Source organism: Alnus glutinosa, chromosome 12 (assembly GCF_958979055.1).
Source record: "Alnus glutinosa chromosome 12, dhAlnGlut1.1, whole genome shotgun sequence".
Lineage (NCBI taxonomy): Eukaryota > Viridiplantae > Streptophyta > Magnoliopsida > Fagales > Betulaceae > Alnus > Alnus glutinosa.
In genome coordinates, this window is record NC_084897.1 from 17,962,867 (window position 1) to 18,034,955 (window position 72,089).

The 72,089-nt window shown below is 35.2% G+C and overlaps 4 protein-coding genes and 1 pseudogene across 4 annotated transcripts; 3 read left to right on the forward strand and 2 right to left on the reverse strand.

Moving 5' to 3' along the window:
* Positions 1-8,986: 8,986 nt before the first annotated feature.
* On the forward strand, positions 8,987-10,812 carry LOC133852046 (photosystem II reaction center W protein, chloroplastic-like). Its single transcript, XM_062288717.1, has 2 exons — positions 8,987-9,146; positions 10,384-10,812. Exons 1-2 carry the CDS (start codon positions 9,056-9,058, stop codon positions 10,707-10,709), a joined length of 417 nt encoding a protein of 138 aa, XP_062144701.1. The 5' UTR covers positions 8,987-9,055; the 3' UTR covers positions 10,710-10,812.
* Positions 10,813-11,826: 1,014 nt separating this feature from the next.
* Positions 11,827-13,975, reverse strand: LOC133852045 (pathogenesis-related protein PR-4-like). Its single transcript, XM_062288716.1, has 2 exons — positions 13,538-13,975; positions 11,827-12,184 (listed from the first exon to the last, which is right to left on the reverse strand). Exons 1-2 carry the CDS (start codon positions 13,949-13,951, stop codon positions 12,014-12,016), a joined length of 585 nt encoding a protein of 194 aa, XP_062144700.1. The 5' UTR covers positions 13,952-13,975; the 3' UTR covers positions 11,827-12,013.
* A 5,512-nt stretch (positions 13,976-19,487) lies between these two features.
* LOC133852355 (F-box/LRR-repeat protein At3g58900-like) lies at positions 19,488-21,804 on the forward strand (annotated as a pseudogene).
* A 1,332-nt stretch (positions 21,805-23,136) lies between these two features.
* On the reverse strand, positions 23,137-25,497 carry LOC133851600 (pro-hevein-like). The gene is made up of 2 exons (XM_062288088.1): positions 25,062-25,497; positions 23,137-23,496 (listed from the first exon to the last, which is right to left on the reverse strand). The coding sequence occupies exons 1-2, from the start codon at positions 25,467-25,469 to the stop codon at positions 23,326-23,328; spliced, it is 579 nt and encodes a 192-aa protein (XP_062144072.1). The 5' UTR covers positions 25,470-25,497; the 3' UTR covers positions 23,137-23,325.
* Positions 25,498-43,230: 17,733 nt separating this feature from the next.
* Positions 43,231-47,854, forward strand: LOC133852291 (F-box/LRR-repeat protein At3g58900-like). Its single transcript, XM_062289023.1, has 7 exons — positions 43,231-43,485; positions 43,582-43,628; positions 44,164-44,205; positions 45,582-45,631; positions 45,756-46,613; positions 46,723-46,869; positions 47,435-47,854. The coding sequence occupies exons 4-7, from the start codon at positions 45,611-45,613 to the stop codon at positions 47,741-47,743; spliced, it is 1,335 nt and encodes a 444-aa protein (XP_062145007.1). The 5' UTR covers positions 43,231-43,485; positions 43,582-43,628; positions 44,164-44,205; positions 45,582-45,610; the 3' UTR covers positions 47,744-47,854.
* The last annotated feature ends 24,235 nt before the right edge of the window (positions 47,855-72,089 follow it).

The window sequence follows — 72,089 nt, forward strand, 5'->3', positions numbered from 1 at the left end:
GTTTTTTTTTTTGGTAGTGAATACTCTTAAACATTATCAAAAAGACAAATACCCTTATAAATCCAAAAAAAAAAAAAAAAAAAAAACTCAGGGCAGCCATGGAAGACCCACAAGCACTGTCGTGGGTCACTAGTTTTTTTTTTTTTTTTTTTTTTTTTAATGTTATGTTATGTTTTTATTTTTTATTTGTGTTTTTTTTTTTATTATTATTGTTTTCTAAATTGTGTATAAGTGTATTTTTGTCATTTTTGGTATAAATGGGATACATTGCAATTTTCTAGTAGTTTGGGGAAACATTGCTTCAATTAAAAGTTTGAGGAAACATTGCAAATTACCTAGCTAGTGGTTTGAAGGGGTATGTATACCCCTTTTTTTTTAAAAAAAAAAAAATATATATATATATATATATATATATATATTACTAATCTCATTAATAAAATGTAAATCAACCAAACCCTAAAAAGTTCTATAAAATCAGAGATGAAATCTCTGAAACAACAACCTGATGAATACAATCAGGAATACAGGCAATCCATATTCTAGTAATAGTTTGTTGAACTCCAACTTGTGCCAACTTGTGAGTTGCCATATTTCCTTGCCATTTAATGTGGCATGTTTTCCAATTCTGGAAGCCCTGGAGAACATTTTGAATATCTTCTATAATTATCCCATATCTGCTCCAGCTTACACCTGAGCTATTAATCGCCTGTACCACAAGTAATGAATCTTCCTCCAATATGATCAAAGTAAAACCCCGGTTTTTGCAAAACTCCACCGTCCGTAAAGCCGCAAGAGCTTCCGCAACCACTGGATCAACCACAGTGTCCACCATGTCACAAAAAGCAGCCAGAACTGTGCCATGAATATCCCGAACAGTGCAACCAAAACCCAGCTTACCATTTATTGTGTCAATGGTAACATCCCAATTTGGTTTGTACATCCCAGGAGGAGAAGGACACCACTGAATAGCACCAACAAGAACAGGAGGAATTTCAAGCTCTCTCTCTATTTGATCTGGTTCCATTGCACTTCTATAGTCGACCATAAGAGACGTTGCCACATGGAACAATTCATTCGGATGTAAAAAAACCCCTCCATGAATAACGTTGTTTCTCCTAAACCAAATTCTTGGAGCAATTTTCGCATAGTTTTCAATCTCCTTAGAAGTAAAAAATTCAAAAATATACTCCAGCACCTCAAGAAAAGAGTTTTGTATATTGGAGCACTTCTAAATTTTCCTTCCACAAACCCCCCCCCCCCCCCCCCCCCCCCCCCAAACATCCAAGGCTGAAGGACAAGACCATAACACATGCAAAACGGTTTCTCGTTCAGTTTTACAAAAATCAGAAGAAGGTTCCAGATCCATACCTCGACGATGCAGATTATCCCAAGTTGGAAGGATATCATGATAGGCCCTCCATAGGAACATTTAAAGGGAATTATGCACCTTCATTCCCTAAATCTTCTTCCATAGATAATGGATCTCGGACTGTTGTGAGCATTCACCACGAACAGCATCTAACCTTTCTTTCTCCATATGGTAAGCACTCTGTACTGTAAAATCTCCTATGGTAGTCCCCCTCCATAGCATCAAATCATCATGGCCATACCTACTTAAAGGTATTTTTGAGATAATATCAGCTTCATCCTTTAAGAAAAGAGATGTAAGAAGCTGCCCATTCCACCATTTAGAATCCTGATCAATCAACTCACTCACAATAGCCTCTACATGAAAATTAATTCGAGGGGATTGAATAGAATATGTTGTCGGAGTGGGAAGCCATTTATCTTTCAATATCTTCACTTGTCTACCATCCTCAATTCTCCAAACAAGCCCATCTTGAAGTAGCTCTTTTGCACCAAAAATGCTTCACCAAGCAAAGGAGGGTTTGTTGCCTAGATTGGCCTCCAGAAAGTTACCCCTTGGGAAATATTTAGCTTTTAAAATCTGCCCCACCAAACTATTAGGGTTTTGAATTAACTACCATCCCTATTTAACAAGTAAAGCTTTATTAAAGCATCTCAAATCATGAAAAACCCATAACTCCCTTCGATTTTGCAAAGCCCATTTTCTTCCAACTCATCCAGTGGATCTTAGATTTGTTTTCTTTGTGCCCCCACCAGAATTTCTGCATCATGGAATTGATCTCCGTGCACAACCCCAGAGGTAATAGAAGGACTCTCATATATGTTGGAATTGCTTGGATCACAGCTTTAAGAAGAATTTCTTTTCCAGCCTGTGATAGAAATTTTGTCTTCCAATCATACAACCGCTTCCACACCCTATCCTTAATACTTTTGAATTCCTGCATTCGAGATTTTCCCACAAGCGCAGGTTGTCCCAGATACTTATCATACCTTGGCGTGCCAGGAACTCCAGATAACTGAATGATGCAATCCTTGTCCTCTTGGCTAGTATTACAACTAAAGAAAATCGATGTATTTTCTTTATTTAGTTGTTGACCTGAAGCCTTCTCATAGCACTATAGCAGTTGAGATAATCTCTCACAATCTCTAGAAATAGCCATGCAAAACAACAAACTATCATCCGTGAAAAAAAGATGATTCAATCGAGGTCCCTTTGGAGAAGAAGGAACCCCTGTGAGCCACCCCGATGTAGCAGCTTGGGAGAGGAGTGTACTTAGTGCCTCCGCACAAATAATAAACAGATAAGGGGAAATAGGATCCCCTTGTCGAATGCCTCGCGTTGGTTTGAAACTCTCCATAGGTTGCCCATTAATAAGAATGGAAAAATGAACTGAAGAAATACATTGCATGATAAGACCACGCCATACCTGTGAAAACCCCATCCTCCGCATAACTACATCTAGGAAATACCAGTCAACCCGGTCATATGCCTTGCTCATATCAAGTTTTACTGCCACATATCCCGTCTTCCCCCAATGTCTAGTTTGTATGGAATGTAGGGTTTCATAAGCCGCTAAAATATTATCCGTTATCAACCGACCAGGGATAAAAGCACTCTGATTTGGAGATATAATCAGAGGAAGAACTACTTTAAGGCGGTTAGCCAATACCTTAAAAGTAATTTTATAAATGACATTACAGAGGCTAATAGGCTGATAATCAGTTACAGAGACTGGATTATTCTTTTTGGGGATTAGAACAATTTGTGTAAAATTTACCTCCTCATCCATATAACCCACACGAATAAAGGAAGATATAGCTCTACAAACCTCATCCCCAATAGAGCTCCAGTTCTTTTGGTAGAAAGCTGCCGAGAAACCATCTGGACCCGCGGATTTAAAAGGCCCCATTTGATTAAGAGCCATGCTAACTTCCTCAATAGTACACGGTTTGATTAGACTAGCATTCATATATGGTATAATTTTCCTTGCAATACCCGAGAGACAATGGTCAAGGCCTTCAAGTCTCGCTGTAGTAAACAAAGAACGATAATAGCCCAAAAAAGCCATTTCAACCTCTGATTGATCCGAGCATTACACCCCCCCCCCCCCCCATTGCGTTCTCTACACTTTTAATCGAGCTACTGTTACATCATTGATTAACCAAAGCATGGAAGAATTTTGAGTTCTTATCACCATGTTTAAGCCACTCATGTTTAGACCTCTGATGCAATTTCAATTCTTCAAGCTCAACTTATTCATTAACTTCACACTGTAAAGAATTAATATGCCATATCCGAAGCTTCTCCCTCTCCTTGAAGGACCCCCAACTCCAATGTTTTCTTCTCAATGAGGTTGGCCGTGGGATCAACATTGTTTTTTCGCCACTGAAGACACGCCTGTTTACTATGGGAAATTTTATTCTTCACAGCTCCCCAAGTATCCAGATGCCTTGTCTTCACTTTCCAAACCTGCTTAACCACACAAGGAAATCCTTGTTTTTTTTGCCACCACGCTTCAAATTTAAATAACCTGCAACCACTCCGATTTCTACCTGAAAGCCCCTTTAAAGAGACCAATAAAGGAGCATGATCTGAGGTACGTGCAGGTAGAACCTCCACTATAAGTTGGGGAAACAAAGATGCAAACTCAGAATTGGCAACCACCCTATCCAACCTTTCTTTTGTAAAGAAAACATCATGCCGCTTGTTGGACCAAGTGTATCGTGATCCTGAGAAGCCCATATCACACAATCGACAGTGCTCCAAGGCACTTTTAAAATCTTCCATTTGGTTACCTGATTGTTTCGCCCTCCCTATTTTTTTCCGAAGCATCTATGATCTCATTAAAATCACCACAACATAGCCATGGAAGAGGAGAGAAAGTTTCAAGAAAACGATGAAGGGCCCAAGATTCTCGTCGCTTTCAAACATTCGGGTTGCCATAAAAACCATAAAATTTCTAGCTGAAATCAAATTCATCTGAATGAACCACATCATTTATATGATAACGACTGTAATTCTAGATGGATACCTGAAAAGCCTCCTACCAAAACAACACTAGGCCTCTACTTCTACCCTTACTGTCAACAACAAATAAACAAGCAAAACCCAACCGAGATTTTAGATACTCAATCCTACCCGCTTGGAGTTTGGTTTCCATTAAGAAAACCATGTTTGGGCGCTTTTCCTTCACAATCCTGCAAAGGTCCCGAACTACCCGAAAGTTCCCAAGCCCCTGGTAGTTCCAACTAAGACAACTAATGGTGCTAGGCGGGGCTGAACCTCATCCTTCGCCTTTGTAAATTGTGTGTCTTCAACTGTCACTCTATGTTTCTTCCCCGAGTCAACACCTTCAGCATAAAACCCATCACGTTTCCTCCCCCCACTAATAGCAGGATTGCCAGCAACCATCCCCCTCCTTTCACGCTTCTTTCCTTCACGCTTATTTCTCTTCCACAAGGAAGCTTGTTTCCCTAATTTAATAATACTCGAATTTACGTTGGACATAAATGTTAAAGAGGGTGCAACAGTCCTCACTTCTCCCTGGACCACAAGAACGTTCACCAGGCCCAGAGAAGACACAGGCCCAAAGTTACATGGCCTCTCAAGCCCAGGCGAACCCCCCAAAATAGCAGCTTCAAAAGAGCCCCCACCCCCCCCCCCCCCTCCCCCCCCAAATGGTAGGATATTGATTAGCATAGTCCTTATCAGGACTTTTATCTCTCAAAACAGGTTCCGAAAATAGCTGTTTTCCACACAAATCAGACGTACCTGATTATGCATTATCTCCTTCCCAGTTTTTTTTTGCCCCTGATACTAGACTTCGGTAGCACAAGTTTCTTCTCAGAGAATCCATCTTCCACACGATCCTCCATTGTGATCCCACGACTCTGACCATCACCACCCATAGCCGCCAACAGAGGCGGAGCAGACTGCCCTTCAGATAGCTCAACCACCTCCATATGAGAATCCCCTTTTTGGCTACCTTTCGCCGCTGGACTAACAGTATCCCCCGAAGGAGCTTGGCTAGGGGAATAAGCTACATCATTCCTGCCGGACCACCCTCTTCCTGAGTTTGCACGATTAAAAACTGGGGAAACCCGAAGCCAAGACCCGAACTGCTGCGTCGAGGAATCGCCATGATAGGAACTCCCCTTCCTGCTTAGACACCCTGCCACCCCATGCTTAATAATTCCACAATAATAACAAAACTTTGGGAGCCTTTCATACTGAAAAGCGACCCACATATTATTACCCTAAAGCTTCAAGACTCTTCCCCGTGCCAATGGCTTAGCAATATCCAACTTAATCTTCACCATGAGATAAGTCCTCCAACCGACCCCATCCTCCTCTGTTTTCCACGTCTTCCACAATGCCCACTGAATTACCGAGCTGAAAGCCCATAGCTGTGCTCATACAGGAAAGGGGGAGATTGAACATTCGGGTCCAGAATGACACCTTTTCGAAATCCATTTGGGCAGGAGGTACAATCCCATTATAATCTGCAATGGAAATCAGACTTCAAAAATTCATGGCTAGCCCTCAATCACCCTAGCCTTATCCCACGAGTGTTCAAATTCTAACAAAAAAATATTGCCACCTAGAGCCTTAAACATTAACGATCCAGTTGGTCTCTATGCTCGAATGAGCGTCGTCCTTAAGGCATCCTTGCCAATGATACGATCAGAAAACAATTTGCACACCATACATGATCTACTACGAGAAACAATCTCCTGCATCCCCTTATCAACTGCCTCCACTCCCAGGCTCTCCTCCTCCAAGAGTGAAAAATTTCTCCATAACTTCGAAAGATCCTTCGCCATACTACGCTATCAGATTGCCCAGAAACCATATGAAACAGACCCCACAAACACTTCTCAAAAACCGAAAATTATCTCGTTCTTCCTACCAAATTGCCTATGAACAAATAAAGAAAAAAAACAGCCAAGAAAACAAACCCAATCCTCTTCTCAATCCCAAAGGATGAAAAAAATACTTCTTCTCAATCCCAAAGGATGAGAAAATCGCAACTCCGCATCTCCGCAAAAAATGGGTAGAAAAAAGAAAAAGAAAAAAAGGATGGTTTTTGGGCGGCAACTACAATGTATGTATACTTTTTCCTTGAAATTTTGATGGAAACTATTAGAGTGTTACGTCAACAACAATAATAATATGATATGTGTCCTCTATAATTAAAAAAATATAAAAGAAAAGGAAAAAAATATATAAAAAATGGAATTCTATGGGGTGGTTCAGCTAATCTATTTGGCCGAATCTGTGGTGGTTTGGCCACCCCCTCTAGCAAATCTGCTGGTGGTCGGACCACCCTAATAGATTTTTTTTTCTTTTCTTCTTCTTCTTATATATATATATATATATATATATATATATATATATATATATATATATATATATATTTTATTATAAGAGACACATGTTGTATCATTATTGGTGCTGATGAGAATGTTACTCTTACATTTTTTATTTAGCTGTCAATTTCGTCCTTTTACATTTTTAATTTCAACAATTATAACCTTAAACTTTTTTGTTTTTGCCAAAATTACTTTGAGTTCGTGACTAATCAATCATTTACTATAATCTAAGAACCTTGTCATTAATATTTTATAAACGACATTACTGTCTTCATCTCTTTATCACCTTCGATGTTTTATTCATAGTTTCCATCGTTTAAATTAATAAGGTTTCATCAATATAGTCCTGATAAGGATGGAACTGCTATAGAGTGCATCAACTTATATATATATATATATATATATATATATATATATATATATATATATATATATATATATATATATATATATATATATATATATATATATATATATATATATATATATATATTTTATTATAAGAGACACCTGTTGTATCATTATTGGTGCTGATGAGAATGTTACTCTTACATTTTTTATTTAGCTGTCAATTTCGTCCTTTTACATTTTTAATTTCAACAATTATAACCTTAAACTTTTTTGTTTTTGCCAAGATTACTTTGAGTTCGTGACTAATCAATCATTTACTATAATCTAAGAACCTTGTCATTAATATTTTATAAACGACATTACTGTCTTCATCTCTTTATCACCTTCGATGTTTTATTCATAGTTTCCATCGTTTAAATTAATAAGGTTTCATCAATATAGTCCTGATAAGGATGGAACTGCTATAGAGTGCATCAACTTACTGAATTTTCAATTCATATATATATATATATATAGTAGATTGTATCCCAATCCATTTTTGTTGGGCCTATGTAGCAATAATTTGGTCCAAACTCTTTTAATGGGCCTGGATCACAAATTTGGAGCCCAGAAAGTAAGGATGCCACTTTCGGACTACTGCAACTAGAACTAAGGGTGTATTTGAGATTGCAATTTTGTAGACAAAAAGTGTGATTTTAAATGAAATTGCAGAAATGAACCGTTTAGAAATTACGTTTTTAAAAAATTGCGATTTGAAAAGGCAAAAAACTACTTTTTCAAATCGCAGGCAAGTGAGTGCTTTTTTGAAAACGCAAAATTTTAAAGGCTAACTTGGGATTTTAAAGGTCAAATTGTGATTTTGCTATACGCTTAACTGCGTTTTTAAAAATCATTTTTTCAAATTGTATTTAAAATCGCTATTTTTGAATCGTACTTTTTGAAATCATAAACTCAAACAGACCCTAACATCTCCTTGACGTACATAGATAAACCCAAATTTATTTTTAGAGAAACTTCACTTAGCCCTTGATGTTTCTGCACTTTTGCAAATTGCAATCATACTCTTAAAGTTTAAGAAGTTGCAATATCAAGTTTCATGCTTTAAAAGTTTGCAATGACATCCTTACTGATATGATTTAGGATTAACCCAAATGGTTAATAGGTAAAATATTCCTGATAACACTGTAAAACTTATAAAAATGAAAAATTACTCTAACTAATAATAATAATTATTATTATTATTTAAAAAATGGAACAACTTGATATTCATGGCTGACCATGGAGTAATTTTCTTTTTTTAAAAGGAGTATTTTGGCGTTCTCTGTTAAGATTTCATATTAAATCCTATCGGATTAGTGGCATTACAAAAATTTTTAAACATAAGAACCCGAAATTACAACTTTTCAAACTTTAAAAATGTAATTACAAAAGTGCCGAAACATTATAGGATAAGTGAGTTTCCCTTTTATTTCTCGAAGGCTTTTACTAAAAAGAACAAAAAAATAATTATGTGTTATAAATGTCCCCATTGCAAACTCACATGCATCACTCTCAATTATAAAATGTCTTGGAGAAATATTGATGATATGACCGTTAAATTTTGAAGGATAATATTAACAAAATGGTTAATTTATTTGTTACGAAATTAAGGATCAAATGTGTAATCGTTTAAATTGAAAATAAAATAAATAAATTGGAACACAAATGAAAATGCAAGCAAGGATGGGGCCGGGGGGACATGCAAAAGAAAATATTCAATTGATATAGACATAGTGACACGTGGAGGGCACCGGTTGGTTGTCTCAAGGATGTGAAATCAACGGTTGGCTATCTATTTATCCACATTGAGTGGCTCACGTAACATACAGTACTACACCACATACAAACACCAATAATTCGATCTCTAAACTTCCTGATTTTACGTGTCACACAAAATAACATTTCTCTTCTTCTTAAAAAAAAAATGGCGACAATAACGACGCCGGCGACCAACTTTTCAAGATTGTTACCTCGCGCCGGTCTTTTTCTCGGAGTTGAGTCGTCCGCCGTTCTTGGTGAGATTTCATTACAAGAATCTTGTGCTGGTCTAACACTAATTCTTTTCACTGCAACAACAGTTTATAGTACTAGAGATATGTTAGAAAAATCCTTCTTGAGCTACCAACAATGAAGCATTGATATTTTATTACTTCCTATTACAGTCTTTGCTTGCAATGAAATTGCTACTAGCTAGGAATGTTAATTTTTTAGAGTTTGATTAAACTAGAAATCCAAGGGAGACTCATGCCAAAGGGTAAATCAGCAGTGATTTTTCCAACCAAAATATTTTGAGAATTATTACTAATGTTGTTGTTATTACTCTATTTTTATTTTTTTTTTTGGATTTTTTAAGGTAAAATTTCAAGCTTTAATACTCTCTCAAAGTTAAGTATCATGAATAAAAGTTGGGTATTCTTCGATCCATATTTGCTCTCTAGATGGTTGGAGTGCCGCCGTCTTCAAATAATGGGCGGTCATATCTGCTTTCCTTTCAACGTACGTACTTCACATATCATGTTTGGAGGCTATTTGATCAACATCGTCTTCGAATTGTCAATCAGATGTCTGTACCTACTCCAAGACTGACCTTTCTTTTGTGGGGAATAGATTATGTTCAATGCATTTCCCTTCAATATGATATTTGGTAAGCCGCATAGGCCTTCGCTACAGCTGAGTCAATTACGCACACCTCATCTTCTTTCTTGATTTATCAATCCCCGCGTCTCAATTAATTTTGCTCACACCACAAGAGGGAAACATCCATTTTGGTCCTATTGTGTGTGGAGTTTTCACCTTTTGTTCCCGCTTCATGAAATTCCTCTACAGCTGCCTTTGCACTCCTTACAAGTTGGGCTCTGTGAGTGAGACCTCCTCCAAATACTATTGTGTTTACGCAGAGCCAAATTCTTCTGACTATTGTAGCCATTAATTCAAACTCCTCATTTTCAAGCGTTTCTAGTAGCTACTCGCATGCATGCTATGCGTAGAAAAGTATATCCCCTTTCTAAGAGGATCCCCCAATACATCATTTGATGTGGGCATCGCCAACGAATATGACTTATATTCTCCACCTCCGCCCCCACATATAAAACACAAAGGATCTTCAGTAATCCTTGTTATTACTCTGTTAATTGAAAGACATGGGGGCTTATTTGAATATAAAATTTCACTCTACCCCACCCGGAAATATAATTACCTTAATCAAGGATATGGAAATGCAGTTAATTAGCGACAGTTTTGCTTGTTTGATAGGGTTGCCAAGAATGGTGACAAGGGGGAAGCTTAGGTGTAGCCTGCAGGAGAAGCCATCCGCCGCGAGCGGCACAGGCTCAAATGCTAGCATGGTTGCATCATTGGCAGCAGCTGCAGCATCATGGGCTGTGACCACAAGCGCTACAGGGCCAGCCATGGCTTTGGTGGATGAGAGGCTGAGCACAGAAGGAACAGGGCTTCCCTTTGGTTTGAGCAACAATCTTCTTGGGTGGATACTTTTTGGTGTGTTTGGTCTGATTTGGGCTCTCTATTTCATTTACGCTTCAAGCTTAGAAGAGGATGAGGATTCTGGGTTGTCCCTCTAAGCCTAAGCGAACCCCAATGTGAATTCAGCAGGAGAAAACTTTTGTGTAAATGATAATTTGCTATTCATGTAATTGCTTATAATTAAACTGCAACTTTTGCTTCTCCCCGGTATGTTCTTTTTTTTTTTTGAAATATTGGGTGTGAGAAACACCTTTAGATCAATTAATTCGTGCTGTATTATTTCTTAATAGCGGGATTTGACTCTTTTTTAAAGAACCGGCTTCTCTCCCATTCAATTGAACCGGAGAGGATCCAATTTCCTAAAGAACAATTAAAACTATTAATCAATTCATTTAATTTAGAGTAGAATTCATGTTTTGATCTATTAGGCCTATTCTCATTTGACTTTCAACCTATATAATATCTCCATCACTAGATATGATTAAGTATTCCATTTAAAATCGATTAATTTAATTCTGTAGCAAGCACTAGTCAAGCCTCAGCTTATTATACTTGAGTTTAAGATGGAGAGCTACAGTTTCCAGTTGTTCATTAACTCTAAGTGTGAAATTGAGCTTAATTACTCATAGTCTTGCTTGCTTAGCTTTTATCCTAATTATACTTGAGTAGATCATCATGACTAGAACTTCCTTCTACCCAAATTAGTCCTCACCACTTTCAATCAAAGTTTTATATCTTATTTATTGGGTTATGGGCCGGCAAGCCCACATGGCCCATTCACATGGGTAATAAGGAATCTATTCACAAATCACAATCGTGCTATATAACTACTTAGTTGTCAGCTTGTCACCTGGGCTACAAGTTATGGTTTAATCAAGTGCCCCTAACTTTAACGATAAACTGTGTCTCAATCAAGGTAAACACGAGTTAAACTAAAAGGGGAAAGATAGATCATGTATTCATGGTATATAAATTGTCTTAGCAAGTGTGTATCGCGTATAATATTTTCGTCTGTTTCAATTTCAAATAATAACATAACGTATAACGGAAGGTCAAGCGTCAACTTTTTAAAATTTTGTGATTTAAACGCAAATGGTGTCCAAATTCAAGATGATTAAGTGTATTTTCTCCTTAATATTAGCATTAGTTAGCCTTATGTTAAGAAAAATAGAGAGAAAGAAAGAAAGAGAAAGTGAAAAGAGGACCTTTATCATGTATTTAATAACCAACCCTAAATTTGGTTATATTTTATTAGATTTAATCAATTATTAATGATGCACATCATTTATCTTTCTCTTTATTTATCTATAATCAAAAAGTATGTTTGATTATTAGATATTTATTGTCCTAGTTGTACATCATGCATGCATGGGATCGAGTAGGATAGCCAGCAGCTAGTGCTTCAATCACCGCAGTTGACAAACTGGTAGCTGACAGTAAGGTGGCCCTGGGCATAGCCTTTTCCATCCGTGTCTATTTTTCGGAACACGCCTTCGTCCAGATCAAGACCTCCATTGCTGCATTGATCTACGATTCTCACTGTTATTTGAGCTCCTGTCCCACTGTTCGTCACCTACACAAATGATTTATTTAATTTGATTCATTTTCATTAAATAGTTTATTAGATCTCTCTCTCTTTCTTTCTTTCTTTTAAATTCCAACCTCCCCATGATTAACCAAAGAGTTAAACTATTAAAAGGAAAAAAAAAACACACACACACACACGTGTAACTTCATATATAAAAAAGAATAGAAAACTTTATTGTATAAATTTCATGCTTAAAAATTGTACTCAACCTTTGCTTTCTATCCGTAGTTTAAACCAGATAAAACGTACCTTAAAAAGTTCAATTATGTTTAGATGGTTTAATAAATAAAAACAAAATTGAAAAAAAAATGTTTGAAAAAGTGAATTAAATTAAATATAATACAAAATTCATGTTCGGGTGATAATGGTTTTTGATAGTTCTTTTCAACTCTTTTCGTTTTTTTATTTTTTTGAGCTCATGTTTAGCTTGCAACCCAACTCACATTGGAATTCATATTGGAATTCCCATTAAGTTGGGTTGAAAAAAATTTGAGTAGGCAACCAAACATAAATTCAAAAATAAATAAATAAATTTTTGAGAAAAGTACATAATGTTAATGTGGCCCCTAAACTATTAATTGTGGAAATGTTCCCCCTAAACTACTAAACAATGTCAATGTCCCACAAATGACAAAAGTACCCTTCATAAAATTATAAAAAATCTTAAAATTATATAAAAACAAAACAAATAAACAAAAAATTATTTTTTTAAAAAATGAAGAAAAAAAACGAAAAATAAAATAAAAAACAAAAACCAAGGTTTTTCATTTTTTAAAAATTTTGTTTTATATAATTTTCGGTTTGGACCTCCCCTTGAATTTTTATTTTTTAAAATAAAAATTGTTTTTTTTTTTAAGTTTTAGTTTTAGTTTTTTTTTTTTTTCCCCTAGTTTATAATAATATATTTGTCTTATAAAATTTTTTTAGGGATAGTTTTGTCTTATTGTTGACTTAAAAGACATCAACATCTTTTAGTAATTTAAAGAGGGACATTGATACAATTAATAGTTTATAAAGCACATTGACAATGAAGTAGTAGTTTGAAGAGAATATATGTACTTTTTCCTAATTTTCTTAAAAAAAAAATTAATACACAAACAAGCCAGAATTCATTCTACCCTCAAGAACACGTTTTATTTCATTCAATGCAAAAATTTAAAAAAAAAAAAAAAAAAAAAAAAAAAGAAGAAAGAAAGATTTTGGGTCAAACAAAGGAATTTGGGAAAAATATCAAATCCATACTTTGAAAGAAGTGATGTTTGTTAAATAAATTGTTCAAAATTACTTTTTAGATGTAAAAAAAAAGGTAGAAACAAATCCTAAAATTTGTGCACTCACCTTTAAGCACTTGCCACAGGAGTCTTGTCCACGAGGCCCAACAGGTCCACAAAACGCTGTCCAGCCATATTTGCTCCGCCATGCCAACGGCTTGTTGGCATCCCACGTCGAGCAATACGCGCTCACGGCGTTCAAGTTCCAGCCATTCTGCTCAGGTTTGTAGAAGTGGTACGTTGCTCTGACATTAGAGGCGCTCTGACCACCACCGCTGCCGCTGCCGCTGCCAGACTTACAATTGCTCTGACAGTTGTTGGAAAGTAAGCAATAGTCATCAGTTGTCCCACAGTAACCATGCTGGCTACAGCAAAGGTTGTTTGTACATGTTTTGCCACCGGCTTGCCTGCCGCACTGTTGGGCAGTTGCGGTAGCAAGGAGGCAGAGAAATAACACCAAGCATACGCTAAGCCTTTCCATTGTTACGTGTTTAAGTTGCGTGATCCGGTTCAAGGGTGCCGGAATTTATAGGTAGGAGTTGAAGTGGTAGAAATACGTAAACACCCCTATCAGAAAAAAGTATGACTTAACAACGCTGTTCAACCTTGACTTCTGATCTTGACTGGAATAAGAAATACATTTTTTTCTTTTTTTCTTTTTTCTTTTTTCTTACTGTACATGTTATAGAGTTAGATAAGTTAGACCGTAGGGTAGGGTAGATATTTAAGAAATTTTGTTGTTTGAATTGCTATTTATAAAGTTTATTTATCCGAGTAACCTACTCACTTATTGAGATAGGTGGAACATGGAAAGACTCTTTCATATTTATTGCTTGTTTTTTAGCAATTCGCACCGTAAATTGCTGAGAATTCATATTCTATATTGTAGCCCAAAGATAAAGAAGCATTTTTAGTAGGATTAATAATTTTTTATGCGACTAGCGAACTGGACATGAACCCAACAAAAAATTAAAGAGTTATGATTAAATAATCTGACCCGCTTAATTAAATGAATCGGGCTATAATTGACTTATATAGTCCTATACATATGTTTCAACACGATTCAAATCGGACATGGAAGATAATGGTAGGCAATTTTTGATATAACTCACGAATCTGATACGAACTTAATACAAAATAAAAAAGTTAGAGTTAAATGGTTTGATCAATTTAGTTAAATGGATCGAGATAAAATTGATCTATATAACTTTATAATTATGAATAAATACAACCTAAATTCGACCGACACAGTAAGGCCGCCCCTGATTTCTAGATTCCAGCTTGATTGGTGCAATTATGTGGAAAAGACATGAGACAAAGAGAGACGTTTCTTAGGAAGGTGGTAAATGGTCAAGATGGGCAACTAGATTTGTGGCATCACGTCGTGGTTAATGGTCATACACTGTGGGTGGCTTACGGATCAATTTTCAGTGTCGGATATATACAAAGGAGCATGGAATATATATGTCATGCCTTAAGGATAGGGTCAATAGGTATATAACGATTTATTGAATATCTTCTTTTCCTTTTCTTTTTTATATTTCATTTTTTTTTTTTTTTTTTTTGTCGATAATGACGGTAGCATCACCTGCAGGTGAGAAAATTTCCTGAGCACTTAGACATTAATGGTCTGTTCGGATACCAAATAGAATCCTAATTCTTTTCGAGTTTTTTTTTCGAAACCCAACAACCCACAATTAACCGAGTAAAAGCCCGAATTGTTTCGCAATTCAAGACTGACTTTGATTTGATGACTAGAACCCACGCGCAGGACAAGTTGTCTCCAAAAATACATGGGTCTCACATTTAATTAATAAAATAATTAAAATTTAAATCAACAACAACAAAAAAAAATAATTAAAAGGGGTGGTTGCCACCTTTGGAGGTGGCCGGGGGTGGCGCGTGGCCACCCCAGACCCTTGGGGGTATCCACGCGATCACCCCTGAGGGTAGCCGCGCTGCAACTCCTGACCTTTGGGAGTGGCCGCGCGGCAACCCCTGACCCTTGCGGGTGGACCACGCGGCCACCCCAGACCCTTGGAGGTAGCCGCGCACCACCCTTTACTTCTTTTTTTTTTTTTTTTAATTTTAATTTTAATTATGTTTTTTTTTATTTTTTAATTAAACAATCAATAAAATAATCAATATATAATAAATTATTATTATTTAAATAATTATCCCACACAACTTTTCACAATACCAATCATTATTCACAATTTTTCAAACCTTCAATCATTTCCTACCATTAAAAAACAATAATTTTCAATCTCAAAAATTCAACACCCAAACACATTTCTTTGCCTCGAAATCCACAAACAGAATGAGAATTCAATTCAGATTTCAAAAATTCAATACCCAAACACATCATAAGAGTGGCAGTTTGTGTTCACGTGCCGAGTTCGAGAGGCATAGATATAAGACTATATAGGTCAATCATAACCCTCTAATTTTGTATTGGGTTTGTGTAGGATTTGCGAGTCATGTCAAAAAATTGCCAGTCATTATGTCGCGTATCAAGTTCTGGCTGTGTCGAAACATAGGTATAAGACTATATAGATAAACCTTAACCCGACCTATTTATTTAAACGAGTCAGATACCACAAGTCCACAATCCTAACTCTTTAATTTTGTATTGGATTTGCACCGAATTTGCAGACCGGTCTTTGTAAAAGATTGACACCACTATCTGTTGTTAGGCAAAATCTGGAGAGATGACCCTCAAAAAGGCAGTTGAACTGTTGACTTGAGCTATAAAATGAACTAATCATAAATAGTTCAAGTTTGATATTAGTTTGGGCTTGTTTATTAATTAAAGAAACCAAATACAAGCTTTATGCTCCGTTTGTTTCGACGTAAAATGATTTCCGTCGTAAAATGATTTCGATGAAATCATTTTCAGAAAAAATGATTTTCTCGAAAATAATTTTCGGTGTTTGGTTCGCACGAAAAAATTACGAAATGCAAAAATAAGAGTTTGGTAATTGTCGCCGGAATCCGGCAACGTCCGGTCGCCATTGCCGAATTCCGGCGAGAAAGTTTGACCGGATCCGGCCAAAATGGCCGGATTCAGGCCGGAATCTTCCGGATCCGGCCGGATTAATGGCTGGATCCGTCCAGATCCGGCCGGATCCCGGCCGTTTTGGCCAGATCCGGCCGGATCAATGACCGGATCCGTCCAGATTCGGCTGGATCCCGGCCGTTTTGGCCAGATCCGGCCGGATCAATACCCGGATCCGTCCAGATCTGACCGGCTTGGCCGGAATCCGGCGATATCCCGGCCGGAATTTGGTCTGCCGGTGCCGGATTCCGGTACCGGCATAATTTCGGCCGCCTGATTCCTGCACCGGCAGAATTCCGGTGACCTGATTCCGGCGCCGGATATCAAACATGCGTGTAAGGACGAAAAGCTTAATTTCGAAAAACGATTTACGGTTTTAAAAATCATAAATCATTTTCCGAAAATTAAAGAAGCTTTTACGGTCAAACCGAAAATGATTTTCGTTGACTGTTATTTTCACCCCAACCAAACACTAAAAAATGCCGAAATCATTTTACGCCGAAACAAACGGAGCATTAGTTTGAAGATCAAGCTCAACTACATAGCTAACCAACCCTGAAGAAACCCAGGCTCTGCGTGGTACATTCATAAGTACTAAAGATAATAATTGCTGCAACTAACATATTACAACTCTATATGAAAATTAATCAAAATTTTATTTTATTTCACACTTTTATTGAAAAAAATAAAAATCTTAGAACCCACATGCGGCATATACGTGGGCATTTTTCCGTTAGAGAAGATCAAAATTGTTAACAAATGGGTTATATTGACAATTTCATAAATTTAGTGGAAGGACATTGTAAATTTTTAAACATTAGAGGCAAAAGTAAAATATGATAAAATTTTTGGGGGGTAAAACTTATTTTTTTCCTTCATTCTTTTATATAAATATATATAAACTAGTGTACCAAAAAATTATTGGTAGGTTTTAAAAATACTTTGCTGCCTAGCTAGGAGAAATTGCCACATTATGAGCATTTTTCTTAGCGAGGATTATTGCAGTAGGATAATGGCCACAAGGATTTGAAAGGAATGCATTATAATATTAAAAGACTTTTTCAATTTTACAATTGAATTTGTATGACCACAAGTTTCATTAAAAGATTTTTAAAAAATGATTAAATGTCTTTCCGGTACCTGTGGTAAGGGTAATTATCAAATGATCGCTTCGGTTTTAAAAAGTATTAGATGTGGTACTTGTCGTTAATTGAAATACCCATTTGGTACTTTTCTTAAAGTTCCGTCTAATTTTTTTACGGAGATCCATGCCATCTCACTTAAAATTGTGACACATGTCACGTGTGCCACATATGGGAGACAACTCAGCATATCCTATGACGTGTCATTAAATCACACGTGATACCTGTGGTATTTATGCCACATAAAATGTCGAAAATAATAATAATAAAAAAATTACCTAAGTCTTAAAAAAAAAAAAAAAAAAAAAAAAAAAAAAAAAAAAAAAAAAAAAAAAAAAAACCCCTAGATTCAAAATTTGGGGATGCCCAACCACCCTATTTTGCCCATGGGATGGCTTTTATGCCCGGCCCCAACTTGCAAAATGAGGAGGAGAACCACCCTTAAGAGTCTTGGGGTGGCCAAGCCACCCTCGTTTGGCCAGAGGATGGTTTCGGCCACCCTAAAATACCAAAGAAAAAAAAAAACTAAAGAAAAAAAAAATGGAGGGCTGGCCTTTTGGGGTGGCCGAATCACCCCCTATGCCCTTATTGTTAATTAAGTCTACTAAATGTGTTGATTGGATACTTGTTCTACAATTTGATAGATCCCAAATAGAAGTTGGAAAGATTTGTTTGGGCATACTCTGGGGCATCCATGAAGAAATATGAGATTTTTTTTTATTTTTTTTTAATCTAAAGCGAATTACATTCAGTCAAAAGTGAGTTATTTATGTAAAGGCATTCTGTATAGCAACTTAGAGCATTCCTAGTAGCCTCATCAAATTTTACTCACTAAAGTAGCTAAAAATTACTTTTTTTCTATTTTTATGAGCCATTTTTTTAAAATTCTCCCTGCAGCCTCACCATTTTAACTAGTCACTATCACTTTTCTATTCTGGTGAATAAATATTACTCATAAAAATTGGTGAGTATTATCACTTATCAAAACTTTTTGGTTAAAGCGGTGAGGTTGAGAGTGATTTTTTAATGTTTTCATCAAATTGGTTCACCAAAATAAAAGTTATTTTAGTGCAGTTACTAGGAATGTTCTTACTAGAGTGAGGCTTTCATTATTTTACAAACATGCATCAAACCACTACTCAAGTCTCAAGCGGCCTAGTTTGAACCACCGAGCCACTCCAAATACCTTCGGACAATTACCGAGCTATTTCCATATCAACACGGGATCATAGCTGGAATTTAAATTATTAAATTATTATTTTTAATTATTTTATATTAATATTTTTATGTTGTAAATAAAAATTAATTTTTATAAGTTAATATAATTGAATGAAAATATAAAAAATATTTTTGATTTTTTATACATACTAAATACCAAAAAATGCTTTCTTCAGATTTTTTTTTTTTTTTTTTTCTGAAAATAATTTTCTTAAAAATATTTTGTTCCGAAACAATGTTTGGGCTCTTACTGACCGGCCCAATGTCGGTCCAACCCGCTAAGGGTCCGGGCCCTCTTAATACTTCAAACTTCAAAAATTCCAACCGCCTTTTCCCGGTACATAGGGCTAAAAGAATCCCTAATTCCCCTTCCCAAATTGCTTCATCCAATTCGTATTCCAGCGCTTTCAGGAAATCCAATGGAACGAGGTTTCATCAAATTTGTTTGCAGATTTTTCATCTAATTTATTATATAACTTATTTGTATCATAAAAGGGTGTTCACACTGTTGTTCTCTTTCACTATGTACAATTCTGGTTATTTCTGTTTGTTTTTCCAAATTTAAGCCGCAAGTTCGTGTATCTTTGCATCTTTTACATTCTATTTGATCATATTCGTTACTTTTAGACTGTTTGATCGGCTAATTTATCATATTTTTCTTTCTTGGCAATTTTCTGCAGCTTTTAGTTTGAGTTACATATTAACTTAAATGGGGAACATAAAAGAAAAGGTAATTTCTTCCATTTTGTTTTTTTTTTTTTTGCTTAATTTGCTGTTCCAATTATCTTGGTTTTGTGCTTTGTACTGAGATTAGTCTTTTGCATGGTTGTGGTTGCAACTAAATTGGGTTGCTTAGAGAGCACGATTTGTCGAGGATCGGATTAGTGGAATGCCGGATGAAGTTCTAGTTTCCATTCTGTCTCTCGTGACACTGAAGGAGGCGGGGAGAGCTAGTGTACTTTCCCGCCGATGGCAAAAGCTTTGAACTTTCGTTCCTAATTTAAATTTCGACGCACCGGCACAAGAGAGGTTATGCCATTTGTTAGACTATAGATGCGAAAAGGGATTGGGGAAATCATATGGTATTGAAAGAACCAAGTATGTGAATTGGGTGAATCGTGTACTGAAATTGCACCAGCTTCCCGCTATAGATCAATTTAGAGTTTCTTTTGATTTGGGTGTGGATTATAGGCGCGATCTTGATAATTGGTTCAAGTTTGCAATCGAAAAGAGAGTTCAAAGGCTTGAGTTGAGCTTTGAAAAATCCTGTGCAAAGCCCTGCCCTTTTCCATCCTTGTACCGGACTCTCAGTTTTCCCCGGTGCAATTCCCTCAGGGCCCTCTTTTTAAAATATCTAAGTGTAAATGGAGAAGTTTTGGAGTACTTCATATGCAACTGCCCCTTGCTTGAACGACTGTGTGTGCAAAATTCAGCTGCCCTTGTCAATCTGAAAGTTGCTGGTCCATTACTCCCCTTGAAATACTTAGAGATATCCCACTGCATGAAGCTACAAAACCTAGAGATTTCTGTAGAAAATCTTGTATCTTTCGTATACTCTGGCCCAAGAATAACCATGCCTTTTAAGTATGTACCCAACCTTGTTGAGATGTCTTTGAAGGGCACGTATTGTGAGTATTCAATGTATGAATTCTGCGAGTTTTCAAGTTATCTTTCGCGGCTAGAGACCCTTATATTGAAACTTCCGATGATCGAGGTCTGTTTGTAAATTTATGTTGGTTTTGTTTATGTTTTATAGGTTTTCCTTTTGAAATATGGAACTTTACTTTTCTTCTCTAACTCTTGGTTAATTCGTTATACAGAAAAAGATGGAGCTCCTTGAATTTCCTACATTAAGTAATCTTAAGCAATTAGAGTTGATAGGCTTTCATGCAGGTGATAGTGTAAGCCTTCTTCGGTTGACTTCCCTGTTAAAAGCAGCTCCTAGCTTGTACAGGTTAACACTGAAGGTAAATGGTCATGCTTGTGTCCAGCATAAATTATGCAATTGTGGGATTATTTAGTGTCTGATAGTAGAGTAATATTGCTAGTGGTGCTTAGGTTTGTACTAATTATATCTGCATAAAGCTTTTAGCTTTCATTCTTTTAGTTTAACCTTGTTATCGATCTCATCATTGTTTGTTCATTGCCATGCCATAAGGATAAAAAATGCTGTCATAACATTTGGCATATTCAATTGTAGTTTAAGTTTTGCACTAATAATATTTACTCTTTATTTAGAGGATGATGACTTCAGATAGGTATTCATGTTAATTATCTTTATATATCAGCTACATATTGTCACTCCATCTTGTTGGTTATAGTCCTGTTTGTCTGAGTGGAACCTTTTCTTCCAATTAGAGGTGATCTGAAGGCATGTGCAAATACTAGATATATAAGTCCATTTCTATCTTCTTGATCATCACATTTTCAGTCATTTTGTTTGCTGAAAGGCATGTATTATTGTGCTAGCTCCCTGATGATGATTGTAGTGTATGTGTTCATAGTTTGTTTCTAAACAAGCAAAATCCGATGCATTTATTTCTACGTTCTTATTGTAGTGGCGGTACCGGTACCTATCCAATGGTGAAAGAAAATTACAAAAAGCTCCAAAGTGTCCCCATCATTGCCTCAAACTAGTGGAATTAGTTGGATTTAGCGCTCAAACAACTGATGTCGATTATGTCAGGTATTTGATTGAGAGTGCCGTTGAGCTTGAGAAGATAATGATTGATCCTCGATGTCAAATTTCGATTGAATCGCCGTGGGAGTATGATGAGATAGAGATGGAGAAAATACAAGCTGCTCGAGAGTGCGCGAAAATGCTTGGAAGAGAATTGTGTTTAGGTGATAAATTAGTAATCCTGTAATTCTTCCATTAATGATCGGTACTAATTTAGTGGATAAATTTTCATTCAATCACACGCTCATCAGTAATTTTAAAAGTTACTTCATTTTTTTATGAATACTAAATGTAAACGTAGAATTACTCAGGAAAAACTCATAAAAAACTCTTTGAATCAGATTTCCTTGTCGTTCCCTAAACTAAGAAAATACTAAAGGAACCAAAAATTGTACCCTATATATAGGAAAAGAAAAGTGGTTCCCTTAACAATATTTTAATATTAAAAACCTCTTTCATTCCTCTAACAATTATTTGAAATAATATTTAAATGAATTTATTTTTTATCTTTCTTTCCCGTAACATTTAATTTAAAGAATATTTAAATGGTATAGTGAAAGAATAAGGGAAGTTATTGTGAAGCGCATTTAAATAAGAAAACAAAAATTGATTCAGTTTACTAATGCTCTATTTGTTTCGGAGTAAAATGGTTTCTGAAAAATGTTTTCGACATTTTTCGGTGTTTGGTGAGGACGAAAATAATAGTTAACCTGAAAATAATTTACGTTTAACAAAAAATGCTTAGGGTCCGTTTGTGATTGCAATTTCAAAAAGTGTGATTTAAAAATAGCGATTTAAAAATGTACGATTTGAAAATGTGATTTTTAAAATTGGCAAAATCGCTTGTTGGCCTTTAAAATCGTAGGTTAACCTTTTAAATTCTACGTTTTTAAAAAAGTATCAAATTGTCTACGATTTGAAAATGCAGTTTTATGCGTTTTCAAATTACAATTTTTTAAAAACGCAATTCCCAAACAGTTTATTCTCTACGATTTGGTTTAAAATTACATTTTTTGTCTACGAAATCGCAATCTCAAACGCACTCTTAGTAAATTTCGAAAAATGATGTACGCTTTTTAAAAGCGTAAATCATTTTCTCTAATCGCTTCTTTATTTATCAAGCCCAAGATCAATCCATTAACCTGACAATACTTCGCTTTTGTAACAAGGAATCAATTCACAAACCACAATCGTGCTATACGGCCACTTAGTTGTCAGCTTCTCACCCGGGCTACAAGTTATGGTTTAATCAAGCGTCCCTAACTTTAACAATAAACCGTGTCTCAATCAAGGTAAACATGATATAAACTAAAAGGGAAAGATAAATCATGTATTTATGGTATATAAACGTATGATATTTTTTTCTGTTTCAATTTCAGATAATAACATAAGGTATAACGGAGGGTCAAGCGTCAACTTTTTAAAATGTTGTGATTTAAACGCAAATGGTGTCTGAGATCAAGATGATTAAGTGTATTTTCTCCTCAATATTAGCATTAGTTAGCCTTATGTTAAGAAAAATAGAGAGAAAGAAAGAAAGAGAAAGTGAAAAGAGGACCTTTATCATGTATTTAATAACCAACCCTAAATTTGGTTATATTTTATTAGATTTAATCAATTATTAATGATGCACATCATTTATCTTTCTCTTTATTTATCTATAATCAAAAAGTATGTTTGATTATTAGATATTTATTGTCCTAGTTGTACATCATGCATGCATGGGATCGGTAGGATAGCTAGTAGTAGCTAGTGCTTCAATCACCGCAGTTGACAAACTCGTAGCTCACAGTAAGGTGGCCCTGGGCATAGCCTTTTCCATCCGTGTCTATTTTTCGGAACTCGCCTTCGTCCAGATCAAGACCTCCATTGCTGCATTGATCTACGATTCTCACTGTTGTTTGAGCTCCTGTCCCACTGTTCGTCACCTACACGTCATAAATATATTGTCATATTATTTAAAAGATCAGGTAGCTAGATTTTTAAATACAATAAAATGATTCATTTCCATTTCAAATAAAATAAAAATAATGATTAGAAAGATGAATTTGGGCTAGACAAAGGGTTAATTAGATCGATCTCTTTCTTTATTTCTTATAACCAAAGAGTTAAACTATTAAAAGGCAAAAAAAAAAAAAAAAAAATGTAACTTCATATATAAAAAGGAATGGAAAACTTTATTGTATAAATTTCATGCTTAAAAATTGTACTCAACCGTTGCTTTCTATCTTACTATCAAGACTACTCCATGTTAAACAAAATGTACCTCAAAAAGTTTAATTATGTTGGATGGTTCAATAAATAAAAACAAAATTGAAAAAACTTGTTTGAGAATATGAATTAAATTAAATATAATACAAAATTCATGTTCGGTGATAATGGTCTTTGGTGGGTCTTTTCAACTCTTTCCATTTTTTATTTTTTTTTGGTGAATTCATGTTTAGCTTGCAACCCAACTCACATTGGAATTCATATTGAAATTTACATTGAAATTCCCATTAAGTTGGGTTGAAAAAAAAATTTGAGTAGGTAACCAAACATAAATTTTTAAAAAATAATTTGAAAATAATTTTTTGAGAAAAGTACACATACCTCCCCTTAAACTATCACCAAAATATTGTCAATGTGGCCCCTAAACTGCTAGTTATGAAAATGTCCCCCCTAAACAACTAAACAATGTCAATGTCCCACAAATGACAAAAGTACCCTTCATAAAATTATAAAAATTCTTAAAATTATATAAAAACAAAAAAAAAATAAACAAAAATTATTTTTTAAAAAAATGAAGAAAAAAACGAAAAATAAAATAACAAATGAAAAACTAAGGTTTTTCATTTTTTTTTTTTATATAATTTTTAGTTTGGACTTCCCCTTGAATTTTTATTTTTTAAAATAATTTTTTTTTCAACCTTTAAAAAAAAATCGTTTTTTCTTCTTCTTTTTTTTTTTTTTAAGTTTTAGTTTTAATATTTTTTTTCCCAAGTTTATAAAGATATATTTGCCTTATTGAAATTTTTTTTGGGTTAGTTTTGTCTTATTGTTGACTTTAGGACACAGTGACATGTTTTGGTAGTTTAAAGAAAAAATTGACATAAATAGAAGTTTAAAATGCACATTATCAGTAGAGTAGTAGTTTGAAATGAATATATATATATATATATATATATATATATATATATATATATATATATATATATATATATATATATATATATATATATATATATAATTTCCTCTAATTTTCTTTTTTAAAAAAAACTAATATCCAAACAAGCCAGAATTCATTCTACCCTCGAGAACACGTTTAATTTCATTCAATGTAAAATAAATAAATAAATAAAATAATAAAATAAAATTGGGTCAAACAAAGGAATTTGGTAAAAATATCAAATCCATACTTTGAAAGAAGTGATGTTTGTTAAATAAATTGCTCAAAATTACTTTTTAGATGTAAAAAAAAGGTAGAAACAAATCCTAAAATTTATGCACTCACCTTTAAGCACTTGCCACAGGAGTCTTGTCCACGAGGCCCAACAGGTCCACAAAACGCTGTCCACCCATATTTGCTCCGCCATGCCAACGGCTTGTTGGCATCCCACGTCGAGCAATACGCGCTCACGGCGTTCAAGTCCCATCCATTCTGCTCAGGATTGTAGAAGTGGTACGTTGCTCTGACATTAGAGGCGCTCTGACCAGTACTGCTGTCGCCGCTAGACTTACAATTGCTCTGACAGTTGTTGGAAGGTAAGCAATAGTCATCAGTTGTCCCACAGTAGCCATACTGGCTACAGCAAAGGTTGTCTGCACATGTTTTGCCGCCGGCTTGGCTGCCGCACTGTTGGGCAGTTGCGGTAGCAAGCAGGCAGAGAAATAACACCAAGCATACGCTAAGCCTTTCCATTTGTTACGTGTTTAAGTTGCGTGATCCGGTTCAAGGGTGCCGGAATTTATAGGTAGGAGATGAAGTGGTAGAAATACGTAAACACCCCTATCAGAAAAAAGTATGACAACAACGTTGTTCTACCTTGACTTCAGAATTCTTATCTAGACCGGAATAAGAAATTGCAATGCTCTGATATGCCGTTTGAATAGGCCAGGGACGTTGAAAAATTGATTTTATTTATTTATTATTATTATGGACACAAATTAACTAATTATCCCAGGGGAAAACATATTCATATAATTAAAGAATACAAAAACTAAGGGAAACCATTGATTTAAAGAAATAAAGAAAAAGAAATTAATGCTTGATTCACAAAATATGGTTTGTGTTGCTGGCATTTAGCCAGTTCAGACAAATACGATTCACAAACCATCATTTGTGGCATCAAATAATGGCCCCTGAACACCGCCGGGAGCAGTTGTTGGTTTCTTTTATAACACCTTATCACATATAATCTACAATTCAGATGATAACTATACTCCCATGAACACGATTAATATTAATCGTCTTGAGTCTTATTGATGTCTTAATAAAACTGAATCAGATGAACAAGGATACTCTTCATTTGAAAGGGAGATGATTTTCTCTATTTAATGTAACAGTGAAAGTATAGTTGTTTTTCCACATTTTCATACAATGTGAAAAGATAACTACGCTTTCACTTTTACACTAAATAAAGAGAATCATCTCCATTTTTTTTTTACTACTAAGCATAGATGGTAGAGAGAACTTTCAAGTGCCCCCATCCATTGCAATTTGCTATGCAAATTTGTTCTCATCTTATTCTACAAAATGATATTATTCTTCAATGAAAAATAATAGGTGGGAGAACAAACAACCGTCTCCCATCACCCTTTTTTATTTTTTTTAATAAAAAAAAATATATAAATTTATCTTTTGATGTGACATTAAAAGACAGATTTTAATTTTTTTTACTTTTAATAAAAAAAAAAAATGGGTGATAGGAGACAGTTGTTTGTCCCATGTATCACTGCTCCTCTTCAATTCCTTATCCCTCGCAAATTTTACTTTTGACACTAATGAAAGTTGTTTCCGTTCCACAACTTCTCTTACATGCAAAGATGGAATCATAATTTCTTTTTAGGGGCCAAAGCATCAATGAGGGCCAAACTTAATTTTGATTTAGGCCATGCTTAATTTTTAAGCAAAATATATATATATATATATATATATATATATATATATATATATATATATATATATATATATATATATATATATATATTAAATACAAAATTGGTCCATGTACATATTATAGAGTTAGATAAGAGCATTCATACCCGCTTTCTTAAATGGGGTCTAATCCTTAAGTTTTAGGAAAAATTTTAAGAAAGTTACAAAAACTTCTTTACAGCAACTTCTTTAAAATTTTTGTTTTCCTGGGAAGTGAATAGTGCGTCCCAGTGCATTGGAAAATACTATTCACTTCTTATTCAATTGTTTATTCACAAAATATATTATATCTCTCTTATTTTATCTTCTTTTTCCTACTTTTAATTAAAGTAAAAGTAAAAAAATAATATTTTAATGATATAGAGAAAAATAAAGGAAAGCTACTATGGGGTATTTTTTGATAGGAAAGTAAAAAGTAATTTTGTTCCTTATATTTAGAGAAAATAGTTGGGAAGCTGCTGGGAATGCTCTAAGTTACATTGTAGGATAGATAAATCCATATTTTTGAAATTTTAGGGTTAGAGTTGAAAAGTTTGACCCGTTTAATTAAATAAATCAAAATATAATTGATTTATATGACTTTATATTCATCAATCGACATAATCTAAATTCGACAAAGTAAGGCTGCCTAATTTCTAGATTCCAGCTTGATTGGTGCAATTACGTGGAAAAAGACATGAGAGAAAGAGAGAAGTTTCTTAGGAAGGTGGTAAATGGTCAAGATGGGCAACTAGATTTGAGCCATCACATCGTACGTGGTTGATGGTCATATATAAATTGCGGGCGGCCGGCTTACGTATCAATTTTCAGATGTCGGATATATACAAAGGAACATGGCATATGTCATTCCTTAAGAATAGGGTCGTCAATCGGTATATAACGATTTATTGAATGAAGAATTCATGATATATATGTAAATGGATTTGGAGTGAGAATTTTCCTGATCTCCTTTCTGACCATGACCATGTTGTATTTGACTACAAATTTTTTTTATGTAAGTTTTGATTGCCAAAAAATTGAATTAAACATAAGGAGGCTGATATGAATTAGTCTCTCATCATTAAATATCCTTTTTTTTTTTTTTTTTTCGATAATGATGGTTGCATCACTTGCAGGTGAGAAAATTTCCCGAGCACCTAGACATTAGGGGTGATAGTTCGTGTTCACGTGTCGGGTTCGAGAGGTATGGATATAAGACTATATATGTAAGCTATAACCCTATAATTTTGTATTGGCTTCGTGTAGGGTTCGCGAGTCATGTCAAAAAATTACTGGTCATTATGTCGCGTGTCGGGTTTAAGTTGTGTTGAAACATAGGTATAAGACGATATACATCAATCATAACCCAACTTATTTATTTAACGAGTCACATACAACCTAACATTTTAATTTTGTATTGAGTTTGTACTAGATTTACGCGTCTTAGCTTGTAAAATATTGTCAGCCCTACCAAATATCATTATATGTTGTTGGTAGGCAAAATCTGGAGAGATGACCCACAAAAAGGCAATTGAGTTGTTGACTTGAGCTATAAAATTTACTATTCATAAATAGTTCAAGTTTGATATTAGTTTGGGCTTGTTTATTAATTAAGGAAACCAAATGTCCATATACAAGCTTAAGTTTGAAGCTCATGCTCAACCACACAGCTAACCAAACCCTGAAGAAACCCAGGCTCTGCCTGGTACATTCATGTAACTAAAGATAATAATTGCTGCAATTAATATACTACAACTCTATATGAAAATTAATCAAAATTTTATTTATGGGTCATGGTCAATCCTCAGTTTCTGATTCAATTTCGAAGTAGGATTTCAGTAAACCCCTTTGATTTCTTGCTGAACTATCAAATCTCTAAAAAAATAATTGAAAGAACTAGATAGATTAATTTTTAACTTTTCTGTTCTTTCTTTGTATTTTATATTTGGACTTTTTTAAACTATCTTTTTCATCACATTTTCAGTCTTTTTGTTTTGCTGAAGGGCATGTATTATTGTGCTTCTTGATGATGATTGTAGTATGTGTTCATAGTTTGTTTCTAAACAAGCAAATTCTGATGTATATCGTCAAAAAGCAATTGATGTCGATTATGTCAAGGTATTTGATTGAGAATGCTGTTGAGCTTTAGAAGGTAATAACTGATCCTCTATGTCCCCTTATGATTGGATCGCCATGGGAGTATGATGAGATAGAGGAAATACAAGCTGCTCCAGAGTGCGCGAAATGGTTGGAAGAGAATTATGTTTAGGTGATAAATTACTAATCCTGTAATTCTTTCATTAACTAATTTTGTGGATAAAATTTCGTTGATCGACTATGTTTTTGGATGATGGATACATTTTGCGTAAAAAAAAAAAAAAGAAAGAAAAAAAGGCTTTTGCTCTCGTCTGATATTTGAAAAGCAATGTGTAAGTTCACAGTTGTGGTTTCATAGATGGCTAGCTAGTAAAATAGACGTACAAAAGATGTGCATGAATCATTTCTCAGTAAAATATGCGGTTGACATTCACATGCAAGGATCTCGCGGGATCGACACATACTTGGAATCATTCCAAGATTTACGTTCTTGTTTCCTTAAACTTCTTTTCTGTTCCATAATTACCTCTTAGCAAGAAAAAAAGAGTTGACTAGGTTGTTCTTTATTATTTGTAGCAGCAGTTGTAAGAAAGGAAGGCAAGAAAAGAATTTTATCTATTCCTATTTTCTTTCTCAGTCTACAATTCACAGGGGCTTGGGCTTCCCTCATACGTCGGAATTTTTTTGGCTCATAAATCTCTTGTTTCTTCTTCCATCCTTATTATTTGGTATTAGGGCATCGATCCTTATGGCTCATAAGCTACTGTGCCATGGAAATGGGAACCAGATCTCAAGATTTGAGTTGTATGAAGGAATCCATGAGGCAGCTGAAGGAGGGTACAGTCAGAGGAATTAATCTATGAAAGAAATGAAAGAAAGTTCTGAATAGTAGGGTGGACTCTTAGGTCATTGATCGGGCTTGGGCTTCGGCCCAACTCGAACTGGGCTCTACTTGGTGGTCTTGGGCTTATATAGAGTTTATAAGGTGTAGAGAGTTTTTGGTATGTCTTGACTTGCGATCGACTATCTGCAAAATAATAAGATTGTCAAAAAAAGAAAATACTTCGATGCTTAAATTATGATGTTTGTTTGGAGTGAAAATATAGTACCGATTTAGGGTTTTTGAGAGGAATGTCATCTCCTTTGGCCTTTACCCCATGCATTGTGTCTCATTTATAGAGTTTTTGATAGGAATCATCTACTCTTGCTGAAGATGCCTAAGAAGAAGAAAAGTATAACATTGTCCTTGCTGAGCAATAGAAGCACAAAGATATATATATATATATATATATATTCATGGCTCTCAAGCTGATCTCCCACCAAAGATATCTCCATACTTGAGTAGTTGAGTGAATTTCAAATACTCTCTTAAATCTTGAGACATCTAATTCTATTATTTTCTGTAATTAGCATGGGTTCTGTTCTATGTTGTACGTGCCCTGCCCCTCCTTCGCCGCCAGCGTTGTAATGGTAATGACGGAGGGCCTCAGCTTGGTGGAGGACGTCTCCGCAGGCATGGGCGTCATCATCACGAAGGGCTTGACCATGGTGGAGGACAACACGGAGTAGTCCATGCTGCTTATGTTGATGTTGGGGCACACCATCATGCGCATGTAGTCCATGCTAGCTGATGCTGCTCATGTTGGGGGACACCACCATGATCATCATCATGCACATGGTTAAGTCAATGAATATAATAAGCCCCGGCCCACATTTATTCCTGAAATAATAGTCGGAAACATACGTTGTTCTGCTGCTCTACGTATTGAATAATTTTTTCCTATTTTCCTCAATAATTGACTGGGCCGGTATCGCCTAGTGTCCCCTTGTTACGATCCTAGTGAAGGCATTGGTTAAATTTAATTTTAAACATCTGTATATAAACTCTTAAACACCCTTATCTTGTAAGTCGGTTTTCAAGGATGAGTTCTATCCACAAATTTGTAGAACACCTCAATTTCACGGTGTGTTGAGCGGTTGATGCTTTGAAGCGGCTCAAAAGCTTTTCCTTGACTGTGGTTGGTGGGTGTTCTTGATTCTACTCAACCAAGAATACGTATGCAGAATCTTTAGAAACATTGGGCGGAGAAAGTCAGGGCAATGGTTTTTGATTTCACGGAGTTGTGTTGAAAATGTATGTAGAATCTCTACAAACATCGGGTAGAAAAGGTCAGGGCAATGGTTTCTGATTTCACTGTTTGTCAAAACATTCTATTTTTTCAAAAAATTCAAATTAAAAACATTTATACTTTTTATATCACATCAATAATTTTTTATTACTATTTAAACAAAAAATTTATTAAAAAACATAATTTTTTAATTTTTCCTTAAAATAAATTTCAAATTTTTTATACTTTATATCACATCAATAACTTATTACTACTATTCAAAAAAAAAATTCTACTACAAAATCATTTGCCAAATATACTCATGTGTTTTGGTTATAATCTCATTTGGTGTGATAAACTGATGTGTCCATTTTTATTGTAGGATAAAAAGAGCTTGGTTTGTGCCATGACCCTATAAAAGTTATTCTTTTTGCTGTATTTTTTGTTGGTTGTTAATAAAATTTAAGAGAAATTTATTTAACTCCTTAAACTTCTATCATATTTGTAATTACTTCCTTAAATTTTGAAACTTCTCAATTTAGTGTATCAATTTTTTAGTTTTTTTCAATTTCACCTATCCATTAGGATTTTGTGTTAGAATTTTTTTTTTCTCAATTTACCGTATTAATTTTTCAATTTTTATTTGTGTATCGAGTCAGTACTTTTTTTTTTTTTTTTTTCCCTATTGTAGTACAAAATAATAAAATAGATAGCTGAAAATATATAGTCCATTTTCTCCTGGGTTTCATGACCGTGGTAAAATAGACAGCTGAAAACATTAAGGGTCTGATTGGGTTTACGATTTCAAAAAGTACAATTTAAAATAATGATTTTAAAATGTGCGATTTGAAAAAAAAGTAATTTTTAAAAAATCAATTAAGTATTTGGCAAAATCGCAGTTTAGCCTATAAAATTGCAAATTAGCATTTGAAATTCTGCATTTTCAAAAAAGCACCATCTTACTTGCAATTTGAAAAAACAAATTTTTTGCGTTTTTAAATTGCAATTTTTAAAAGTATAGTTCTCAAACGATTTATGTTCTGCGATTTAGTTTAAAATCACACTTATTATTTACGAAATCGCAATCCTAAATACACCCTAAGTAGCTTTTCGAATAAAAAACCAAAATGTGAGTTGTCAAAATCGAGTTTTTTTTTTTTTTTGGCAAATCAAATGTTACTTGAAACACGACACCTAATCAAACAATAAGAGAAATGCTTGGTTGTACACTCTCGTCCCACTCTTATCTCACTCTTGTATACGTAGACCAATAATATTATTAACAAAATCAATGTCTCACTACACTCTCTCTACTATCTCTCACATTATTGGTCCACGTAGACAAGGGTGAGATAAGAGTTGGATGAGAGTATACAACTAAGCATTTCATAGTAGAGAGAGTGTAGTGAGACTTTGATTTTTTTAATAACATTATTGGTTCACGTATACAAGAGTGAGATAGGAGTGGGATGAGAGTGTATAACCAAGCATTTCTCATAATATTATATGGTCAGCGGTACACACTAGAAAGATTAATCTCTTTATATATATATATATACACACACACACACACCGAGTCAAATTGATACATCGTTTAGGGTATTAAATAAGGGTTGGGTTCTTTTCGCTTAGTGTATATTGTCCATGTAAAACAGGGGGCTAATTCAGTTGCCAATGGTTTAGCACGCGATGCAGACACTTATGTCATAGATTATATCTGGTTGGAAGAAATTTTTCAGTGCATCTGTGATATGTAATTAGGGAAATTATTGTCCTTATGATTTAATCCCAGTATTGTTTCTGTGGTTATAATAAGATTGAAAGATTTTTTTTTTTAAAAAAAAAATAATAATACAGTGTTTTAATAACTAATTAATGAGTTGATAATTTTAATCAATGTACGTAGGTTTGCAATTTGCTGCGTGACTTTCACTAAATCAAGCAACGAAACAACATTTGCAACTAGTTTAGCATGACGTTAAAAGAAAAAAATAATAATAAGAGATTTGATTTTGCTACACCCCATGCATGCACCTAGTCCTACGTGGCGCCCCCGCCCTTCTAAATTTGTTTTTTTAACAAAAAAAAAAAAAATCAAACACGTTGAGTGTATGGGCTGTAGCAGAATCATATCTCAAAGAAGAAGAAGAAGAGGAGATGACAAGAAAAGTTGTTGGTTTTGGTGTTATGACAAGAAACCCATTTTTTTTCTTTTTTTCTTTTTCTCTTTTATATCCAAGCCCTAGTAGAGAAACCCCAAAATGAGAACGAAGTTTCGAATGGAATTTGCCAAGATTTTTAGGCATGGATTGCAGCCCATTTTAGCATAGTAAATGCCGGAATTTGGAGAAATGTATTTCCAAAAAAGTTGTAGCCAAAAGATATGGTCAAACTATTTTAACTCCTTAAACTATTTAGAAGTAGTCCCAGTATCACCCCCCCACCCAACAGTTTCTTGAATAACAAAGGATTTCTCATTTTGGTAAGTTGGAGTACTACAAATGTGTCGTAACCATAATTGGTAAGCTGTCTCTTAAAATAAGGAGAGAAAGCAAATAGCCCAATACACCCTTATCTCACTTTCACACAACAAACGAGAACTAAATACAAAAAGAAAAATCTCTCTAATTTCCTTAGATCTCAATACACCAGAAAAATAATGAGAAATGTAAGTGAGAATACAAAAAAGACAAAATTGACTTATCTCTCTCCCAATGGGTTCTATCGAAACAGCTGTTGGGTCTCTCTTCTTCAAGGCTGAAACTGCCTTGTTCGCACACTGCTCTTCAGGGCCGAATATGTCTTCTTTTGCACACCAGCACCACACTGTCCGTCGTGTTCGAAATGTCGTATTCTTTTTTACCTACGAAAGCCTTCTTTGTTTTCACAAAGCTTCTAGAGGAAGCTAGCTTCTTGAATAAGCTTTCCAACTCAAGGACAAACGTGTGTACAAAGCAAAAATAAGTCAAAAGTTGAGGGCCTACAGTAAGGACTTGATAACGACAAGTCACTTACGGTACATAGGGAAATTAATATAAAATATATAAATGGATGAAATAAAAGGAAACAAAAAAGAAACCGTAAGTGAACCATGCGGTATAATGAAATTTCACTAGACAACAAAATTTTTTTGCGCATTTCAGGATGCTCCCAAGAGTTGCAAAAGCTTTTCCGTTCACATTTCCATTTGCAATCCCATTTCAATGACCAATAAAGAGTAAATTTCTTTAATTACAAATTTAACAAAATTTTCACTCTAATTACCGTAGTTCAACCAACTTATGGACAACAAAACGTAAACATCATATCAACCGCGTGAAAATGATGGAGAGAGAAGAAAAGAGGGGCATAGACAGAGAGGAAGAAGAAAAAAAAAAGAAAAAGTTAAAGACGAAGAAACTATTGGCTGAGTTGTGCACTTTACTATCGGAGTACTTTTTTAGTCCCGGTGAATAGTGTCTTCACGACATGAGCAACATAAAATCATCATTCATTTAAATAATTATTATTATTATTTTTTTTTATAAATATATTTGTAATTCATGTCTCAAGGGTTTGGCCTCTATTCAAAATATTTTCTGACTCTGTTTCTGCCCGCAAACTAGCAACCCTTAGACTAGAGGTGTACAAGCAAGACGGTTATTAATCAGAAATAACCGATAATCGCCAATAACCACTAACTGGGAAAACCAGAAAACTGAAAAAAATCGTAACCGGGTACCCGATTGCGGTTACAGGATATTACTTCTCAAAAACCAATTAATAACCGGGATAAGTCGCAACCGGTTTTTATATATATAAAATAATAATAATAACCGGACACCCTAAACCTAAACACTCAGCCGCAAGTTCAATTTCAGTCTTTCACCTTCAACACCCAGCCGCCCACCCACACCCAGCCATGAGCCAACCAATTTCTTCTTCTTCTCCGGCAATTTCTTCTTCTCCGGCCATTTCTCTTCTCTTCTTCTTTCTTCTCTGGCCTCTTCTTCTTTCCCTCTTTCTTCTTCTTCTCTTCCTCTGTACTGTATCTCTAATCCACGCCCGGTCGCCCACGGCCATAGCCCACGATGCCCACTTAGCTTGCCCACGACACCCAGTGCGGTAGTGCCCACCCCAACGACGCCCAGTGCCCACGTCGACGATGCCCAGTGCCCTCTGTCTGTCTTTTCTTTTCTTCTTCTCTTCTGATCCGTTTATTGTTCTTCTTTTCTTCTTCTCTTATGAACCACATCTTAGATTACTTTTATCTTTTATTTTTTCTATTGTATTTGTAATGCCTTTTTTGTTGGCTCAGTGGTGAGGAACTGAGGATGCCATTTTGATGTTTTAGTTTTTTCTTGTTTTGCCAATTTTCTAGAAATTGATTTACAAAACAGTTTTGGTACAATATGGACACTTAGGACAAAAAAATGGAGTAATTCTAAACGTCATACCCATGTACCTCTTGTGTCCCTCTAAAAATGATGTAGCTTTTAAAATCACCATGTGATCAAAATTGAATTTTGATCAATCACAAGCTCAATGGTGATTTTAAAAGCCACCTCATTTTTAGAGGAACACAAGAGGGACATAAGTATGACATATAGCATTACTCCAGAAAATGATGTTATTGAATTCAAATATTGGAATTTTTTTTTTTTTTTTTTTTTTTTTTCAAAAAAAAGAAACTAAAAACTTCAACATATATAAAACCGGTTATCCGGTTAATAACCGGATAACCGGCGGTTGGTAAAAACCGCAACCGGCATACCGGTTGCGGTTGCGGTTATTAAAATTACAATAACTGGGGACCTGTTTGCGGTTGCGGTTATGAGCTAATAACCGCTATCGCAACCGGTTATACACCCCTACCTTAGACTCTAGCCCACCAGCTAGCTAGCTAGGATTTGATTCTTAGGCTTGGGTTTTTGTTTTATATCTTTTCCTTCTTGACCCATGTCACAATCTTTTCTCATATGGTCACAAACTGTACATGAAAATTTAGGCACGATTCTTGGCTATTGTTGACTATGATGAATAACCTCCAATCTCCTACTTCATATATATATATATATAACTTGTAATTATATCTTAATCCAGTTCACTTACCAACTAGAAAATATAATTTTGGGATAAATATAATATCAATATTTCATGATTATCAGTTGGCTAGAACCAATTTTGGGCCATTTCCATGTACCGCTCAACTTAACAAAATCCCCTCGTACTAGAGGGTTCTAGGGTTATAAAGGTAGATACTTTACTACCCTAAAACATATTTAGGTACCAAAGATTCCACCTATAACATAAAATTCTTAAAAATGTCACCTTTAATTATTACCAACAAAGTTCTAAAACAACAACATCCTACCAAAGTAAAAGGGTTGCGTGTGAGTATGTAAGGTATTGGTTAGGAGTAATGCTACACATTATCCCATTGTCCTCCTTTTGTCACCCCAAAATTGATGTGGCTCTTAAAATCGCCATTGGATCAAAATTCAATGGTAATCTATCATAAATCCAATGGTAATTTTAAGAGCCACATCAATTTTGGGGTGACAAAAGGAGGACAAAGGGATGATGGGTAGCATTACTCATTGGTTAGTGTCAATAAAATAACAATACGTGGCACTTTTAATAAAAAAAAATATAAAATTAAATAATTAAAGAAATAAAAAAAACTAAAAAGAATTATTATTTTTTTTAAAAAAAAAGTGAAAGGGGGTGACTCGTGAGCTACCCCAAAGGAAGCCAGGGTGGCACACTGCCACCCCCATGAGCTGGTGGAGCCACCCCCAATGGTGGCTAGGGTGGCGCTCGCCACTACCGGCTCATGAGGGCCACGTTTGTATGTAATTCATGTTAATATATAGTTATTTTTAATCTTTAGAGTAATATAAGACAATGGGTCTAAAGAATGCAGGGGTATTGAGAATTGTAATCAGACATTTGTTTTGTGATTTGTCTCCAATTCAAATTTGATTCATTTGTAGTATTTTGTGCCCGAAATGAGTTTATCACCTATCTATTTTACTCAATTAGTCGTGTGTTCCTATCATATGAAAATCTAAAAAAAAAAAACAAAGATGGAAGAGGGATAGAAAAGTCAAATGGATGATCTTCTAGCTAGATCTGCCCCCACAGCCCTTTTATAAAAACAAGAAAATGCATAGCACCTAGTAAGGTCAATGTGACCGTTTTCATCTAATAATTTCTATTTATATATGGAAGCCATATATATATATATATATATATATTCCTTCGATGAGAAGGAAAGTCGCAATTGAGATGACAAGGTTGAACTCTATCTACCCATCAGCATCTATATACCTATACAATATGCATGGCTTAATCAAAAACAAAAAATAATAATAATAATAATTAAAGGATAAAATTACCTATTTCTCTAGGATGTCTTCAGTCTTCACAAGGACATTAATGTAAAACATTTACGTACACGCAACTGATACGCGCTTGATACGCGCTTAAAACCGTCTTCGAGGAAAACAATTAGGTTGTTCTTTTTTTCTTTTTTTCAGAAAGGCAAGGTTAACCATACCCATCAGCATGTGTGTGTGTATATATATATCTATATATGGCCCTCAATCTAATCTCCCACCAAAGTTATCTCCATATATACCTGAGTTAATTTCGAATATTCTCTTAAGTCTTGATACATCTAATTCTAATATATTTTCTGTAATTAGCATATATATATGGGCTCTGTTCTATGTTGTTGTCGCAGGAGTAGTACTACTAGTCATGACCGCCGGCATGGTTATGGTCATGATGGTGATCATCACGAATTCGAAGGGCCTGATGATCACCACGGAAAGCCTGACCTTGATGGGCCTGACGGTGGTGGGCCTGACGGTGGTGGGCTTGACGGTGATGGGACAGACGGAGGGCATGGTCATGGTCATGGTCATCACGGAGGACCCGACCTTGGTGGAGGACATGACGGAGGGCTTGGCCATGGTGGAGGACATCACGGTGCTCATTCTGATCATGGCCATGGAGTACATGCTGCTCATGTTGGGGGACACCAAGATCATCATGCACATGTAGACCATGTTGCTCATCATGCACATGTAGACCATGCTGCTCATCATGCACATGTAGACCATGCTGCTCATCATGCACATGTAGACCATGCTGCTCATGCACATGTAGACCATGGTGCTCATTTTGGGGGAATATAATAAGCCCTACATACATTTATTCGTGAAACAATTAAAGTGGGAATTAATTAAGATACGCTGTTTAATTAGCTGCTGTACGTATTGAATTCATGTTTGATGTTTGTGTAAGGACTAGAATTCTGATTTACTTCATTCTTATTTCTTGCATCTTTTGCTGTACGTACGTACGTATAAACAAGAAAGTGTACGTATAAAACACTAGCTTGCTGTACAGAAAAATCTGGTTTATTTGAAATAAAACTGATAATATGCAAGAGATCGATCGATGCCTAGCTTTGATAGTTGTGTTCTGTAGTTTTTGTTTTGATGCATGGCAAGTCATGACCTTATGTTTGTCGTTAAATTAAGTTTTTTTTTGTTGGTTTTTGACCATGGAACTTTTGATAGCTAGCCACTCTTAAAGTCTATAATCATGAGTGCATGGCCATAGAATTGCAAAAGAAAGATGATTATAATTAAGGAGAGGTCATGCAGCGACAAGGAGCAGCTGATGACTAAGGAAAAGTGAAGGTTAGAGAATCCTCAAATTCGGTTTCAAATTTGAAAGTTGAAACCTCACATGCACGACGGTCAAAGACTCAAAGGAAGCTTCGGAGGTTACACTCATACAGCGGCGTTTGACGTTTGCTCCCCTGCCAACCGATTCTTTGCAGTCTATATTAGAAAATTAAACCCATCATGTGAAAACTACTACTATATTTGTAAATTATTTGAGCTCAATGTATTAATGGGGACTCCTTTTGTTTTGTTTATTTTTTTTCTTTTCCAGCATTCATAAAAACAATGACATCTCCACTATTTCTTCCCACACTATTTGTTGATGTCATGAGCTGAAAAAAACCAAGAAAAAAAAACTTCACAACTCGTAGAACAAGGAAAAAAAATAAGAAAAAAACCAAAAATTGAAACCTGAGATGTACCTTTCGTCCCTCTGGTCTTCGGCAGTCAACAAAGTTACGAAGCTGTGAGAGAGAGAAACCAACAAAAAAATTAAGGAGATATAGTTGAAGAGTGTAATCCGTTTAATTAAATAGATCGAGTCAAGGTTGATCTATATAGTCTTATACATATGTTTTGACATGATCTGAACCTGACACACAAGATAATGATATTTAATTTTTGACATGACCTGCGAACTCGACACGAACTAAATACAAAAACAAAAAGTTAAAGTTGAAGAATTTGACCCGTTTAATTAAATATGTCAAGATATGGTTGATTTATATTATCTTATACTTATGTTTCGATACAATTTAAATTTTACCGCAGAAAGGTGGGCCCTAATTTCTAGATTCCAGCTTGACTGGGGCAATTATGTGGGAAAAGACACTACAAAAAAAAAAGCAAATTCTGGACGGTTTTAAACCGTCCAGAAATGCAAAAAAACCGTCTGGAATCAATTCCAGACGGTTTTTTTCAGACGGTTTTAAACCGTCTAGGATATATCGTCGCTAATTGAATTTCTAGACGGTTTGGACAAAACCGTCCGTAATTCTAGACGGTTTTGGCGAAACCGTCCAGAATCAGTTCTAGACGGTTTGGGCAAAACCGTCCAGAAAAATTATGGACGGTTTTGCCCAAAACCGTCCACAATTTGTTATTTTTTTATAAAAAAAAAAAAAAAAAAAAAAAATTATTTGTTATTTTTTTATTTTTTCCAGTGGTCTCTTAAGCTTCTACGCGCGTTCTACCGGAAAATCCACCGGAGAATCAACCAAAAAATATACCCACAAAACAACCCAAAGCCGTTTCGGCCGGATCTGCTCCCTCATTGCACAACCCAACAACCACAGCCACGGCTAAACACCCCCCTTTCACAAATCAACCAAAAACTATACCAACCCAAAACAACCCAAAGTCGGTTTCGGCAGGATCTGGCCGGAAACCCCAAATCGTTCGACCATTTCGCCATGGACCCGGAGATCGCGAAGACCCAGGAAGAGCGGAGGCGTATGGAGCAGCAACTGGCTTTGGGTTGACCTCTGTCACCTTCGACACCGACCTATACGGCGGCAACGACCGCGACGCCTACGTCACGTCCATCCCCGTCAACGAGGATGACGAGAACATCGATACCATGGACAACGAGGTCGCCGGCGATTTCGGAGAGCACTGCTCCACTACGATGCAGAGAGTCGCCAAGACCGTGGACGCGTATCTGGGTCGGGCGAGATCGCCACCTAGTGAGAAGGATCAGAGAGACGAGAGAGAGAAGAGAGATTTGGGGAGAAGAGAGTTTTCTGGGGAAGAAGAAGACTGAGAGATCAGAGAGAGCAAGGGAGAGAGAGAGAGATCGATGGTTTTGATTTTGTTTGGGAAATGAATCTGACGGACGTGGTGAAATAAGAGGTGTATTACACGGATTGATGACATGGCGTGGGGGAAAAAAATTCCAGACGGTTTGGTAAAAACCGTCTATAAATTCCAGACGGTTTTAACTAAACCGTCTGGAAATAAAATTTAACGACGGTTTTAAAAAAAACCGTCTATAAATTTATAGACGGTTTTTATAAAACCGTCTGGAAATGAAAATTTTTAGACGGTTTTAACTAAACCGTCTCGAATTTTATAGACGGTTTAATTAAACCGTCCATAATTAATTTTTTCTAGACGGTTTCAAAAAAACCGTCTGCAAATTTTATTTTCTAGACGGTTTTAGAAACCGTCTAGAAAAAAACCGTCCATAAATGTCTTTTTTTTAGTAGTGAGACACGACAGAAAGAGAGACGTTTCATGTATAGGAAGGTGGTAAATGGTCAAGATGGGCAACTAGATTTGAGCCATCACGTCGTGGTTAATGGTCATTATATAAACTGTGGGTGGCCGGCTTACGGATAATTTTCAGCGTCGGACATATATTATATACAAAGGAACATGGCATACATATGTCATTCCTTAAGATCATAGGGTCAATCGGTATATAACAATTTATTGAATGAAGAATTCATGACAATTACATCACGCTTGGAATTTTATACATAATATTGTAATATATAATTGGATTTGGAGTGAGAATTTTTGATCTCCTTTCTGACCATGACCATGCATGACCATGTTGTATTTGACTACAAAATTTTTTATGGCCAAAAAATTGAAACATAAAGGAGGCTGATACAATTTCTTTTTTTTTTTTTTAAGTCAATAATGATGGTAGCATCACCTGAAGGAGAGAAAATTTCCCGAGCATCTAGACATTAGGGGCAGTAGTTTGTGTTCACGTGTCGGATTCAAGAGACATGGATATATATAAGATTATATAGGTTAACCATAACCTTCTAATTTTGTATTGAATTCATGTAAAGTTCGCAAATCATGTTAAAAAATTACCAACCATTATGTCGCATATTAGGTTCGGGTTGTGTTGAAACATAGGTATAAGACTATATAGATCAACTTTGACCCAACCTATTTATTTAAACGAATCAGACACCACAAATCCACAATCCTAATTCTTTAATTTTGTATTGAATCTGTACCAAATTTGTGAGTGGTCTTTGTAAAAGATTGACACCGGCCACAATCTGTTCTTAGGCAAAATCTGGTGAGATGACCCTCAAAAAGGCAATTGAATTATTGACTTGAGCTGTAAAATGAACTATTCATAAATAGTTCAAGTTTGATATTAGTTTTGGGCTTGTTTATTAATTTAAGAAACCAAATACAAGCCTTAGTTTGAAGCTCAAGCTCAACTACATAGCTAACCAACCCTGAAGAAACCCAGGCTCTGCATGGTACATTCATGAGTACTAAAGATAATAATTGCTGCAATTAATATATTACAACTCTATATGAAAATTAATCAAAATTTTACTCTATTTCACTCTTTTATTGAAAAAAAGAACAATCTTAAAACCCACATGTGGCATATACGTGGGCATTTTTCATTAGGGAAGATCAAAATTGTTAATAGATGGGTTATATTGACAATTTCATAAATTTAGTGGAGGGATATTGTAAATTTTTAAACATTAGAGGCAAAAGTAAAATATGATGAAACTTTTGGGGGGTAAAATGTATTTTTTTTCCTTCATATATATATATATATATATATATATATAAAGCAAGTGTACCAAAATATTATTATATAGTAGGTTTTAAAAATACTTTGCTGCCTATCTAGGAGAAATTGCCACGTTATGAGCATTTTTCTTAGCAAGGATTATTGCAGTAGGATAATGGCCACAAGGATTTGAAAGGAATGCATTATAATATTAAAAGACTTTTCAATTTTACAATTAAATCTTTATGACCCATAAGATCCAATAGAAGATTTTTAAAAAAGGGTTAAATGTCTTTTCGGTACCTGTAGTTAGGGTACTTATCAAATGATCGCCTCAGTTTTTAACAGTATTACATGTGGTACTTACCGTTAACTGAAATACCCACTTGGTACTTTCCTTAAAGTTTTGTTTAATTTTTTATGGAGATCCACATCATCTCACTTAAAATTGTGACATTTGTCGGTCACATTTGGGAGACAACTTAGCATATCCTTTGACGTGTCATTATATCACACGCGATACTTGTTGTATTTATGCCACAGCAGATGTCGAAAATAATAACAATAATAATAAAAACTTAAATCTAAAAAAAACAAAAATCTAGATTCAAAATTTGGAGATGGCCAACCACCTTATTTTGGCCATGGGGTGGCTCCTATGCCCTGCCCTAACTTGCAAAATGGGGAAGGAGAACCACCTTAAAGAGTTTTGGAGTGGTCAAGCCACCCCCGTTAGGCTTGAAGCATGTTTTGGCCACTCCAAAAGGCCAAAGAAAATAAATAAATAAATGAGGGCTGGCCATGAAACCGCCACTCAAGTCTCAAGGCAGCCTGTCTTGAACCACCGAGCCACTCTGAATGACCTTCAAACTAGGGGTGTAAATTTGAACCGGTTATAACTAGTTGAAAAATCAGATTCGAACAATAATTGACTCTGGGTAATCGGAAAACCAAGAAATCGGTTTAGTACTCGGTTATAAATAACCAGGTAATCGGGTACTAGGAGCCAGAGCCGGGTATTAGTTTTCAAAAACTCTGGTTATAACCGAGTAACCGGCTCTAGGTCTATTAATATAATAAAAAAATAAAATTACCCCCATACCCTTTTACACCCTTGTGCCACACAGCACGCACGGGGACCTTTTGGTCCTTTCCATCTTTTGCCTTCAGCCCTAATCCTTTTCTCTTTTATTCTCTACATTCTGCGCCGCGTGCCTTGCCTAGTTCCCTTCAGCATTCTTCTTGGATCTTCACTCAAGTCTCACGCCGACACGCCCTGCCCTCAATCTTCACACCCAGGTCCTAGTACGCCGTGCCTTCTGCCTTCTTCTTCTTCACACCGTCGCCGATCCACTGCACACCCACGACTCCACTGCACACAGCACACACGTCTTCTTCTTGGGCCTTACACGGTATTAACTCCTTCCGTTCTTCTTTTCCTTCGGCCGAATCGGCCTTGGTCTTTGATCTTTCTCACACTTATTGACTTCGTTTTTGTTTCTTTACAGATCCGGTGATTTATGAAGCCGACGGAGCAAAAGAAGGAGACGGTTAGGTTAGATCTGGTTCATTTTTTTAGATTTGATTTTTTTTATTATTATTTTAGATCTGTTCTAGTGTTCTTTAAATATTTTGTTTTGGAGGAACTGAGCATGTTGTCAACTGAACTAACAATTTGTTCAGACACTTGATAATTCTTTACTGTTATATTAACGTAAGTTGCATGTTTCTTTCTTTGACTCTATTTAGAGATTTCTAGTGTTGTTCCTGTGCGGATAAAATTAGGCCTCAGGGCTTTTAATTCCCATCATACACAAATGCTGATGAGAGACATGATTATTTCGTATTTTATATGCTATCATATGTCATCTGGTACAGTGTGGTCTGTGTTTTGGACATTATTAATTTTTTTGGTTCAGATTTTGGATTTTGAAAATTGGAAAGAGGCTTTCTTGACATTCGTCTGTGAACACCAGATAACCTGTTAATCTGTTAATCCATGTCTTCAAGCTTGATTGTAATCCGTTGTAATGCTTGATATTGTTAAAGTTTTGCACTTTTGTGACTTTGATTTTGATTTTTTTTTTCAGGTTTTACTCTTGAGCTGAGAGACTTTGAATTGGGAGCACATGGTTTGTAGCTGAATTTAAAATTAGCAGAATGTTGCTTTACAAGTCCTGTTGTGTTATTATTCAAAGTTGCTGGTTTGGCAATTGTGTTCTCTTGTTTATTATCAGCATCTAAATTTTATATTTGTGAAGCTTTTCTCTCCATAGTTCTGTAATTTTATCGTTTTATATCACCAAGGTCTATAACCATATCTATGTAGGATTTATAAAACTATTATGCTTGGATACATTGTTTTAGTTGGTCAGAACTCTGTTCTTAACTCAGTTTCTTTTCATCCTTGCTTCAGTTAAAAGGTTGATTGGTTGGATCAGTGATTATCATTAGTTTGTTAGTTTGTATGAAATCCATAAGTCTTTGATGGTGATGTATTTGTTAAATTACAGGATGTTTTTGTTAAATTACAGGTCTACTCAAGCTGTAATAACCCTCTAAAAAAGAGGAAATTCCAATACCTTTAAAAATGGCCTAAAACAGTTTAAATAAAGTCCAAAAAAGTTTAAATGAAGTTTAAAAAAGTAGGCCCAAAAACCTTTTTTTTTTTTTATAAAAAAAATACAATCTGATCTGGATAATCGGTTCCAGATCCTGCTGTTGAAAATCAATAATCGGAGATCTTGGAGCCGGTTTTTGATTATTACCCAATAATTAAGAATCTACTCTAAGTTTACGCCCCTACTTTGGATAACTATCAAGCCACTTTCGGGCCAATGCGAGATCGTTGGAACTCAAATTTTTATTAAGTTATTTTTTTTTAATTATTTTATATTAATATTTTATATTGTGATTAAAAATTGATTTTTATAAGTTAAAATAATTAAACGAAAATATAAAAAATATTTGTAATTTTTCATATGTACTAAACACCAAAAATCGTTTTTATCAAATTTTTTTCTTTGTTTTTGAAAAATAATTCTTTTAAAAAATATCTTATTCCGAAACAATGTTTGGGCTCTTACTGACTGGCCCAATGTCAGTCCAACCCACTAAGGGTCCGGGCCCTCTTAATACTTCAAAAACTCCGAGCGCCTTTTTTCAGTACATAGGGCTAAAAGAATCCCTAATTCCCCTTCCCAAATTGCTTCATCCAATTCGTATCTCAATGCCTTCAGCAAATCCAACGGAACGAGGTTTCATCAAATTTGTTTGCATATTTTTCATCTAATTTATTATATAACTTATTTGTATCATAAAAGGGTGTTCACACTGTTGTTCTCTTTCACTATGTACAATTCTGGTTATTTCTGTTTGTTTTTCCAAATTTAAGCCGCAAGTTCGTGTATCTTTGCATCTTTTATATTCTATTTGATCATATTCGTTACTTTTAGACTGTTTGATCGGCTAATTTATCATATTTTTCTTTCTTGGCAATTTTCTGCAGCTTTTAGTTTGAGTTACATATTAACTTAAATGGGGAACATAAAAGAAGAGGTAATTTCTTTTATTTTGTTTTTAGTTTTTGCTTGATTTGTTGTTCCAGTTATCTTGGTTTTGTGTTTTGTACTGAGACTAGCCTTTTGCATGGTTGTGGTTGAAACTAAATTGGGTTGCTTAGAGAGCACGATTTCACGAGGATCGGATTAGTGGAATGCCGGATGAAATTCTGGTTTCCATTCTGTCTCTCGTGACACTGAAGGAGGCGGGGAGAGCTAGTGTACTTTCCCGCCGATGGCAAAAGCTTTGGACTTTCGTTCCTAATTTAAATTTCGACACACCGACACAAGAGAGGTTATACTATTTGGTAGACCGTAGATGCGAAAAGGGATTGGGGAAATCATATGATATTGAAAGGACCAAGTATGTGAATTGGGTGAATCGTGTACTGAAATTGCATCAGCTTCCCGCTATAGATCAATTTAGGGTTTCTTTTGATTTGGGTGTGGATTATAGGCGTGATCTTGATAATTGGTTCAAGTTTGCAATCGAAAAGAGAGTTCAAAGGCTTGAGCTGAGCTTTGAAAAATCCTGTGCAAAGCCCTGCCCTTTTCCATCCTTGTACCGGCCTCACAGTTTTCCCCGGTGTAATTCCCTCAGGGCCCTCATTTTAAAATATCTGAGTGTAAGTGGAAAAGTTTTGGAGTACTTCATATGCAACTGCCCCTTGCTTGAACGACTTTGTGTGCAAAATTCAGCTGCCCTTGTCAATCTGAAAGTTGCTGGTCCATTAATCCCCTTGAAGTACTTAGAGATATTCGACTGCATGAAGCTACAAAACCTAGAGATTTCTGCAGAAAATCTTGTATCTTTCGTATACTCTGGGCCAAGAATATCCATGCCTTTTAAGTATGTACCCAACCTTGTTGAGATGTCTTTGAAGGGCATGTATTGTGAGTATTCAATGTATGAATTCTGCGAGTTTTCAAGTTATCTTTCGCGGCTAGAGACCCTTATATTGAAACTTCCGATGATCGAGGTATGTTTGCAAATTTATGTCGATTTTGTTTCTGTTTAATTTATAGGTTTTCCTTTTGAAATATGGACTTTACTTTTCTTCTCTAACTCTTGGCTATTTCGTAATACAGAAAAAGATGACGCTCCTTGAATTTCCTACATTAAGTAATCTTAAGCAATTAGAGTTGATAGCCTTTCATGCAGGTGATAGTGTAAGCCTTCTTCGGTTGACTTCCCTGTTAAAAGCAGCTCCTATCTTGTGCAGGTTAACACTGAAGGTAAATGGTCATGCTTGTGTCTTGTGGGATTATTTAGTGTCTGATAGTAGAGTAATATTGCTAGTGGTGCTTTGGTTTGTACTAATTATATCTACATAAAGCTTTTAGCTTTCATTCTTGTAGTTTAACCTTGTTATCTCATCATCATTGTTTGTTCATTGCCATGCCATAAGGATAAAAACTGCTGTCATAACATTTGGCATATTCAATTGTAGTTTAAGTTTTGCACTAATAATATATACTCTTTATTTAGAGGATGATGACTTCAGATAGGAATTCATGTTAATTATCTTTCTATATCAGCTATATATTGTCAATCCATTTTGTTGGTTATAGTCCTGTTTGTCTGAGTGGAACCTTTTCTTCCAATTAGAGGTGATCTGAAGGCATGTGCAAATACTATAAGTCCATTTCTATCTCTTCTTGATCATCACATTTTCAGTCATTTTGTTTTGCTGAATGGCATGTATTATTGTCCTAGCTCCCTGATGATGATGATTGTTGTGTATGTGTTCATAGTTTGTTTCTAAAATCCGATGCATTTATTTCTACTTTCTTATTGTAGTGGCGGTACCGGTACCTATCCAATGGTGGAAAAAAATTACAAAAAGCTCCAAAGTGTCCTCATCATTGCCTCAAACTGGTGGAATTAGTTGGATTTAGCGCGCAAACAATTGATGTCGATTATGTCAGGTATTTGATTGAGAATGCTGTTGAGCTTGAGAAGATCATAATTGATCCTCGAAGTCAAATTTCAGTCGAATCGCCATGGGAGTATGATGAGATAGAGATGGAGAAAATACAAGCTGCTCGAGAGTGCGCGAAAATGCTTGGAAGAGAATTATGTTTGGGTGATAAATTAGTAATCCTGTAATTCTTCCAGTAATGATCAGTACTAATTTGGTGGATAAATTTTCATTGACAATATGTTTTTGGATAATGATATTTTTGAATATATAAAATTTCATTGATTATTTGATCAAAATTATTATTCGATCCACACAGGTAGAGGATAGGAAAATTGGTTCCTTTAACAATATTTTAATATAAAAATAATTCTCTTTCCTCTAACAATTATTTGAAACAATATTTAAATGAATTTATTTTTCATCTTTGTTTCCCTTAGCATTTAATGTAAAGAATATTTAAATGGTATAATGAAAGAATTAGAGAAGCTATTGTGAAATGCATTTAAATAAGAAAACAAAAAGTAATTTAGTTTACTATTGCTCCGTTTGTTTCGGCGTAAAATGGTTTCTGAAAAATGTTTTCGACATTTTCCGGTATTTGGTGGGGACGAAAATAATAGTCAACTTGAAAATAATTTTTGTTTGACAAAAAATACTTAGTAAATTTTGGAAAGCATAAATCATTTTCTCCAGACGCAGTCGACCTTCACGCTCAAGCAATCGACCATCACCTAATTCTGGCATTGGTCGGTGTCGGAATCTGGAAATTTTTGTCTGAATCCGGCAACATCCGACCACCGTTCTTTTTTTTTTTTTTTTATTCAATATTGTGAGAGAGAGAGTTGAGATCAGATAGATATGTTAAAAAAAGAAAAGAATAAAGGCAAAATTTAAAGTTGTCCATACTCATCCACATTGAGAGAGAGAGTTGAGAGAAACTTCAATTTCAATTTTGGGAGAACTCCTGTCCAGTACGTCCATTCCCTCCAAATAACAAATAGCAACGTGGTTTATTTGTCATGTGGCCAATTCGCGACGTGGTTAAAATTTTATATTATAAAATAATAATAATAATAAATTTTTTTTAATAAATTTGCCACGTGGTTAATTAGCGTCATGGCAATAAGCCACGTGGTTAATTGGCAACATGAAAAATCCACATCACTAATTACTTACGCAAAATATTTTGCTACGTGGTGGATTACCCACGTGACGAAATCGTGACGTGGGTAATCTACCACATAGCAAAATTGCCCCGTGGGATACAGTACCGGTTAATGAAGCCACGTGGCAAAATGCCATGTTTTGTAGTGAAAGTTGAAAAAGTCTCCTGCTAATATTCAAGAAGAAAAGTACGATTGTCGTTGCTTAAGCAACAGAATCACAATCGATACGCAATCGATACGCGGTTAAAGCCGGTGGTGTTCGAGGAAGGCAAGGTTGACCTCCAGCCTCTATCTACTCAGCCGCATGTATATATTCATGGCTCTCAAGCTAATCTCCCACCAGAGTTAATTATCTTCATACTTGACTGAATTTCGAATACTCTCTTAAATCTTGAGATATCTAATTCCATTATATATTTTCTGTAATTAGAATGGGTTCTGTTCTATGTTGTGCCCTGCCTGTCGTGCTTCCCCGCCGACGTCGTAATGGTAATGACGGAGGGCCTCAGCTTGGTGGTGGACGTCGCCGCAGGCATGGGCGTGGTCGTCACGGAGGGCTTGGCCATGGTGGAGGACAACATGGAGTAGTCCATGTCCATGCTGCTCATGTTGATGTTGGGGCACACCATCATCATGCGCATGTAGTCCATGCTGATGCTGCTCATGTTGGGGGACACCACCACCACCACCATCATCATCATGCACATGGTTAAGTCAATGAATATAATAATTAAGCCCCAACATTTATTCCTGAAATAATAGTGGGAAACATATATACGCTGTTCTGCTGCTCTACGAATTGAATATTAGTTTCCCGGCTGCTGCACTCTCTCCATTTGGCTTTTGCTGTTCTAGTCATCTTTTTGAGCATGGGATTCTAGCAATTTTTTCTACATTTTTATTATTTTTTTAAAAGAATAACTTCGGTAAGATTATGGCACAAACCAAGGTTTTTGTTCCCTCTTGACACGTCAATTTATTATACCAAATGAAATTAGGACGAAAACACTTGATTTTTTCCTATTTTTCTCGTCAATCGACTGGGTATCGCCTAGTGTTGACCCACAAGGGTTAAGATTAAATTTAAACATGTGTATATAAGCTCTTGAGCACCCTTTCCTTATAAGTCGGTTTTCAATGATGAGTTCTATCTAAAAGTTTGTATCACACTTCAATTTCACGGTGCCTTGAGTGGTTGATGCTTTGAAGCGGCTCAAAAGCTTGACCATGACCGTGGGTGTTCTTGATTCTACTCGACCAAGAAAACCAATGCAGAATCTCAATAGACATCGGGTGGCGAAGGTCAGGGCAATGGTTTCCGATTTGATGGAGATGTGGGACAAGATGGTTGTTAAAGAAATGTTAATTAAGTGATTAAATTTACCTCTTCCTATTAGCTTAAATTTTTGGAACAATTGATGATTTAATAATGGTTAAAGATGAGTAAAGAACAAACTAGAAAGGTGGTAGCTTTACAACTTCTAGGATTACTGAAAAAAAGTGATCATCTTGAAGATTCCTAGAATCCATGAAGGTTGATAAGGTCAACTCTGCCAAGGCTTATCGTGAAGAAGTTCGTAAACAGCTAGAGGGTTTTTTCCAAAGTTGCTAAAGAAGCCAACACGGCACAGGGGAAAAGGATTTCCTCGATTGATGAAGAAAATTGGGAAAAAAAAAATGAAAAATCAGGTGTTTTGATCCTATATAATCTCATTTGGTGTGATATACTAATGTGTCTAGTTTTTATTGGAGGACAAAAAGAGCTTGGTATGTGCTATGATCCTATAGAAGTTATTCTCTTTGTTGTATTCTTTGTTGGTCGGATAAAAATTAAGAAAAATTTCATTTTAACTCCTTAAACTTCTATTATATTTGCAATTATTTTCTTAAATTTCAAAAAATTTAAATTTAGTGTATTAATTTTTTAATTTCACCAATCTATTAGGATTTTTTGTTAAATTTTTTTTTTCTCATTTAAATGTATTATTTTTTTTCTCTTGCTATGGTACAAAATAATAAAATAGATAGCTGAAAACATTAAGTAGCTTATCGAATAAAAAACAAAAATGTAAGCAGTCAAAATTTAGCATCTTTTTTTTTTTTTTTTTTTTTTTTTTTTTGGGGAAATCAAATGCTACCTGAAACACATACACCTAATCAAGCAATATTATATGGTCAACGGTACACACCAGAATTCAGAAAGATTAATTTTATATATATTCAAATTAATACAGCCCTTTAGGGTATTAAATCTGCAGGGTTGGGTTCCTTTCACTTAGCAGATATTGTCCAGGTTAAAAGGGGGCTAATTCGGCTACCAATGGTCTAGCAAGCGAGACAGACACTCATGTCATAGATTATATTTAGTTGGAAGAAATTCCTCAGTGCATGCATCTATGATATTATAATTAGAAAATTATTGTCCTTATATTATTATCTCAGTTATTTTTCTGTAGTTCTAATAAGATTGAAAGATGTTTAAAAATAAATAAAAATAATACAGCGTTTTAATAACTAATTAATGAGTTGATAATTTTAATCAATGTATGTAGGTTTGCAGTTTGCTGCGTGACTTTCATTAATGCTCCGTTTGTTTCAACGTAAAATAATTTTTGAAAAATAATTTCAGCATTTTACGGTGTTTGGTAGGGGCGAAAATAATGGTCAGCGAAAATTATTTTCAATTTAACCGTAAAAACTTCTTTAATTTTTGGAAAACGATTTACGGTTTTCAAAACCATAAATCGTTTCCCGAAATTAAATTCTTCATCCTTTCATGCACGTTTGATATCCGATTTTCGAAATTCAGCAATTGTCGGTCGTCGGAATCCAGCCGGCGCCGGAGTCCGGCAACATCCGATTGTTGGAATCCGACGACATCCAGCCACAGTCACCAGATGCTGGAGGACCAGATTCCGCCTGAAACTGGCCGAAAGATTGCCGGATTCCGGCCATGATCAGAAGACGGCCGGATTTCGACCAAATCTGGACAAATCTGGCCATTGATTCGGCCGGATTCTGAAGAGTCCTGCCAGAATCCGGCCATTTTGGCTTAATCCGGTCAAACTTGCTCACTGGAATCCAGCAACGGCAACCAAACGTTGCCGAATTTCGATGGCATTTGCCAAACTCTGATATTCGCATTTCGTAATTTTTTTGTGTGAGCCAAACACCGAAAAATATTTTCGAAAAAATTATTATTATTATTTTTTTCTGAAAATGATTTCACCAAAAATATTTTACGAAGAAAATCATTTTACGTCGAAATGAACATAGCATAAATTAAGAAACGAATTAAAACAACATTTGCAACTAGTTGAGCATGACATTAAAAGCAAAATTAATAATAAGTGATATAATTTTGCTACACCCCATGCATACACCCAGTCCTACGTGGCTCCCCGGCCCTTCATTTTTTTTTTTTTTTTTTAAAAAAAATATTCCAAAACACGTTGGGTAAGAGATGACAAGAAAAGTTGTTTGGTTTTGGTGTTATGGGTTGGTTTCATTAATGGGTATTAGAATATATATATATATATAGATATAGGCCTTGAAAGTGTTCAGCCCCAATGGGTTTTCTTTATGTGGATTGAGGTGTGCTGAGTTGGTTCCTAAGGATTTGGTTGAGGTTAATTAGTGATGCTTTCTATTGGAGAAGAAGAGATATATATTAGAATCCAAGGCATGTTGGACCTAGTTTGATGCTGCTTTTGAAGTTTTAAGATAGAAAATTATGCTGATCAAGTGTATAATATAATAACAAATATTATTACATAGTCTATAACCATCCTTCACATAGCCTACCTGTACCTTTAACTCTCTTACGATAAGGTTTGTGCGTCCCATAAGACATATGGTACAACATTTGCCCCCTGTGAGGTACAATGACCAGCCACCATTAGTTGTCCGACCAAGTCCGATCTAAGGCGATCCATAGAATTAATAATGCTGCAGGACATGACCACCATCTATACATAGTTGTGCCGGTTACTTCTAACAATTGGATTCAAAGCAATTAACATTAAAATTAATAAACCTGAGCCATAGTCAAGTTCATATATTAGTGTGCACATACTCCAAATTCTTTATCCCTTTTTCTCATGGTGGTACGCCACATCAATAGAAATTCCAGTTGGGAACATAATTTAATTTATAGATAATACAATGAATATCAATGTATTTGTAAATCAACATTTATAAAATATCAGGGTTAACAACATATTTTCAATAGAACATGTATGTCAAAATGCACAGTTTATAGTTAAAACATTCGTGCTTGATAACAATATTTTTGCGCGTTCATGGGCAACAATCCAACCTCAAACTTTTCGAAAGGTCAAACTTCTCATTTTTTAACACAAACCCTAAACATACGTTACAAACCCAAAACATACTTTAGAAACCCTAATATGAGTTTATGGGCTGCAATAATCGATAACTGGCATAGGGCTGATCGATCACTCATGGGCAATGATCGATCATGGGCGGTTGATGTCAATTTGCAATACGATCAAATTTAAGTTTCAAGTATACAAATCGTGTGTAGGCACACTGTATATTACGAGATCGATCCCACGAGGATTGACTCAATTATATCAAATTGTAGAATTATTACTTAACTAATTCAACAAGCGAATGGGTCGATCTTAAGATTGAAAGAAATATTAAACAGCTGAAACAAAGATTAAAATTTGGTTACCAGCAATACTAAGGCTTAGAGTTCAACCCTAATCTCATAAATCCATGCTTCTAGCTAGTACAATCACCCACTCTATTCTCCTTTTCATGAATTCCATATAAATACCTGATTATGATCAAACACACACATTTATTGGGAAATTCAAATTAGTCAAAACCAACCTCTGTTCAAGAATACAGATTTCAAAAGATTAAAATACAATTTTGTGGCGAAAGAGATTATAGTACAGAAAAAATACTTAGATTAGGGGATTCCTCGTAGCCTTAGCCAAGGGATTAGAAACCCATGAAATAGATGCAGAGCAACTTCATTTTCTTTGATCCCATCTTCTCTATTTTTTGCTCTACGTCTCTTGCTTCTTTTCTCCCTACCAACCACTCCTCAAACCCACTTATTTATTATTTTTTTATTATTATTATTTTAATATCTAAGCCCTAGTAGAGAAACTCCAAAATGAGAAGGGAGTTTCGGGTGGAATTCGCCTAGATTTTTAGGCACCGATTGCAGCCCATTCTAGCATAATAAACGTCGGAATTTGGAGAAACGAATTTCCGATAAAGTTGTAGCCAAAAGTTATAGTCAAAATACTGAGACCTGGGCATAAAAATTCTAAATTCGAGAGTGAATTAGATTCTTTTTTTTTTTTTTTCCCCTTTTGAACAACACGTATCTACTCTCATAATGTTCTGTTTGGGAACTGAAGAGAATACTAATTCTCTTCAGGTGTTTTCCAGTTTTTTGGGTTGCTGAATCCAACTCGGAATTCAGCCCTTTTTCAAAAATGCAAGCTTATCTTGTGGGTCCCACACGTCATTCACCCACTAATCACAAATAATAATTTTTATAATAAATAACTTTACTTTCAATCATTATTCCACACTACTTTTCATAACACCAATCATTATACACAGCTTTTCATACTTCTAATCATTTCCTACCATTAAAAAACACTATTTTTTAATTTCAAAAATCTAACATTCAAACACAATTTCAAAAAGAATTTAAATTTTACTCATCACCCAAACACATTCAGACTTTGTTTTGAAATTCATAAATTAAATAAGAATTCAATTCTTATTTCAAAAATCTAACACCCAAATGGACCGTAGCCTTCAACGTGTAAATGGAAGTTAGGACCTGATTCTTGTGCTTGGGCTTATGTTTCATATATTTTCCTTCTAGACCCACGTCACAATCTTTTTCTCATATTGGTCACAAACGTGTATGAAAATTTATTGCACGAGTCTTGGCTTTTGTTGAATGAATAATCTCCAATCTCCTATATATATATATATATATATATTAATTCAGTAAACACTTACCAACTAGAAAATATAATTTTGGGATAAATATAATATCAATATTTCTTGATTATCATTTGTCTAGAACCAATTTTGGGCCATTTCCATGTCCCACCGCTCAACTTAACCAAAATCTCCTCGTACTAGAGGGTTCTAGGGTTATAAAGGTAGACGCTAGCTTTACAACCCTAAAACATATTTAGGAACCAAAGATCCCACCTTTAACATAAAACTCTTAAAAATGTCACCTTTATTACCAACAAAGTTCAAAAACAACATGCTACCAAAAGGGTTATGCGTGAGTCTTACACTATCAACATCCTACCAAAAGGCACTGGTTTAGGCCTAGTCGATCTTACACTATCAAGCCACGAAATCACAAACACAGAAAGTCTTAACCTTTTCTTTAAAAACATGTCAACCCAAACTAAAGTCCATGTATTTAAACAACGGGAAAAATGCAAAATTAGTTTATGTGGTTTATTAAATTTATAATTAGCTTTCTGTGATATCAAAATGAACTCAGAGGTTTTTGGGGTATGTCAAAAAAACAAATGACTCCCTGTAGTCAAATTCTGCCAAAAACTTAATAAATTTCGTTAGTTTGCCACGACAACACTAATAAAATGACGACACGTGTCACTCCTAATAATATATATATATATATATATATATATATATATATATATATATATATATATATATATATATATATATATATATATATATAAAAATTAAAGAAATAAAAATCTTAAAGAAGTATTTTAAAAAAAAAAAAAATGAAAAAAATGAAAGGGGAGTGTTGGGGGTGGCTTTCAAGCTACCCCAATGGTGGCCGGGGGTGGCGCTCGCCACCACCGGCTCATGGGGGCATGTTTGAAAAACCAACAACATTTCTTTGTATGGAATGATAATTCCCATTCAGATGGTGATAGCTAGGCCACATTTGTTTCTTAACTACCCATGATGGGTAGATTGCACTCTTAGGCCTCGTTAGGTTTGCGAAATAGACCTCGGGAATAGAATGACTACTCCATAGGAAGAATCATTTCTTTGTTTGGTGAGGGTCTATTCCTTGGAATAGTTATTTCCATTTGAATAACTATTCTCTTACGAAGAGGAATATCAATTCCTCTAAAAAATAAGAGGAATAGATTGCATTTATTAGAAAAAAAGAAAAAAATCTCACTCATTATTTTCTATTTTCTTTCAATTAAAAAAAAAAAAAAAAAAAAAAAAACCCAAACCCCCTAGGTAGTCGGCCAGCCACATATGGAGCCGGGAGTGGCTTGATTCTCATCGGTGGTGGCCGGCCACCCCCGATTGGTATGTTAGTGGGTTAAGGTCGTTTAATGCTTGTAGGTTAGTGGGTAACATCCTAGTGTTTAGTTAGTAGTAGTTATTTGCTTTATCTTTCTAGTTTATCTTATATGGGTGGTTTCTATCTAATTCACGTTGGTAGTTATTATTGAAAGGATTAAATACGTTTGACCCCATGTGGTTTAAAGATTTTTTTTTGCCCCACTGTAGTTTATTTCGTATCATAAATGGTATCTCATTTATGGCTAAAAACAGATATAGTACTTTCGTCCAACTGACACGTGTCCTATACCTAAATAAAAATTAAAAAAAATAAAACCTTTAACAAATTGATAAAAAAAAATGGAGGGGTGGCTCATTGCTGGTTTGGGGGTGGCCAAACCACCCCATGGCCCTTGGGAGTGGTTTGGCCAACCCCAAAGAGCAAAATGGGGGTAGCTGAAACTAACCCCAAGAGCCTTGAGCCATCCTTATTTGGCCGAACCCACCCACACAAAGCCACAAAAAATAATAATAATAATAATAAAAAGCGTTTAGGATTTGGCCCTTTGGGGTGGCTTTCCTAGACTCAAGCCACCCCTCTTTTTTTTTTTTAAAAAAAAAAAAAAAAATTTAAAGCTTTTAATTTTTTTTTTTTTTAAGTTTTTTAATTTTTAATTAGGCATAGGACATGTGTCAACTTCTTAAATGTGTTGACGTGGACCTTCGTCAATTTTTGGACGAAAGTTGGACGAATATACTATTTCCGTCTTTAGCCATAAACGAAGTACGATATACGATTCGAAATGAACCACAAAGGACAAAAAATAAAGCCTATAAACCTCATGGGGAAAAAAAACGTATTTAATCCTTAATCTTAAGAGTAGTATAAGACAATGGGTCTAAAGAATGCAGGGGTATTGAAAATTGTAATCAAACATTTGTCTCTTGTGGTTTGTTTCCAACTTAAATTGAATTTATTTGTGATCTCTCCTATCCGAAATAAGTTTATTATAATTTATCTATTTATTTCTATTCAATTAGTCATGGTTCCTATCATATGAAAATCTTGGAGTAGTAAACAAAGAAGGAAGAGGGATAGAAATTTCAAATGGATGATCCTCTGCCCCCACAGCCCTTTTATAAAATCAAGAGAAATGCATATATCACCTAGTAAGGTCAACGTGATCGTTTTCATCTAATTTTTATTTATTTATTTATACATGGAAGCCATATATATATATATATTCCTTCTATGAGAAGGAAAGTATAGTATCTATTTACACGCAACTCAGATGACAAGGTGTCAAGGTTGACCTCTATCTAAGCAATATGCATGGAATAAAATGACAATGACATATTAATAATTAAAGGAGAAAATTACGTATTTCTCTTAATTGTATGTCTTCTCAAGGACATTAACGTCAAACATTTACGTACACGCAATTGATACGCGCTAATTAAAGCCGCTGGTCTTCGAGGAAGGTAAGGTCGTTCTTTTTTTCTGATGGTTCAGCCGCATGTATATATATATATATATATATATATATATATATATATATATATATATATATATATATGGCTCTCAAGTCTCAAGCCTCAAGTCTCAAGCTAATCTCCCACCAAAGTTGTCTGCATACTTGAGTTAATTTTCGAATATATATTCTGTAATTAGGATGGGTTCTGTTCTATGTTCTTGTTGCCGGCATCACGAATTCGAAGGACCTGATCACCACGGAGAGCCTGACGGTGAGTTGCCTGACGGTGGTGGGCCTGACGGTGGTGGGCCTGACGATGATGGGCCTGACGATGATGGGCCAGACAAAGGGCATGGCCATGGTCATCACGGAGGACCCGACCATGGGGGAGGACATGACGGAGAGCTTGGCCATGGTGGAGGACATCATGACGGTGCTCATTCTCATGGCCATGGAGTCCATGCTGCTCATGTTGGGGGACACCATGATGATCATCATCATCATGCACATGTAGACCATGCTGCTCACCAGCATCATCATCATGCACACGTAGACCATGCTGCTCACCATCATGTACATGTAGACCATGCTGCTCACAATCATGCACATGTAGGCCATGCTGCTCATTTTGGGTGAATATAATAAGCCCTACATACATTTATTCGTGAAATAATTATTGTGGGAAAGATGCGCTGTTTAATTAGCTGCTGTATGTATTGAATGCATGTTTGATGTTTATTTAGATTGTTGGATAGATATTTATGAAATTTTGTTGTTTGGATTGCTAGTGCATGTGAGAGTGCTTATGAAGCTTATTTATTTGAGCAATCTACTCACTTATTGAGATAGGTGGATCCTTTAAGGACTCTTGAACTCTTTCATGTTTACTGTTTGATGATTAGCAATTCAAACAGTAAATTACTAAGAATTCGAATCCTAACTTGTAGTCCAAAGATAAAGAAGCATTTCTAGTAGGTTTGATGATTTTTTACACGCCTGACGAACTCAACACGAACCCAACGAAAAATTAAAAGAGCTATGGTTGAAGAGTCTGATCCGTTTAATTAAATGAGTCAGATTAGGGTTGACTTATATAATCTCAAATATATGTTTTGACACGATCTGAACCCGACATGCAAGATAATGGTATGCAATTTTTTACATGATCCGCGAACTCGATACGAACCAAATACAAAAATAAAGGATCATAATTGAGAAGTTTTACCCGTTTAATTAAATAGGTCAGAATAAAATTAATTTATATAATCTTATACTTATATCACGACACAACCTAAATCCGACACAAAAAGAAAAGACGTGAGACAAATAGAGACGTTTCATAGGAAGGTGGTAAATGGTCAAGATGGATAACTAGATTTGGGCCATCACGTCGTCGTGCTTACGGATTAAGTTTTAGTGTCGGATATATACAAAGGAACATGGCATGCATATGTCATTCCTTAATTAATAGGGTCAATTGGTATATAACGGTTTGTTGAATGAAGAATTCATGACAATTACAATATTGTAATATGTAAATGGACTTGGAGTGGGAATTTTCCTGATCTCCTTTCTGACCATGACCATGACCATGTTGTATTTGACTACAAATTCTTTTATGTAAGTTTTGATAGCCAAAAAAATTGAGACATAAGGAGGCTGATATGAATTAGTCTCTTATCATTAAATTTTTTATTTTTTATTTTTTTTTGTCCATAATGATAGTGGCATCACCTGCTGGTGAGAAAATTTCCTGAGTACCTAGACATTAGGGGTGTTAGTTTGTGTTCACGTGTCAGGTTCGAGAGACATAGATATATATAAGACTATATAGGTCAATCATAACCCTTTAACTTTGTATTGGGTTCGTGTAAGGTTCGCGAGTCATGTCAAAAAATTACTAACCATTAATATGTCGCGTGTCGGGGTTCGGGTTGTGTCGAAACATAGGTATAAAACTATATAGATAAACCTTAACCCGACCTATTTATTTAAACGAGTCAAACACCACAAGTCCACAATCTTAACTTTTTAATTTTGTATTGAGTTTGTACCGAATTTGCGAGCCGGTATTTGTAAAAGATTGACACCACTATCTGTTGTTAGGCACAATCTGGTGAGATGACCCTAAAAAAAAGGCAATTGAATTGTTGACTTGAGCTATAAAATGAACTAATCATAAATAGTTTAAGTTTGAAGTTAGCTTGGGCTTGTTTATTAATTAAAGAAACCAAATACAAGCTTTAGTTTGAAGCTCAAGCTCAAGTACTACATAGCTAACCAGCCCTGAAGAAACCCAGGCTCTGCGTTGTACATTCGTGAGTACTAAAGATAATAGTTGCTGCAATTAATATATTACAACTCTATATGAAAATTAATCAAAATTTTATTTTATTTCACTCTTTTATTGAAAAAAAGAAAAATGTTAGAACCCCCATGCGGCATATAAGTGGGCATTTTTTCTGTTAGAGAAGACCGAAATTGTTAGCGGATGGATTATATTGACAATTTTATAAATTTAATGGAGGGCATTGTCAATTTTTAAACATTAAAGGCAAAAGTAAAAATATGATGAAACTTTTTGGGGGTAAAATGTATTTTTTCCTTCATTCTTTTATATATATATAAAAATAAGTGTACCAAAAAATTATTAGTAGGTCTTAAAAATACTGTGCTGCCTAGCTAGGAGAAATTGCCACATTATGAGCATATTTCTTAGCAAGGATTATTGCAATAGGATAATGGCCACAAGGATTTGAAAGGAATGCATTATAATATTAAAAGACTTTTCAATTTTACAATTGAATCTTTACTCTTTATGACCCACAAGATCCAATAGTAGATTTTTTTTAAAAATGGTTAAATGGCTTTTTGGTACATGTGGTAAGGGTAATTATCAAGTGATTGTATCGGTTTTAAAAAGTATGACATGCGGTATTTGTTGTTAATTGAAATACGTACCCACATGGTATTTTTCTTAAAGTTCCGTCCAATTTTTTTACAAAGATCCACGTCATCTCACTTAAAATTGTGACACATGTCATGTGTGTCACATATGAGAGAAAACTCAACATATCCTATAACATGTCATTATATCACACGCGATACCTATTTATGTCATGCCACATTCGATGTCGAAAATAATAATAATAAAAATTATCTAAAACAAAAAATCAGGATTCAAAATTTGGGGATGCCTGTAAAAAAAAATAAAAAAAAATAAAAAAAATAAAAAAAATCTCAAACACGTATGTTGGGTGTATAAGGTGTAATAGAACTAGAATCATATCTCAAATATATATATATATATATATATATATATATATATATATAGGTTGTCTAAATTGGGTATAGCTTGGATTAGTGGATGTTTTGTTGGCACGAAAAGAATTATCTAGAGCCTGTTTGGCAACCTGTTTTGAAAACAAGTTTTATGTTTTCAAAACAACAAAGCATGTTTCACCACTATTTTCAGTTTTCAAAAATTGTTTTCGAAAACAATTTGCCAAATGAAAGAAAGTTCTGAATAGCAGGGTGGACTGCAGGGCTTGGTCTCAGACTTGGGCCTTGAGGGCTGACTTTCGAAACATGAATTTGGTCTTCGGCGCAACTCGAACTGGGCTCGGGCTTATATAGAGTTTTATAAGGTGTATGGAGTTTTTGGTATAGCTTGACTTGCGATGGGCTCTCTACAAAATAATAAGAACGTCAAAGGATCCCCGAGCTTGGCCAGAGATACTCCGATGATTAAATTATGATGTTTGTTTGGAATTAAAATATACTAATGAGCTAGAATTTTTTTAGAGGAATTCCGTCCCTTTTACCTCTTGCATTGTGTCCCCTTTATATGGATTTTGGTAGGAATCATTGTAGAACTCTACGTTCAATGTGGCTTCATAAAGATTGTATCTCAAGTTGATATATTTAGCAAACAACGGTTGTACTCATTTCATCTAATTTTTATTTATTTATGGAAGTTATATATTTTCCTTAGGTAAGAATACAAGCAGCAGATTTCTTAAATTTCATTCTCTTTCTTAGATGTAAGAAAAACTTTTAAAAAAACTCATTGAATCAGATTCACATGCCGTTCCCTAAACTAAAGAAAACACCAAGGTACCTGTAGTACCCTAGATATACGGAATGAAAAGTGGTTCCCTTAACAATATTTGAATATAAAAAAAAAAAATAAAAAAAAAAAAAAAAAAAAATTATCTTCCCTCTTTCATTCATCTAAAAGTTATTTAAAACAATATTTAAATGATTTATTTTTCATATTTCTTTTCCCCAACATTTAATTAGAAGAATATCTAAATAATATAGTAAAAAGATAAGGAAAGTTATTATAGAGTTCATTTAAATAAAAAAAAAAAAAAAAAGTTTAATTTACTAAATTAAAAATTAAAAATTAAGAAACTCTACTGCTAATACTGAAGAAGAAAAGTATGACATTGTCGTTGCTAAGGCAATAGAATCACAGGATATACGTATATATATATATATAGAATACGGCTAGAAACACGTACACGCCATCGATACGCGGTTAAAGCCCGGGGTGTTGGAGGAAGGCAAGGTTGACCTCTAGCCTCTATCTACGCATGCAGCCGCATGTATTACATGATGTATATATTCATGGCTCGATCTCAAGCTATTGAAGCTAATCTCCCACCAAAGTTAATTATCTCCATACTTGAGTGAATTTCGAATACTCTCTTAAATCTTGAGAAATCTAATTCCATTATTTTCTGTAATTAGCATGGGTTCTGTTCTATGTTGTGCCCTGCCCGCTGTGGTTCGCCGCCGGCGTCGTAATGGTAATGACGGAGGGCCTCAGCTTGGTGGAGGACGTCGCCGCCGCAGGCATGGGCGTGGTCATCACGGAGGCCTTGGCCATGGTGGAGGACAACATGGAGTAGTCCATGTCCATGCTGCTCATGTTGATGTTGGGGCACACCATCATCATGCTGATGTTGCTCATACTGCTGATCATGCTGCTCATGCTGCTAATTATTCGTGAAATAATAATAGTGGGAAAGATACGCTGTTCGATCTGCTGCTCTACGTATTGATGAGTATTTGTTTCCCTTTTGGCTTTTGCTGTTGTAGTGATCTTTTGGCGCATGGGATTCCATCTAGCAATTTTTGCTGGAGTATTTTTTTTTCTTATTATTATTATTTTTTTTTTTAAGAAAATAACCTCAGTAAGGTTATGGCACAAACCAAGATTTTTGTTTCCTCTAATAAAAAAAAATAGACACGTCGGTTTATTACACCAAATTGAAATTAGGACAAAAACACGTGATTTTCTCCTATTTTTCTTGCCAATTGACTGGGTATCAATATCGCCAAGTGTCCCCTTGTTACGATCCTAATGTTCCATGTGGGTTAAGTTTAACTTTAAACGAATGCGTATAAGCTCTTGAGAACTCTCATTTTAAGCCAGTTTTTAAGGATGAGTCCTATCCAAAATTTTGTATCACCCCTCAATTTCACGGTGCGTTGACCAGTTTTCGGTTGATGCTTTGAAAAGGCTCAAAAGCTTTCCCATGACAGTGGGTGTTCTTGATTCTACTCAACCAAGATAACGTATCCATGAAGGTTGATAAGATCAACTCTGCCAAAGCTTATCGTGAAAAGTTGGTAAACAACTAGAGGTCTTTTCCAAAGTTGCTAAAGAAGCCAAGAGGAGAAAGGGATTTCCTCGATTGATTGATGAAGAAAATTGGGAAAAAAAAAAAAAAAAAATCATTTGTTTTGGTCCTAATCTCATTTGGTGTGATATACTGACATGTCCAGTTTTTATTGGAGGACAAAAAGAGCTTGGTTTGTGCCATGATCCTATAGAAGTTATTCTCTTAATTGTTGTATTCTTTGTTGGTTGTTAATAAAAATTAGGAAAAATTTCATTTAACTCCTTAAACTTTTATAATATTTGTAATTACTTCTTTAAATTTTAAAAATTCTCAATTTCATATATCAATCTTTTAATTTATTTCAATTTCACCCGTTCATTAAGATTTTATATTAGAATTTTTTTTTCTCAATTTAATTTATTGATTTTTCTTTTTTATTTTTTTCTTTTTTGTATCGAGTCGATCAGTACTTCTTCTTTTTTTCTTTTTCCTTTTTTTTCCTGCTGTAGTACAAAATAATAAAATAGATAGCTGAAAACATTAAGTAGCTTATCGAATAAAAAACCAAAATGTAAGCAGTCAAAATAGAGCTTCTTTTCTTTTTCTTTTTTTGTTGGTAAATCAAATGTTACCTGAAACACAGACACCTAATCAAGCAATATTATATGGTCAACGGTACAGTACACACCAGAAAGATTATATATATATATATATATATATGACCGTGTCAATAATCAAGCAATATTATATGGTCAATGGTACAGTACACACTAGAAAGATTATATATATATAACCGTGTCAATAATCAAGCAATATTATATGGTCAATGGTACAGTACAACGTGGGGGGGGTTCCTAATTTGGCTACCAATGGTCTAGCACACGAGATAATCACTCATGTCATATTATATTTTGCTGGCAGAAATTCTTCAGTGCATTTATAATATTATAATTAGAGAAATTGTTGTCCCTATGTTTTGATCCTAGTATTTTTTTTTTTCTGTGGTTCTAATAAGATTGAAAGATGTTTAAAAAAACAAAAAATAATAATAATAATAATAATAATAATAATAATAATAATAATAATAATAATAATACAGCATTTTAATAACTAATTAATGAATTGATAATTTTAATCAATGTATGTAGGTTTGCAGTTTGTATTAGATTTATTTTTCACATGTGACATGTGACCTTTTTTGTACAGACACGTGCTTAATTCTGTTTAGCATAGATCAACAGCTGTTAGTTAGCATAGACAATTAGCGTACTTGCTCAGCAAGCTTTGTAATCTAATATATATTCTGCAGACTCTTGTATTTTTATTTTACTTTTCATTAATATAGAAAATAGAGGATTCCTCTTCTCTCATTTGTCTCTCTCTCTCTCGTACAATTCCTAGCATCTGTTTGTTTCTGTTCTTCATCAATCATTCAACATCAGAAAATATGGTATCAGAGCTTTCGTGATTGTTCCTTTCAAATCAAGATTTATTTTCTCTTGATTCTTCTCTGTTCTTCATCATTTTTTTTAATGGAAAACCTATCTCTCACTTCATCTTCTTCAGCGATGGATTCTTCTAATCCATTGTATCTCCAGAACGGAGATAATCTAGGAATTCCTTTCGTTTCTCAATCATTGACAGGAGACAATTATTACACTTGGAGTCGATCAATGCTCATGGCACTGACTACAAAGAACAAGGTTCTTTTCATAAATGGCGGTTTGCCAAAGCCCGATCCTTCCAGTCCAAATTTCTTGTCATGGACGCGATGCAACAACATGGTACTTTCTTGGATCATTAATTATGCTTCTAAGGAAATTGGAGTTAGTATCATTTGTATTGATACCATTGGACAATGTGGACCAATCTTAGGGATCGTTTCTCACAACAGAATGGACCTAGAATCTTTCATATTCAAAAGTCCATTTCTGACTTGAGACAAGATAATCTTTTTGTGAGTGGCTATTTCACCATCCTCAAGGGATTATGGGATGAACTACTCAATTACAAGCCTTTACCACCATGTACGTGTGGTACAATGAAGATCCATAATGACTACCAGCAACAAGAATATGTGATGCAATTCTTGATGGGATTAAATGAATCCTATGCTCAGGCTAGAGGTCAGATTTTGATGCTTAATCCTCTTCCACCTATCAACAAGGTGTTCTCACTAGTAATTCAAGAAGAAAGACAGAAGGAGATTTCGAATTCTGTTGCTTCTCTTAATCAGAATTCTGCTGCTTTGCTCACCAAGTCAGTTGTGACTACTGCATCTGGAAATTCAACACCATGAGCTCGTTTTAATAAAAACACATCTTATCGTAAAGATAAGCCAACATGCAGCCACTGTAGAATTTCTAGTCATACGGCAGAGAAATGTTATAGGATGCATGGTTTTCTCCCTGGCTTCAAATTTACCAAAGGAAAGGTTGCTGAAGACCTTTCTGCCAATCAAGTTTCGGATTTTTCCAGGACCCAAGAAATCTCTTCATTGCCTTTCACTTCAGAACAGTATCAGAAGATCATGGCTCTCATCACACCTAATTCTGAGATTAGTTCAGCCAATCAAGTAGGGCAATCTCAAAAACTCATAGCCAACATGTCAGGTAATTCTTTCTTTATGCCTCATTTTACTCCTCATTTCATACATTCTGTTTTTTTCTTCAGTTTCCACATTTCAGAAAGCCTCAACATCTAAAAATTGCCCCCGGATTCTAGATACAGGAGCAACCGACCATATGGTTTGTTCCACATCATATTTTACCACCATCATTGCATCTATTTCCAAATTAGTAAGATTGTCAAATGGTAATTTTGCTACTGTCACCCACATTGGAACTGTTAAAGTTTCTTCCACCCTTACCTTGACCAATGTCCTTTGTGTTCCTTCATTCTCTTTCAATCTTGTATCAATTAGCAAGCTCACCAAAAAATATATCATGTTGCATAATTTTTCTTGCTAACATTTGCTATATTCAGCATCTACAGACATGGAAGACAATTGGAGTGGGTAGGGAGTTTGGAGGTCTATTTCATTTACAGTGTAATCATGTTCCTTTTCGTACCAATTCTGTAACATCCTCTAATATTGTGCCAATTCACAGTTTTTCTGCTTATACAGTTTCTCCTAGCACATGGCATTCTCAGCTAGGTCATCTCTCGGATGCTCGTCTGAAGCTCCTTAGTAGCCAAAATTCTCAGATTTCTTTTATTCAAATAAGTGTTGTCTTACTTGTCCTTTAGCTAAGCAACACCGTTTACCTTTTCCTATTAGTAATTCTGTTTCCAGTCACCCTTTTGAAATTGTATATTGTGACATTTGGAGCCCTTTTTCTATTGCATCTCTTACAGGTGCTAAGTACTTTCTTACCATTGTAGATGATTTTACTCGATTTACATGGTTACATTTGATGAATAATAAAGGTCAAACTCGTTCTTTGCTTTGTTCTTTCTTTCAATATGTGGATACTCAGTTTCAATGTAAAATCAAATGCATTCGTAGTGATAATGGTATTGAATTTCAAATGACAGAATTTTTTAACTCCAAAGGAGTAATCCGTCAGTTGAGTTGTGTTGAAACACCTCAACAAAATTCTGTTGTTGAGAGGAAACATCAACACATTTTGAATGTTGCTCACTCCTTACATTTTCAAGCACATTTACCTTTGCCTTTTTGGGGTGAGTGTGTCCTATCTGCTGTTCACATCATAAACCGAATCCCCACACCAATTTTATCTAATATTTCTCCTTTTGAGAAATTATTTCATAACCCTCCTTCTTTTCACACTTTCAGGTATTTGGTTGTCTTTGTTTTGTTTCCACTTTATCTCATCACCGTACTAAGTTTGCCTCTCGAGCCAAACCATGTATCTTCATTGGTTATCCTTTTGGCATCAAGGGTTACAAGGTTTTTGATCTTCATATCAAATCAATTCTTGTCTCCCGAGATTTTATTTTTCATGAGGATATTTTTCCTTACAAAACAACCACTTATCCTCCTGTTTCTAATGATTCTTCTCTTATAAATAATTATGTCTTACCTTTTTCCATTTCTGATTCTACTTGTAATCCTCTCATTCATGCTCCTATAGTTTCTGATTCTACTTGTGATCCTCTCGTTCATTCTCCTATAGTTACTACTTCTAGTAGTGATAATCATACTAGTTCAGTTCCTGTTTCTATTAATCCTCCTAATCTTGTTTCTGTTTCTGTTTCTGATATTGATGATTCTTCTCTTTCTCATTCTGATGTTCCGGTAATTCCTACTCGAAAATCTTCCAGAGTTAGACAGCAACCAACTTACTTACATGAATATCACTGTCAATTGGTGGACTCTTCTCACTTTACCACCCAGCCATCTTCTTCTTTGACTGCAGATCTGTCCGATTTAGGTATTCCTCATAGCCTTTCATCTGTTTTATCATACTCTCGATTATCACCATCTCATAAACACTTTGCTCTTTCAATTTCCACTTCCATTGAGCCTCAATTCTTTCATCAAGCTATCAAGCATGCTTGTTGGCGTGAAGCCATGAAATCTGAAATAGATGCTTTAGAGTCTAATCAAACTTGGACTCTTACTCATTTGCCTCCCGAAAAAACACCCATTGGTTGTAAATGGGTGTACAAGATCAAGCATCAAGCAGATGGATTGATTTAACGGTATAAAGCCCGTCTAGTTGCAAAGGGTTTCACTCAATGTGAAGGATTGGATTATTTTGAGACTTTTTCGCCAGTTGCTAAGATGACTACTGTTCGGTGTCTTCTTGCTTTGGCTGCTATTCATAATTGGAAGCTTCATCAACACGATGTGAACAATGCATTTCTGCATGGAGAGTTGGATGAAGAAGTTTACATGCAATTGCCTCTTGGTTTTGCTAGCAAGGGGGAGACTCGGGTATGCAAATTAAATAAGTCCCTTTATGGTTTAAAGCAAGCATCTCGGCAGTGGTTTTCTAAGTTCTCAACCACTCTAGTTCAACATGGTTTTATTCAATCTAAGGCAGATTATTCATTGTTTACTAAGAAGTTTGGTTCTTCTTTTATTGCCTTATTGTTATATGTTGATGATATAGTATTGGCTAGCAGTGATTCTCAAGTCATTCAAGATTTCATTGTCTTTCTCAATACTCGGTTCAAGCTTAAAGACTTAGGACCTCCCAAATTTTTTCTTGGTCTTGAGATTGCCCGCAACAGTACTGGCGTTGCTCTTTGCCAAAGGAAATTTGCTTTTGAAATTCTTTCAGATGCAGGACAGTTAGCTGTTAAACCAGCTAAATTCCCCATGAGGCCGAATGCGAAATTTTCTACTCATGAAGGTGAATTACTTGAAGATCCTACTGTCTATAGAAGATTAATTGGTCGTCTTTTGTACCTCACCACTACTCGACCAGACTTGACATATTCTATACATACCCTCAGCCAGTTTATGCAATCTCCCAGACAACCGCACATGGCAGAAGCTCTTCGAGTTTTAAGATATGTTAAGTCTGCTCCTGGTCAAGGCCTCTTCTTTCCAGCATCTTCTACTTGTCACATTAAAGCCTTTTATGATTCCGACTGGGCCGGATGTCCCGACACTAGGCGCTCAGTTACTGGTTTTTGTGTCTTCTTAGGCTCTTCCTTAATCTCTTGGAAACTAAGAAGCAACACACGGTATCTCTGTCCTCAGCTGAAGCTGAATACCGATCTATGGCTGCCGTTTCTTGTGAGATTACATGGTTATGTAGTCTTCTTAAGGACCTTCAGATTGATCATTCTTCTACTGCTCTTCTTTTTTGTGACAGCAAGGCTGCCATTCATATAGCCGTCAATCCTGTCTACCACGAACGCACGAAACACATTGAAATAGATTGTCATATTGTGCGTGAACGAATTGAAAAGGGTTTGATTCGGACTCTCCATGTTTCTTCTGCAAATCAGCTAGCAGACCTCTTTACTAAGTCTCTTGGAGCTACTCTTTTTCATTCTCTTTTGTCCAAGATGAACATTATGGATATTCATTGTCCATCTTGAGGGGGAGTATTAGATTTTTGTGACCTTTTTGTACAGACACATGCTTAATTCTGGTTAGCATAGATCAGCAGCTGTTAGTTAGCATAGACAGTTAGCGTACTTGCTCAGCAAGCTTTATAATCTAATATATATTCTGCAGACTCTTGTATTTTTACTTTACTTTTCATTAATATAGAAAACAGAGGATTCCTCTTCTCTCATTTCTCTCTCTCTCTCTCTCTCTCTCTCGTACAATTCCTAGCATATGTTTGTTTCTGTTCTTCATCAATCATTCAACATCAGAAAATCAATAGTTTGCTGCATGACTTTCACTAAATCAAGCAACGAAACAACAATATTTGTAACTAGTTGAGCATGACATCAAAAGAAAATATAATAATAAGAGCTATGATTTTGCTACACACCTATGCATACGCCCAGTCCTACGTGGCGCCCCGGCCCTTCTAATTTTTTTTTTAAAAAAAAATATATCCAAACACGTTGGGTAAGAGATGACAAGAAAAATTGTTGGTTTTGGTGTTATGGGTTGGTTTCATTAATGGGTTTTAGACTACATATATATAAAGGTTGTCTAAATTGGATATAGCTTGGATTAGTGGATGTTTAGTTGGCTAGGCCGGGTATTAATTGGTTTGGTTTTGATTTGCGATTATTGGAGTTGATTGTAGTGAAATTTGTTATTGAGTTTGAGTTTTAGTTGGGTTGGAGTTATTAAGATGCAGAACATAGAATGAGAAATCAAAAATAGGGAAGTGCTTATATTCTGTGTAGTAGTACTAGTAGGGAATATGTGGGAAGGAAAGTATGTATGATTTTGAAGAAAGGGCTTTATGTATATATGTTTAATTATCTTATGGCCTTCAAAGTGTTCAGCCCCAATGGGTTTTCTTTATGTTGCTTGAGGTGTGCTGAGTTGGTTCCTATGAATTTGGTTGAGGTTAATTCGTGACGCTTTCTATTAGAGAAGAAGAGATATATATTAGAATCCAAGGCATGTTGGACCTAGTTTGATGCTGCTTTTGAAGTTTTAAGATAGAAAATCATGCCGATGAAGTGTATAATATAATAACAAATATTATTACATAGTTTATAACCATCATTTACATGGCATATTTGTACCCTTAACTCTCTTACAATGAGATTTGCGTGTCTCGTAAGACAAATGGTACAACATAGGTCCCCCTGTGAGATACAATGGTCAGCCACCGCTAGTTGTCCGACCGAATTCGATTTAAGGTGATCCACATAACTAGTGGTGTCACAGGACATGACCACACGTATCTTATCTCATTAAAGCCTTCAACATGTATATGGAAGCTAGGACTTGATCTTGCCATCTTGGGCTTGGGCTTATGTTTCATATAACTCTTAAAAATGTCACCTTTATTACCAACAAAGGCCTAGTCTTACACTAACAAGCCACAAAATCACAAACACATAAAGTCTCAACCTTTTCTTTAAAACCAAGTCAACCCAAACTAAAGTCCATGTATTTAAACAATGTGAATAATGCAACATTAATATATGTAGTTTACCTGATTACAATTAGCTATTTGTCATATCAAAATGAACTCAGATGTTCTGAAATATGTCAAAAAAGCAAATCACTCTCTGTAGTCAACTTTCAAAAAAAATAAATAAATAAAGAAAAAAAGTACTTAACGGATTTCTTTAGTGTGCCACATCAACACCAATAAAATGACGATACGTATCACTCTTAATAAAAATATATATAAATCTAAAAAATTAAAGAAATAAAAAAACTTAAAGAATTATTTTTCTAAAAAAAATAATGAAAAAATGAAAGGGGGTACGTAGCTCTTAGTGGTATGAGTTATATATATTAGAGTTGGCTTGTTAATGGGTTAAGGTGGTTTACTTCTTGTAGGTTAGCAAGTAACGTTCAAGCGTTGGGGTGTGTTTGGGATTAAAAAAAAACCAAACTGCTATTTTAAAGACTAACCTGGAATTTTAAAAACCAAACTGCTATTTTGTCAAACGCTTAATTGCGTTTTTAAAAATCACTTTTTCAAATTGCACATTTTAAAATCGCACATTTTAAAATCACAAACTCAAACGGACCCTTAATAGTAGTAGTTATTTGCTTTATCTTTCTAATTAATCTTATGTGAGTGGTTTCAAAGTAATTCACGTTGGTAGTTATTATTAATCTTAAGAGTAGTATAAGACAAGGGATCTAAAGAATGGAGGGTAATTGAAAATTGTAATCAGACATTTGTCTTTGTGGTTCGTCTTCAACTAAAATTAGATTCATTTGTAGTCTCTTCTACTCAAAATGAGTTCATTATCTATCTAGTTCTATTCAATTAGTCGTGGTCCTATCATATGAAAATCTAGAAGTAAACAAAGATAGAAGAGGGATAGAAATTTCAAATGGATGGTCCTCTGCCCCCACAGCCCTTTTATAAAAACAAGAAAAGGCATGCATATCACATAGTAATAAGGCCACTGTTTCTTGCACACGGTTTGTACACGCCAGATCTGTGTACAAAACCGGGTGCAAGAAAGAAATACTTCTCTTTTCTGAAAGGAAAGGTCATACCGTCCATACCCATCAGCATATATATATGGCTATCAAGCTAATCTCCCACCAAAGTTATCTCCATACTTGAGTTAATTTCGAATATTCTCTTAAATCTTGATACATCTAATTCCATTATATTTCTGTAATTAGCATATATGGGTTCTGCTCTATGTTGTTGTCGCAGCAGTCACCGCCGGCATGGTTATGGTGATCATCACGAATTCGGAGGGCCTGATCACCACGGAAAGCCTGACCTTGATGGGCCTGACGGTGGTAGGCCCGACGGTGGTGGGCCTGACGGTGGTGGGCCTGACGGTGATGGGCCTGACGGAGGGCACGGTCATGGTCATCACGGAGGACCCGACCTTGGTGGAGGACATGACGGAGGG

What these genes read in the sequence shown, in the direction of transcription:
- LOC133851600 (XM_062288088.1), bottom strand. Translation starts at nt 25,469, where the DNA reads ATGGAAAGGCTTAGCGTATGCTTGGTGTTATTTCTCTGCCTGCTTGCT. An exon ending in CCTGTGGCAAGTGCTTAAAG is followed by an intron (nt 23,497 to 25,061) that starts GTGAGTGCATAA and finishes TATGACGTGTAG; the next exon opens with GTGACGAACAGTGGGACAGG.
- LOC133852045 (XM_062288716.1), bottom strand. Translation starts at nt 13,951, where the DNA reads ATGGAAAGGCTTAGCGTATGCTTGGTGTTATTTCTCTGCCTCCTTGCT. An exon ending in CCTGTGGCAAGTGCTTAAAG is followed by an intron (nt 12,185 to 13,537) that starts GTGAGTGCACAA and finishes TCATTTGTGTAG; the next exon opens with GTGACGAACAGTGGGACAGG.
- LOC133852291 (XM_062289023.1), top strand. Translation starts at nt 45,611, where the DNA reads ATGGGGAACATAAAAGAAGAG. An exon ending in TGGGGAACATAAAAGAAGAG is followed by an intron (nt 45,632 to 45,755) that starts GTAATTTCTTTT and finishes TGGGTTGCTTAG; the next exon opens with AGAGCACGATTTCACGAGGA. An exon ending in TGTGCAGGTTAACACTGAAG is followed by an intron (nt 46,870 to 47,434) that starts GTAAATGGTCAT and finishes TTCTTATTGTAG; the next exon opens with TGGCGGTACCGGTACCTATC.
- LOC133852046 (XM_062288717.1), top strand. Translation starts at nt 9,056, where the DNA reads ATGGCGACAATAACGACGCCGGCGACCAACTTTTCAAGATTGTTACCT. An exon ending in TGAGTCGTCCGCCGTTCTTG is followed by an intron (nt 9,147 to 10,383) that starts GTGAGATTTCAT and finishes CTTGTTTGATAG; the next exon opens with GGTTGCCAAGAATGGTGACA.